Raw genomic sequence first — 72,089 nt, 5'->3', positions numbered from 1 at the left:
CACTAGAACATAAACTCTACACACAAATTACCCACTTGGGCAGTTCAGACCATAAGCACTAAAGAACTTCAGAAGAGGACAAAATCAATGTAGAGAACTCTTATTGAATGAGGAAGCCAGGGAATGAAGAACAAATACAACCTGGATGAAATAAAGTGTGAGAAGTTTAATTCTATCCCACCACCCAAGAAAAAATAAATATATGTATATATATGATGTGTGTATATAGATACACCCAGACACAATCCATATATATACTTTATAACCCAAAGGGACAAAGTGACATAGAAAATTAACTATCTAATCTTGATAACATTGTACAATGAACTTGATCATTGAGGTTCAAATTAATTTTAGAGCCACAGATAACCTAGTTGATGTGGACAAATTTGGGAATGGTTATCATTAGAAATTAATTTAACACCCATGTTTATTTGTTTCATGTGATTCTGTTCCAAAAAATTTCATTGTCTTCAGCCCTTCTCCTAGGAAGTCACCTTAAGATAGGCTGTAGTTCATTAGGCAGAATTTTTGTTAGATGACTTCCTTAACTGCCCTAACTGGTTTTCCTCCTTAAAACAATCATGCTTTAATATATATTTTTCAGTTTTTAAAAGTAAAAATTTGGAAAATATAGAAAAACATTAAAGAAAACTAAAATGTCCCCAAATTCTCATATCCAAAGATAACTATTGTGTCTAATTTGGTGTCCTTACTTTGTACAATTGTCTCTCAAGATTTCCCATGTCATTTAAAATTTAAATGAAGATTTTTAAAGTAAAATATCCTTTGGTAGTAGCCTTTGGATTTCAATTTCTTTTTTTTTATAGTAAATTTATTTATTTATTTTTGGCTGCATTCCGTCTTCGTTGGTGCGTATGGGCTTTCTGTAGTTGCGGTGAGTGGGGGCTACTCTTCGTTGTGGTGCGCGGGTGTGGTGCGTTGTGGTGCGCGGGTGTGGTGGCTTCTCTTCTTGCAGAGTACAGGCTCTAGGTGTGAGGACTTCAGTAGTTATGGCACGCAAGCTCAGTAGTTGTGGCTCACGGGCTCTAGAGCGCAAGCTCAGTAGTTGTGGCACACGAGCTTAGTTGCTCTGCGGCACGTGGGATCCCTGGACCAGGGATCGAACCCATGTCCCCCGCATTGGCAGGTGGATTCTTAACCACTGCTCCACCAGGGAAGTCCCTGTTTTTCAGTTTCTTAACCCATGATCCCTTTAATTGATATCAGTTGTCATTTGCGGTATCCATCCACCTCGCAACTGTATCCATCTTGAAAGCCAAAGAACTTCAGAAAAAAAGGACAGAACACCTTTAACAAATTAAAAGAAACACTAAAAAATACTAAAATATTTTTTTCTTTGAATGTATTTGTACCACACAAACCACAAAACTATTTGATTGTTTCAATACCTATAAAGAAACTTAGAGATTATTACAATAGTTTTAATTATATAAACCTTATCAAAAATTTTGCTCTTAGTAAATGCTACTATCCCTTCTGTCACTTAGGGTTTCATCTCCTTAATACAGCCTCTGAAGACTCTTTAGTTAATGTGTATTTGAAGTATCATTCTACTCACAATGAACTGAAAAAATACCATCAAGCCTTTAGCATTGAAAGAAATCAATCTAGTGATGGTAAATGGTCTGTGGTCTCACAGGGATAGACTCATCTGTTAAAACTTTAAAGCCATACAAATCAAATATCCTTTCCTTTTGTAGAGTGCTTTATGTGGAATTAATGTATTTTAACCCACATGACACTAGCATTTTCTATTCTTGTAAGATGTACAGAAAACTCATACCTTAAACGTGCTGTGAAATTAACCATTTCAATTCAATTCAGCTTTATTCACTGATCATGATGATCAAATGCTGAGACACTGATCAGTGACCTAACAGTGGTCTCATTTGTTGTGTTCTTATGTTACACAGCCACAATTAACTAGATGTGTGCCAATAATTTTCAAAATCCTAATAACAGACTCAATAGACTCTTTTTTTTTTTTTTTTGCGGTACGCGGGCCTCTCACTGTTGTGGCCTCTCCCGTTGCGGAGCACAGGCTCCGGACGCGCAGGCTCAGCGGCCATGGCCCACGGGGCCAGCCGCTCTGCGGCATGTGGGATCTTCCTAGAACGGGGCACGAACCCGTGTCCCCTGCATCGGCAGGCGGACTCTCAACCACAGCGCCACTAGGGAAGCCCAGACTCAATAGACTCTTAAACACAGAATTGGAAATTGCCTGAAATGATTTCAAAATAGCTCATGTCTAAACCTTCCATATGGCATCTATAATAAAACAAAAGCATACAAATGTATAAACATTATGTGTTTGAGACTGAAAGGACACAAAAGTGATTTTATTAAACTGACTTCTGTATTTCAAACTTGTGGTCACAAGAGAGCTATAACTTTCTCAGTTTGCAGCAGAGTCTAAAATCATGTAGTTTTGCCTACTACTCATTATGGATAAAAAAACATCAATTTTTCATGGAAATTTTAAAACAAATTTACTAGAGTAAATAGATTTAGAAATTTTACTAGATACTATCAGTATTTTTAGCTTTAATATGAATAAATTAAAAATTGTTACAAGAGGTTTGCATTTTCAAAGCCATATTTAATCACAAAATTTACAGTTGTATCAATAATACAAGATTAATCACTTTGAAGAACTATTCCATAAAGGCAACAGAAGCCCAGCAACAATGGGAAGCTTTCTGTGTGCCCAGAAAACAAGCAAAACCCAAAACAAGTGGTAAAAAGCTTAAATTATACTGAAAATTATCTTAGCCCAAAGAAAGAACTTTCTACCAAGCTACTAAGGGGAATTATTTTGCTAAGGAGAATTCTGTAATTTCCACTCCTAAATATAAAGGTATGTTTATTTAGCTTGTTCCATCACACACTACTTTGAACAAAATAATAAACCAGATATTTTTTGAACCTACCAATTGTTAGCATACTTTGTTTTTAAGAATTCTCTGAAAGATAAGTAAAATTGGGGTTAGCATAGTTGATAAATTTCCTGGGAAATGATATAGTACTGCAGATAGTCCTTGAGGAGAACCCCTGGAATTTGTCATCATTAATAAGCTTTTCAGCAAACCAAAGGAATTCAGTAAAACCATTATGCAAACATGAGAGTCTACACATATTTTCTCTTCCCCTTCTAAGCTAGATAAGTAGCAAGACAGTTTCCCATACAATACAGACACACACACACGCACACACACACGTTCTCTTTTTCAATGTGTTAGACATTGTTTTAGGCTTTTTTGGTTTTGTTTTGTTTTCTTCCAGATATTCTATAAGGATTTGAAAGAATGATAGTGCCTCTTTAGAAAACATTAGTAACCAAGAAAGTAGACTTTAAAAACGCCACAAAGAGCTCGAAAAAATTAACTTTGACGTAAATTTTGGATCTGTGCTCTTCTCACATTGGTTTCTTGAAAGCTAAGAATATAATTTGTAACACATCCCTAGCAGTAAAACCCTTGAATTATCACTCTTACACTTATTTTTATTTTGCCTTATTATAATTCAAGGCTGTATTCACCACTGACAGCTAATCTGACTTGATCCCTGCTAATGTTAACAGGGAAGGAGTTTACTCTGAATGAATAGGGGAGAATGGCTGAACTCCTTGAATGTCTAAGCTATGAATCTAAGAGACCCAGTCAATCAATTATGGAACACTTTGATGATCAATACTAGTTTGCTACATTGTTCTAATGTATTGTAACCACCCCTTCCAATTTTGATAATGTCTGGGGAGAGAGAGAGAGAGAGAGAGAGAGAGAGAGAGAATAGATAAATGATAGAGAAAATTGAAGTAAAATGAGAATAAATTTTCATAAACTAGTAATAAAGAAAAATATCTGCCTATCAATAATTAGGACACATGGTGGTATCTATGTGTAATAAATAACCTGTCTTATGTAAACCATAAAGTATTTCAGACTCAGGGAGTGGTTGTCCAGAACTAAAATATTATGAGGTTATAATTATTTTATATTAGATTCCTTTGCATTTTAATATAAATCAAAAGCTTTTTATTGTATAGGGCATTTTTTAAAGTTTGAGTAATAAAAGTAGTGATTCAAAACATTAAACAGCATTTCTAGCTATGCCTGTGGCTTATGCGGAACATTAAATGCCAGCATGCCAACCAATCACAACTCAAACTCTGAACAGCTCTTAAGATTGTGTATAATGAATAACAGATTTTAGCTTGTGAGTTTATGTATAATTCCTGAATCTTTTTGAAACCTTTCTTTAAAACATGTAAATTGCCTTTAGAGTCTCCCTTTTGACAGCTACAACCATTTTGACATGGCAGTACCACACCATCACATAGTATGTGGTTGACCAAACTAAGACAAGCTGCTCAACAAGATCACGTAGCAGTGACAATGGGAGAGTTTGTACCTTGTTTTCTATGCATTAATCATTAAAATATTCACATTGAAAAAGAAATACGTCTTTCTCCCAAATTAAGTTTGGGTTTTCCCAATTGTTTTTATTTTAGATTAAAGAATTTTTAATGCTCAGAAGTACAAGAAAACAATAAAGATCACAATCTCTTTGTCAGTATTATCCCTAGTGACATGAAAATAAATAAAAGAGTAAAATTTACTTTGAAATAATAAATGCTTGAATAAGAATCATATAATTAATTTGCTAATTCACTAATTTGACATCTATTGAACACCTATAATTGCCAGAAAATATTTTAGATGTTGAGAATATAGCAATAAACACATCAGACAAAGTCCTCATGGTGCTGATTTTTTAGTCCAGAAAAGCAAAATAAGCAAGTTAACACACAAAAATATTTTTGCTGTCTGAAATATGGTATAGGATATAAAGAAAAAGCAAAGTGTGTAGACAGAGAAGGATGAGGACAGAGAACTATTTTATAAAGGGTGGTAAGAAAAGTCCTCTCAGACATGCTCATATTTGAGCAGAGACATAATGAAGTGAGGATAGCAGACTGAGGAAGTCAAGGGTAGGAGAAATCAGAGGGAGAACCACAAGCACAAATTCCTTGATTCAGGAAAAACCTTGGAGAGTTATCTTTAATTTATATACTTAAATATTAACATGGGAACATTAATCTCTCTTTTTTTAACCATCTAGGCTGGAGGTTTATTAAACATGCAGCACCATTTTCACAAAATTAGCATATGGGGAGTTGTCACTCAAAAGGGAAAAAAATAGCATGAATCTGAGAGCCACTGGAATTTTAGAGGAAGTAATACAGTAAGCAAAATAGGAATGATTAATTTTATACAAAGATCAAGTGAAACAAAATATATTTTGAAGCACTGTAATATTTAGAAGTATTAATTTCCAATTAAATTATTTCCAATGTAAGTGCATAAAAGAAGAAAGCAAAAAGAAATAACTTTCATATTTATTAAGAATGTTTACTAGGATGCTTAAAAATTTCATGTGTTTGAATCCACTAATTCTCATTCTAGGATCCTAGACTAAAAGTATAATGGATAAAACAGTAAATGCTTTATGGCAGGCACTTTTTCATGGTAACAAATAATTTAATAACCTGTATGACCAATATAAGTTAAACAAGTCAGTAAATTATGGCGCAGCCATGTTTGCAATTATTCTGCAACCGTTAAGTATGGCATTTTCCAATCTTCTAATTACCCTTAATTAAAAACACATAGTCCTAGTTTTAAGTAACAAAAATGTGTTACAAATAGTCTGTAATATATATTTCTGCCTTTTCATTAAAAAGTCTGGCTAATCCAAAATGCATATAATACACAAAATATTTATAACCAAAATATGGAAAGAGCTTTTACAAACTAAAGAAAACAATCAATGTAATAAAACAAATGAACAAAGGTATAAAGAAATAATTTCAAAAAGGAACTACAAATGAAAATAACAGTAATAGTACTTTAGATGTGTAAAAATTGAACGTGTTTACAGACAATGTAACAGGCATAAAGTAAAATATTAATATTATGTGACTCCACAAAAATTTTATTCTTGCTTTAATATTTTAATTCTGAAATAAATTAACATTTTTATTATCACCATCTCCAGTGTTAGCACAGTAGTCCAAGATATCATTATCTCCTGCCTTAATTACTACACAAGTCTACTACAATTCTATTTCCACACTTGGCCATAATAGTCAATTCTCAACATGGCAGTAAAAGTGATTGTGTTTCAAAGGATAAATCAAATCATAACACTCCCTTGGTTTTTATAGTCCAACTGCGCCCCCTGCTCTTCAACATTGTACAGTAGAATCAATACAATATGGTCCTTGTTTATCTCTCTAATTTTGTTCCTATCCCTCTCTCCACCATTCACTGTGCATCAGCTACACTGGCCTTCTTTTCCATCCCTTATCTCAAAGCCTTTAAACTATTTCCCTCTGACTGCAATATTCTCCTGAATATGCATATGTTTGCCTCCTTCACAAAGGCAAGAAAATGTCTACATATCTAATGTTTCATATCACTGAATACCCAATCCCTAGAATAAAACATAATATAAAGAATACAATTTAAAACTCTTTTGATAAATAAAATAACAAATTTTGGTAACTTTATAAGTGAGAAAGAGCAATTTGTTGTTTGAATGTGTGACTTTATATTCATTAAAACATTTATTTTCATTTTATTTGGGAGGTGTTCATATTCTTTGCATATTTCCATCAGGCTTTGTCATTTTCTTATTGATTTTTATGAATTATTTAGTAGGATTTGTTATAGACTAGTGTAGAAATGTTCATTTCCTTATTAAATGTCTTTTCATGTGTGGAATATTCTTTGAAGAGGGAAAAATATATCAATATTCATTGAAAACAAAAACTTCATGAGGTTGGGGATGGGAAAATTACAGTTTCGATTTCTGAAAAGGAAGTGTTTATTTTTTGAAAATCTGAGTGTTTTACATCATTCTCAGGCAAAAATTCAGAGCTGATAGTTAAAAGAGTGATCTGTAAGCAGCTTGAAAAGAAAACAGTGATCATTACCATTGGTTGACTAAGAAAAAGGCTCATTGAACTAAATTCATTTTCTTTTTTTGATAGGCTTACTAACTGGAAAATAAGAAAAATGCAATAGACAAAAAAATTCAGGATTTTGTTAAGATCCATAAAAGTTTCTCATGACATTATTGTAAATAAAATGCAGATATATGAGTTGGCAATTACACAATTAAGTGAACTCATAACAGATTGAAAAACTATACCCAGAGGTTTCTGATTAATGGATCACACTGATCTAGAGGAATATTTTCTTACATTTCTTACATTTCTTACATCCTGGGCCTTAAGATAATACCTTATCCAGTAACTGAAATGAGAATCTTCAATTCATATTGATCAAATTTCTGAAAGACATGAAGCTGGAATAGAATCTACAAAAAAAAAGAAAGAAAGAAAAAAATCGAGTCACATAAGTGTCAAAAAGAACCCAAATGTGACCTTAAGTGTATATGAATAGAAACAATAGCTACAGTGAAAGGTGTGCTAGTTTTGATCTCTTCTGATCAGATCTCCTCAAGAACTGTGTTCAGTTCTGGGCAGTAAAATTTTAAAAATTACGAAAAACAAATAAATACAACTTATAATAACAATAACAAATTAGATAAGAAAAGAGGATCAAGTTGCTATAGGGAAATAAAAATCATATCATATAGGGGAGGCCTCTGGGCTGAAGGAGAGAAGATTCAAGAAAGACATCTCAGTTGTTTCACATGTTTGAAAGGCTTTTTAATGAAAAGAGATAAGAACCATTTCAAATTCTAAAAAAATGAAGAAGCAGAGTAAATAGGTTTAAATGAAAGAAATTCCTGTTGTATATAAAGATTGTTTTAAAGTTTGTAATTCCATACAGATGGAAAGAGTACCATTTGGGAAGTTTTCAAAGCAGAGACTATAATATCAAGATAGCAGAAATGTTATTCTGGAATCAGGCATGTTTAGTTGTTGGACTATCCACCTGTTACAAATTCACTACCAGAATGAGCTGTACAAGTCAATCAAATGGATCTTTTAAAATATACAACTATTATGTAAATTATGGATTAAAAATTGAACATTATTAAAGAACATTTTTTGCAATGAAGCTTGGGTTGTTTTCAATTGAATTTAAGAAAATGTAAATTTTTTTTTCATTGTGTATTTTGAGTTGGAATCATTGGGCCAAGCAGTCTACTGTTATGAACAAATTTACATCAAGTTTTCTGGTTTGGATAAAAAAGTAAGGAGGAGGTTCATGAAGTGAGGCCAAAAGAATGAGAAAGAGATTATAATTTGTGTCCTCCCCCAAACATCCAACTCAGCCACAGAAATTGTTTGTACTCCACTATGGAGATAGGCAGAAGTTAAAGAAAATGTTTTTATGAAAGGTATTTTTTTTAATTGAGGTAAAATTTACATACAATAAATATATGGTTCTATGAGTTTTGACAAATGTGTACAATTGAGTATCCACATCTACAATCAAGGTATAGTTCCATAACTCCAAACCACCAAAAGGTCTTTTGTGCCCCTTTGTACTCAGCCCTCTCTTTACCCTAAGCCACTGGCCAATATTGCTCTGTTCTCTGTACAAATAGTTTTGCCTTTTCTAGAATGTCATATAAATGAATCATACAGGATGTAGTCTCTTGAGTCTGGTTTTTTTATGAAGGTCACTTAAATGGCTGAAAGAAAAGTAGTGCCTGGCTTCTTGGAGTTACACTGAGATACGAAGGTCAGGACAAACACAGCAGAATGATGAATGACAAGTTGATTCAATCAGTCAACAGTGAAGGCATGGGTGGGAGAAACAATACTTTGATGTGTAAAATCAGCACTGAACAAATGTGAAACACTCCCTAAGGAGTCTCAACAATACCTAGAGAGACTTTTCAGGGGGATGAAATCCTGCAATTGTGCAGGTAGAAGATAACAGCTCAGGGAAATTTCCATGTTTATGCTAATGTGACAACATTTATATCTCTTGGTTGATGAACCTTCTGAACTTTAGGCTACAAAAGCATACCAAAATTGGTTAAAATAAATAAACACAAAACTCACAAACTAAATACTTTATCAACTGCAATGTTGAACATAATGCTGACAATCTGAGAAAGATATAAATATGCATTTGTTCCAAAACTCAAAATGAAGGAGTTCAAAGTAAGAAAGCAGGAACTATATGTGGCTATGTACCAGATAGAAATAGATTAGTGGAAGGAAGTTGTTAAGTAAATGGTTCTATTCTAAGAAGTTGCCATTCGACTTCTTTTTTTTTTTTTTTTGCGTTACGCGGGCCTCCCACTGCTGCGGCCTCTCCCGCTGCAGAGCGCAGGCTCTGGACGCGCAGGCTCAGCGGCCATGGCTCACAGGCCCAGCCGCCCCGCGGCATGTGGGATCTTCCGGGACCGGGGCACGAACCCGTGTCCCCTGCATCGGCAGGCGGACTCTCAACCACTGCGCCACCAGGGAAGCCCCCCTTTTTTTTTTAAAGGGCTTCAAATGCTTGGCTTATTTATTTATTTGTTTGTTTATTTATTTTTGGCTGTGTTGGGTCTTCATTTCTGTGTGAGGGCTTTCTCTAGTTGTGGCAAGCGGGGGCCACTCTTCATCATGGTGCGTGGGCCTCTCACTATCGCGGCCTCTCGTTGCGGAGCACAGTCTCCAGACGCGCAGGCTCAATAGCTGTGGCTCACGGGCCTAGTTGCTTCGCGGCCTGTGGGATCTTCCCAGACCAGGGCTCGGACCCGTGTCCCCTTCATTAGCAGGCAGATTCTCAACCACTGCGCCACCAGGGAAACCCCTCGACTTCTTTCTTAACCATGGTCATTGGTCAGGTTCATTCTAGTAGATTTTAAGACACTAGATAAATTCAAGGATAAGCTGAGATCATATAGTTATTCACAGTGATGTAAATAGAAGTAGTTTACTCAGAAAACAGTTTAGTCAAACTTCTAAAATGCTCAGAGCGTTTTTTTTTTTTTAAATATGCACAATAGCAACATTTCTTTTCCGTTAAAGAGACACTCTTCAGAATTGAGGGGTTTTGTTTGTTTGTTTTTGACAGTGACATGGTTGGTTATCAGCTCAGTTTCACTCAGTCATAAGTTCTTACATGTAATATATACTCAATACGTATTTGTTGGATGAATGATACAAGCAATTATTTTTAGTGTGAAAAGACACTGAATCTGTGAAATTACTAAGATTTTCCACCAAAGGTCTTGGCCTTACTCTAGAAAATAATTTCTTAGGCTAGATATTAAGATATTTTGCCCCCAAATATAGATTTAGTCAGAAGCATCCTGACATTTTTAGTGGAGCACTGTGATTCTATACATCCCTTTTGAGGGCAAGAAAGGAGTATGTAGACCCTAGAAAGGAGAAGATGGAAGTGTCTTCTGCCTTAGGCCTTTTAGGGAGTAAAATGGATCATTCTTTCAGTTAGCATATCTGTTTCCCATGTTCCTTTCTCTCAGTCTATATTATAACACATGTAGATTCACTTGCTACAGAACATGTTTAGACAGAAACTCACTCAACATTTTCTCATTGCTGCTCCAACTCTCTCCAGGGCTCTAGAATAACTTCAAAATACACTGTCTTATTGTGGCAAGGAACCTTCCTTCTGTACAAAAAGTTGTTACGAGTTCAACAGTGGGGAGGTGTTGCTCAGGGAAATTGGCTCTTACTTGCTCCTGTGTTTGGATCTGACACTCTTCTTCTGTCTTGTCACAAGGGTTGAACAGTGGTATACTGATTTCGGTGGTATACATATGCCAGGTAATTCATAGCCCTGTCTCTGCAAAGCTGTATGTTAACTGACCTAAGCTATGCTGTTGTTCAACCAAAAAGATTTTTTAACAAACTTGGGCAACCTTCAGTGGTTAGAGAAGGTTTTGTTTCCTATCCCAACAACAAAGAGGTATAGTATAATGAAAACAATTATTTGACAGGTAGGTTCTTGCTAAAGAGAAACATTACAAAAGGTGCACAAAAACAATCCCACACATTTTCTCTAGTTTTGAAAAGTTTTCCTCTCACCCTTAGGTACTATCTCAGGGAACTTAAATGATATACTACAGGCAATAACACTCCAAAGCAGACACAGTGTCTTTGTGGTCAGGAAAAGGAGAAGGGTACTACTCTTACTAGCAGAGGGACTGAGATTTCAAAAGCTGAGGTCAGAGAACTGGATTTTTATCCAAGAGCAGAGAAGACTACAATATTCTTAACCACTCAATTACCCATTTGTACTAAATGCTTAACATGATGAAGACATTAAAAACCTAAAATTAACATCATACTTAATGCGGGAAGTCAAAATGCTGTCACCCCCAAATTAGGAACAAGGCAAAATGCTGATTTTCAACACTCTTATTCAATATAATACTGAAGATGTAGCCACTGAAATAAAGTAAGAAAAAGACATACAGATTGGACAGGAAGAAATAAAACTATCTCTATAATTACAGATGACATGATTGTAGAATACCACAAGGAATCTACAAAAAGCCTCCTAGAATTAGAACTAGGAAGATCACAGGATATAAAATTAACGTGCAAAAAAATAAAAAAGAAACATTTTTATATACTAACAATGAACATGGAGAAAACAGCAATTAATAGCATAATACCATTTACAATTACTTCAACCATAATGAAAGACTTAGGTACACATTTAGCAAAATATGTACAGAATATGTATATTAAAATTATAAAATGCAGATGAAAGAAATCAAAGAAAACCTAAGTAAATGGGAAGACATAACAAGTTAATGGATTGCAAGACTGTGAAAATAATAATTTTTCCCAAGAGGATCTACAGGTTTAATTGGACCTCTACAAAAACTCCAACAAAGATTTTTGTAGACAAAAACATTTCTAAAATTTATATGGAAAGTTAGTCTCTAGAATAGCTCTAATTATATTGGAATAAGAATAAAATGGGAGGAATCACTTTACTTGTTATTTAAAACCTATTATACAGCTACAGTAATCAAGACATTGTGCTTCTGTCAGAGGAAGAAAAATATAGATTCACATAACAGAACAGAAAACTCAGAAATAGGACAACAGAAATATGTTCAACTTATTTTGTAGGAAGGTAAAAAGGCAGTTCAATAAAGGAAAGATCACCTTTTCAACAAATGGTGCTGGAGAAATGGGTATCAATAAATGAAAAAATGGACCTCGACTTAAAACTCAACAACTTAAAAAACAACTCAAAATGGATCATGAACTTAAATGTTTTAAAAAAAGAAATAATAGAAAGAAAGAAACAAAACTTTCAGAGAAAAAAAGAGAATCTTCAGGTTTTTCAGCAAAGCATTTTTAGACAACAAAAACAGCACAATCCATGAAAGAAAAAATTGACAAATTGGATCTAATCAAAATTAAAATCTTTTGCTCTGCAAAAGCTCATAAGAACATGAAAAGAAATGCTACTGATTGGAAGAAAATATTTGCATCCACATATCTGACAAAGTCTAGTATGTAGAAAATATTAAAAATGCTCAAAATTCAATGCTTAAGAAAAAGCAATAAAAAAATGGGCAAAAGACATGTGTATATATCTATATACATATTTCACCAAAGAGGATATACAGATGACAAATAAGCACATGAAAATGCGTTTAACATGATTAACTGTCAGGAAAATGCAAGTTAAAACTATTATGAGCTATCACTACATATATCAGAATGGATAAAATAAATATTGACAAGAATAAACATCATTGAGGATGCAGAGAAACAGGATAAGATAAAATTGTATAAAACTTAAATACACACACACACAAATGAGTTCAAGTAAACCTAAGGAAACATGGATAAAATGGGTAGATTGAATCAGTGTTAATATCTTAGTTTTGATACTATGCTATACTATAATTTTGAAAAATATCATTGGGGCAAAACCGAGTAGAGAGTACACAGGATCTCTTTGCTTTATTCCTTACAACTAATGTAATTTACAAATATATCAATAAAAATGCCAATTAAATAAAACTAAATTGCAAGGGAGACAATGAAACAATCCCCATGTAAAGACTCAAAGTTAGGGCTTCCCTGGTGGTGCAGTGGTTGAGAGTCCACCTGCCGATGCAGGGGACACCGGTTCGTGCTCCAGTCCGGGAGGATCCCACATGCCGCGGAGCGGCTGGGCCCGTGAGCCATGGCCGCTGAGCCTGCGTGTCCGGAGCCTGTGCTACGCAACCGGGAGAGGCCACAACAGTGAGAGGCCCACGTACTGCAAAAAAAAACAACAAAAAAAGACTCGAAGTTAGAGGGGGATTACTGCCCATTCTGTTATCTTCTATGAATCAAAACTCTGTAAGCGTATTGTGGATTTTAAAAGAACAATGTATAAAAGGTAGGAACAAAGGAGTTTTATAACTTTAACACAATGAAATATTTCCTTAATCTTTTACAAAGGAGAACTGAGATATTAGGATGTGGCACTTATAAATTCCATCTTTTCCTTTTCAATGTCTTCTCCTTTTACTGAAATGTTTTTCTTTTAAGTTTGCCAATCCAGTATCCCTACTCCCCTAAACATAGAGGAGAGTTTTTTCCACTCAACCCTCCCCCCAATCCTCAATCTATTCCATGCCTATCCCTTGCAAACTTAAGTGTCACAAACTTCACCTTCGAAGGTGGGGTATGAGGCCTTCCAAATTCTAGTACAAGAAGAGCTTTGTAAAATTTTGCTTTAATTCACCTGTAAACAAGTACATGCAAAAGTGAGGATTAACCTCTTTTAGACACAGCACTATATTTTCATAAGGAGATATGGCTTATCACCTGTAAGCATTGCTATGACCTTTTGCCCTTTCTATACAATAACCCTTAAGGATAGTTTAATCCTCTCTGAGAAACTCTCTTCTAGTTGATGGCTCTTTCTGCTTTCTACAACAAATGGTGATTAGACTAGATTAGATTAGATTAGATTAGATCCCTTGACATATAATCTTCATCCCCACAATAAATCAGCTAACCACAGAGAGAAGCAGAATCTCCACTTATCTCCTTTTTCCCCAGATTACCACATTTCCCATCATCTTCCTCTCCCTCAAACCTCATGAATCAAGTTCTCTACAAAACAGTTCTCCTATTCTCCCTGGTAATGCCACACCTCATAATTTTGCTTTCCTTCTCCTTCAGCACAATAAAGTCTTTATTCATTACAGCTGGTCTCTGCTAGATATCACTCCTTCAAATGTAAATACCTGATAAATCTAAACTTTTATCCCCCAAAGTGGGCTTATTAATGAAAAAATAGGATTCAAGGGAGAAAAGCTTGAAGGCTGGAACCTTGTACTGTTTCAGACAGGAACACTCAGCAAAGCAAAGCAAAGCAGTAGTAGAATACTTGAGGTCAGTAGTGCTTTAGAACCTATCTTGAGATTCAGTCAAACTACAGAATTTTCAGTATCAGAGAATGTATAAGTTGGCAGGTTAAAATTATTTAAACTTTAAATGATAAATGCACTAAAACTATGAATTTACTATATGGATGCAGCCATTCTTTAACTTTGTTTCCAAAATAAAGGTGTGTTATTTTTGAAACATAATTGTCATCTAGAAATATCAAATTATCACTTTAATGTTATAATAATAATATACTAATTTGATAAGGCCAAATGTCAAATATTTTTGCATGTTTCGTAAGAAGTTTTAATTTTTTGTAATCACATGGAGTATTTGAGAGCTTGAAAAAAATTTTAAATTTGATTTGCAAAACTTTTGCCTTAGGTAATTACTATATCAATTCCATTGTTACAATCTAATGAATACTGTAGTTGAATCCAACCAAGTTAAAAAAAAAAAAAGAAAATGTCTCTAGGCATTTTTTATTTCAAATCAAGTGAGATAATGAAACATACTAGGAATTATCACAACTATGCATACTGGAGGCAAACTATTTTTTCACATAAGTAATTTAAAGAGAGGTTTACTTAAGGTAAGCCTCAGTATATCGGAGAAAAAAAGAAACAACATGGAAATATTTGTAGCAAAGCATAATAAATATTTCCTGAGGCAGTTTTACTGCTAATTCTATTTTTTCAAAGAAAAAAAAGTCATTTAGAATGATTATCTTATCTAGAGTTTGTCAAGATAACTAGTTTTCAAAGCACCCCTAAGTATTATATCCTCCTAGCCATCCATTAATATTCCAGACATCAAATGGAGTAATCAAACAATTTTGTAGAATAACCAATACCTTCAATTTGGAAGAGTCACTCAATTGACATGGAAATCCTTCCATAATATCTCTATCAAGATGTCATGTAAACTGGGCTTGAATACCTTGAATAAAGAGGAATACTGTATCCCAGGACAGATTATTACATTTCAGACCAGATGTGACATTAACAATTCATATCTCACTATAACATTCAGATCTCACAATGTACTCACAGAGTGAGTAAAATCTGTGTCTCTCTTACTCATCAGATACTAGTTCTGCCTCGTGGGGTCCGCTTTTAAAAAGCATAATTTCTCTTCCACATAACACAGTGTATTTGAGAAAACCTGTTATTTCTCACCTGACTGTTCTAGTCATTAGGTTAAATATCAATTGCTCCTTAAAATGTGTGCCGTATGATATGATTCCAGTGCCTTTGACCATCGTGGAGACACTCCTCTGTGCAGATTTCATTCAGCCTCTAATCCATTTAAATTATGATATCCAAAAACGAAAGCAATATTGCAGATAGGAATACAGGGTGGCCCAGTGTTATTGCACTGGATATTTCTTAAAATGCAATCTAAGAGTGGTCATTGTTTATGTACAGATATCAGACTCAAATTTATGTCAAATCTTTTCATTATTTTTTTGACACTCCATGTCCACTTTATCAACAAATCCTATCATCTTTTCCTTCAAATAAATCCAGAATCCACAGCAATTTCCCACTATGGTTTAATGATGAGAAATTGAACCTCTCATTTTGGTTCAAGTCACCATCACCTGTCACCTAGCGGTCACCAACCTTTTTGGCACCAGGGACTGGCTTCATGGAAGACAATTTTTCCACGGATGGAGGAGGGGATGGTTCAGGTGGTAATGCGGTGGATGGGGGGATTTTTCAGGCGGTAATGCAAGCGATGGTTTGGGCGGTAATGCGAGCCATGGGGAACTGCAGAAGAAGCTTCGGTCTCTCACCCGCCGCTCACCTCCTTCTGTGCGGCCAGGTTCCTAATAGGCCCGGAGGTTGGGTACCCCTGACCTAGACCATTTGCAACAATCTCCTAATTGGTCTGTTTCAAATCTTATCCCCTATAGTCTATTCTCCATATGCTGGTATAGTGTTAAAGCAGGCCCTAGAAAAAGTCAGATCGTGTCTCTACTTTACTCAAAACTTTCCAATGGCTTCTCTTCCCACTGAGATGTGAATTTGGATTGTCCACTTCCACTAAAATAATAAGCTCCAGGAAGGTGGGGATTTTTGTCTGTTTGTTCACTGCTGTATCACCAGTCCTTTGAATAGTGGTAGGTACTTAATTCTTAAGAAAGAACAATTAATTGTGACTAAGATAATAAAATTATTTTCATAATTGCTGCTGTACCTAAGCCATATCTCTTTCAACTGCTGTATTAGATTTAATTGATGGACATTGTTGAGTTTCATCTTGCATGTAGAATTGTACCTTAAAAAGACTAACACAATCAATTTATAAAGTATTTGGACTAATTTATATAATAAGCCGATTGGATAACATTCAAAACCCAATATATTTTCATGCATTGTAATAAAACTCAATTATGAAATACAATGGAAGGATATTCTCATTCATAATAGTAGTGGAAAATATAATTAGCCTAGCAAGAAACTTTAAAAGAAATATAAAAACTTGTATCAAGAGAACTACAAAATTGTACTTATGCACGAAAATGACTTTCATAAATGGAAAAATATGACATGTTCTGTTATAAATACTGTAAAGCTGTCAGTTTCTCCAATGAATTCATAAATCAAATGAAACAAACACCAATAAGATGCTTAAGATAATGTGAAGAAATCTATTAACTTTATTTTGGGAGATTATCCTTTAGAATATTAAATTAAGGCAAGTTTTTTTTTTTTTTTTTTTTTTTTTTTTTTTTTTGCGGTATGCGTGCCTCTCACTGTTATGGCCTCTCCCGTTGCAGAGCACAGGCTCCGGATGCGCGGGCTCAGCGGCCATGGCTCACGGGCCCAGCCGCTCCGCGGCACGTGGGATCTTCCCAGACCGGGGCACGAACCCGTGTCCCCTGCATCGGCAGGCGGACTCTCAACCACTGCGCCACCAGGGAAGCCCAAGGCAAGTTTTAAAACATAGAAAATTTAATGAATTAAGCCAATTAAGAGAACTCTAGGCCTACCAGATGGCAGTGGACATTTATTGTTTAACCAGTTGAAACATAATTAAAATTTTAAATCATCGTTTTAGAGTTAACCATCTCTTTAGACTCTCATCCTCTGGTTCATAATTTTTCAACCAATAAATAAATATCCTTCCCATTTGCACATAATCAGTGTAATTCATGACCAAATGTCTCAAAGTATTTTATTTTAATACTTTAATCATCATACATACAGTGCAAGTCATTGGCAAAATGTTGATTATGACAATCTTTGATAAGGTTCTATTACCAATTTTCCTTGAAATTGGCACTTATTTAGCTTGTTTCTGAATATTTCTGAGAATAAAGTTTAAAACACGGTTTTCCCTCTAGATGTTTCTATCATATTTCCTATACTGCTGTAAAGTACTCTTCATGTAGTGAGAATAGATATGTATACAGAAATAATTTAGTTTTTGTATCATCTATTTGCTATTTCCCTATATTTCCATAAATATTTTATAAAAAGTATCTCAATCTTATGACAATGTTGAAACATTATTTCTTTACCATATTCTCAATCTGATAACACAGAAATTATATATGATATTGATGCAGTTAGTCAAAAATTGTTTATTTTTGCCTGTTCACATGGATCCTAGTTATCACTGATTCACTTTTCTTATTACACTAAAGCATCTTTTTAACAGTATCTTCTAAACTCTTCTCGTACATTGACTTCAAGCTCGCCAGTCACTTTGTTTTCTGATTATTTGATTTGATTTATTGCCTATCTTCTGGAACCTCTCTCAATTTCCATGTCTCTCTATAAAGTCTTGAGACGGCTTCACTAATCTTAATTTAAGTAGACTCACAGTGCCCTGGGCTATAATTGCAAAGTTTATTTGATTAAGCTTTGTTTTGATATTTTTCTTGGCTTTCATATTCCTTTTTCATGACTTCCTGTTATATGCTTTAGTTCAAGTTTATGTTAATGGTCATACCAACTTGACATATTTCACCAGAATTAACAACCCTTTAGAAATTTCATGTAAAATTACCTAGAGAATTTTTGTAACAATATTTCTATTTAAAGATGTCTTCAGAGGAATTAATCAGTTTACCAGAGAAGGAATTAATTGAGCATGTGGGATTCATTTATTTGATTCACCTCATCAGAGGATTTTGCCAGGCCTTTATTTTTGCCAAAGAGGACACTCTGGTGTTACCTGTGTGATGACCATGAGAATAAAGTTTAAAACTTGGTTTTAACCTTTGTATATTCCTACCACATCTCCTGTATCACATTACAATATCCTACACGTAGTGAGCTTACATACACACACCATGGCAATGGTCCATACTGCACCTTTGATTCTTCAGTAATAGTACCCAGCCCAAAATTTAATTAAGGCATTATAGGATCTAATGACAAAAGGGAGAAGTAGATCTAGAAGAAAGAGAGATTAGTAAAAGTTTAATAAACAAATGTGATATTGTACTTAAATTAGCAAAAGATTTTTGTTCTTTTCATTCTTTCTTTTCTGTTTTATTTTTAATGAGAATTTTAATGCAGTCATATGTGCCACATAATGAACATTGCTTCTGTGAGAGCTAATGTTGCATTTGTGTGTGTGTGCGTGTGTGAAAATTTAACATTATGCATAAAGGGATAAGAAAATGCTCTTTATTTAAGGATGTAATCAGAAATATATATTTATGTATAATAATGGCCATTGTTCACTTTTTTATTGAAGTATAGTTAATTTTAAAAATTATATTAGTTTCATGTATACAACATAGTGACTCAACATTTTTATAGATTATACTCCATATAATAGTTTAAATAGTTATGACAAAATAATGATGGCGATATTTCCCTGAGCTGTACAATATATACCTGTTGCTTATTTATTTTTTAAGTAGTAGTTTGCATCTCTAATCCCCTACCCCTACCTTGCCCTTTCCCTCTTCCCTCTGCCCACTGGTAACCATTATTTTGTTCTCTATATCTGTGAGACTGATTCTGCTTTGTTATATTCATTCATTTGTTTTATTTTTTAGATTCCACATAGAGAGTATTTGTCTTTGTCTGACTTATTTCACTAAGCTTAATACCCTTTAGGTCCATCTAGATTGTTGAAAATAGGAGATTTCATTCTTTTTATGGCTGAATAATATTCCATTGTATACATTGTATACCACTTCTTCTTTAAACCTTCATCTGTTGCTGAACACAGGTTGTTTCCATGTCTCAGCTATTGTAAATAATGCTGCTATGAACATTGGGGTGCATGTATCTTTTCAAACTGTGCTTTTTTTTTCTTTGGATATATACCTAGGAGTGGAATTGCTGGATCATGGGAGTCTATTTTTAGTTTTTTTGAGGAACCTCCATACTCTTTTCCATAAATTGGCTGGACCAATTTACATTCCAAACAACAGTGTACTGGAGTTCCCTTTTCTCCATATCCTTCACCATTTGTTATTTGTAGACTTTTTAATGATAGCATTTCTGACAGGTGTGAGGTAATATCTCATTATGGTTTTGATTTGCATTTTATATGATAAATAGCAATGGTGAGCATCTTTTTATGTGCCTGTTGGCCATCTGTATGTCTTCTTTGGAAAAATGTCTATTTAGGTCTTCTGCCCATTTCTTAGTCTGGTTTTATGGTTTTTTGATATTGAGTTGTATGAGCTGTTTATATATTTTTGTTATTAACCTCTTATTGGTTATATCACTTGCAAATATTTTCTCTCATCAGTAGACTGTCTTTTCATTTTGTCAATGGTTTCTTTTGCTATGCAAAAGCTTTTAAGTTTAATTAGCTCTCATTTGTTTATTTTTGCTTTTATTTATTTTTCCTTAGGAGGCAGATCTAAAAAAATATTGCTGTGATTTATGTAAAAGAGTGTTCTGCCCATGTTCTCTTACAGGAGTTTTATGGGTTTGTGTCTTATATTTAGGTCTTTAATCCATTTTGCATTTATTTTTGTATATGGTATGAGAAAATGTCCTAATTTCATTCCTTTTCAGGTAGCTGTCAGTTTTCCCAGAACCACTTATTGAAGATACTGTCTTGTCCCCATTGTATATTCTTGCCTCCATTTTCATAGATTAATTGACCATAAAAGTACATGAGTTTATTTCTGGGATCTCTATTCCGTACCATTAATCTGTGTCTGTTTTTGTGCCAATACCATGTTGTTTTGAATACTGTACTTTGTAGTATATTCTGAAGTCAGGAAGTGTGATACCTCCAGCTTTGTTCTTTCTTTCTCAAGATTGATTTAGCAATTAGGGGTCTTTTGTGGTTCCATATAAACTTTAGGATTATTTACTCTAGTTCTGTGAAAAATGTCATATGTATTTTGATAGGGAGTACATTGAATATGTAGATTGCTTTGTGTAGTATGGATATTTTAACAATATTAGTCTTCCAATCCATGAACATGCACTATTTTTCTATTTATTTATGTCATCACAATTTCCTTACCAATTTTTATAGTTTTCAAAGTATAGATCTTTCACCACCTTAGTTAAGTTTATTCCTAGGTATTTTATTATTTTTTTTCAGGCAATTCTAAACAGGGTTGTTTACTTGCTTTCTCTTTCTGGTAGTTCAATTTAGTGTATGGACAAGAAATAGATTTCTATAAATCTTATATCCTGCAGCTTTATTGAATTAATTTGTTATAATAGTTTTTTGTTGGAAACTTTAAGTTTTCTTATATATAGCATCATGTCATCTGCAAATAGTGACAGTTTTACTTCTTCCCTTCCAATCTGAATGTGTTTTATTTCTTTTTCTTGTTCAATTGCTGTGGCTAAGATTTCCAGTACAATGGTAAATAGAAATGGCAGGCGTGGGCATACTTGCCTTATTCCTGATTTTACAGGAAAAGCTTTCAGCTTTTCACCATTTAGAATGTTAGCTCTGGGTTTGTAATAAATAACCTTATTGTGTTGAGATATTTTCCCTCTATGCCCACTTTGATGAGAGTTTTTAGCATGAATGAATGTTGAATTTTGTCAAATGCCTTTTCTGTGTCTATCAGGATGATTGTGTGGTTTTTATCCTCCACTATGTTAATGTGGTATATCACATTAATTGATTTGAGAATATTGAACCATCCTTGCATCCCCGAAACGAATCCCAGTTGATCATGGTGTTTGATCCTTTTTATATATTGTTAAATTTGCTTTACTAATATCTTGTTGTGCATTTTTGCATCTGTATTCATCAGAGGTATTGACATGTAATTTTCTTTTTTTTAGTAGTATCTTTGTCTGGTTTCATGTTGGGGTAATTGTGGCCTTATAGAATGAATTTGGGAGTGTTTCCTCCTCTTGAATTTTTTGAAATATTTTGAGGATAGGTATTAACTCTTCATTATGTGTTTAGTAGAATTCCCCTGTGAAGCTCTCTGGTCCTGATTTATTTTTTTTTATTTTTTTCTTTTTTTTTTTTGCGGTATGCGGGCCTCCCGCTGTGGAGCACAGGCTCTGGACGCGCAGACTCAGTGGCCATGGCTCATGGGCCCAGCCGCTCTGTGGCATGTGGGATCTTCCCGGACCAGGGCACAAACCTGTGTCCCTGGCATCGACAAGCAGACTCTCAACCACTGCGCCACCAGGGAAGCCCCTGGTCCTGATATTTTAAATTACAAATTCAATTTCACTACTAGTAGTCAATCTGTTCAGATTGTCTATTTCTTCCTGATTCAGTTTTGTCAGGTTGTATGTTTCCAGAAATTTGTCCATTTCTTCTAGGTTATCCAGTTGTTCACATATAACTAATCATAGTAATCTCTTAAGATTATGTTTATCTCTATGATATCAGTTGTTATTTCTCCTGTTTTGTTTCTTTTGTTGCTGTTTGGGGGGTGTCCTCTCTCTTTTTATTGGTGAGCCTGGCTAAAGGTTTATCAATTTTGATTATCTTTTCAAAAAATAAGCTATTGTTTTCATTGATCTTTTCTACTGTTTTTGTTGTGGTTGTTCTCTATTTTATTTATTTTCTCTCTGATCTTTATAATTTTCCTCCTTATACTGACCTTATGCTTTGCTCTTTTTTTAATTGCTTTACATGATGGTATAGGTTGTTTGAGATTTTTCTTATTTCTTGAAGTATGTGATCTATCCTGGAGAAAGTTCCATGTGCACTTGAAAAGAATGTGTATTCTGTTTTTTTTGATGGAATGTCCTGTAGATATATATATACTAAGTCCAACTGGTCTGATGTGTCATTTAAGACCATTGTTTCCATATTGATTTTCTGTGGGGTGATCTGTCCGTTGATGTTAGTGGAGTGGTAAAGTCTTACTATATTCTGTTATTCTCAATTTCTCCTTTATGTGTGTTAATATTTACTTTATATATTTAGGTGCTCCTGTATTTGGTGCATATATGTTAACAAGTGTGATGTACTCTTTTTGTACTGATCACTTTATCATTATATAATGCCTCTCTTTGTTCTTTGTTTTAAACTTTGTTTTAAAGTCTATTTTGTCTGATATGACTATTGCTACCCCCACTTTCTTCTCATTTCCATTTGAATGAAATATCTTTTTTCATACCCTAACTTTCAGTCTGTGTGTGGCTTTTGCTCTGAAGTGAGTCTCTTGTAAGTAGCATATACATGAAACTTGGTTTTTATCCAATCAGCTACCCTACATCTTCTGATTACTGCATTTAGTCAACTGACATTTAAAATTATTATTTTTTTTTAACATCTTTATTGGAGTATAATTGCTTTACAATGGTGTGTTAGTTTCTGCTTTATAACAAAGTGAATCAGTTATAAATATACATATGTTCCCATATCTCTTCCCTCTTGCATCTCCCTCCCTCCCACCCTTCCTATCCCACCACTCTAGGTGGTCACAAAGCACCGAGCTGATCTCCCTGTGCTATGCAGCTGCTTCCCACTAGCCATCTATTTTATGTTTGGTAGCGTATATATGTCCATGCCACTCTCTCACTTTGTCACAGCTTAGAGCTTACCCTTCCCCCTCCCCATATCCTCAAGTCCATTCTCTATAGGTCTGTGTCTTTATTCCTGTCTTACCCCTAGGTTCTTCATGACATATTTTTTCCTTAAATTCCATATATATGTGTTAGCATCTGGTATCTGTCTTTCTCTTTCTGACTTACTTCACTCTGTATGACAGACTCTAGGTCCATCCACCTCATTACAAATAGCTCAATTTCGTTTCTTTTTATGGCTGAGTAATATTCCATTGTATATATGTGCCACATCTTCCTTATCCATTCATCCGATGATGGACACTTAGGTTGCTTCCATCTCCTGGATATTATAAATAGAGCTGCAATGAACATTTTGGTACATGACTCTTTTTGAATTATGGTTTTCTCAGGGTATATGCCCAGTAGTAGGATTGCTGGGTCATATGGTAGTTCTATCTGTAGTTTTTTAAGGAACCACCATACCGTTCTCCATAGTGGCTGTACGAATTCACATTCCCACCAGCAGTGCAAGAGGGTTCCCTTTTCTCCACACCCTCTCCAGGGTCTATTGTTTCTAGTTTTTTTTATGATGACCATTCTTACTTGTGTGAGATGATATTTCATTGTAGTTTTGATTTGCATTTCTCTAATGATTAATGATGCTGAGCATTCTTTCATGTGTTTGTTGGCAGTCTGTATATCTTCTTTGGAGAAATGTCTATTTAAGTCTTCTGCCCATTTTTGGATTGGGTTATTTTTTTTTTGTTATTGAGCTGCATGAGCTGCTTGTAAATTTTGGAGATTAATCCTTTGTCAGTTGCTTCATTTACAAATATTTTCTCCCATTCTGAGGGTTGTCTTTTGGTCTTGTTTATGGTTTCCTTTGCTGTGCAAAAGCTTTGAAGTTTCATTAGGTCCCATTTGTTTATATTTCTTTTTATTTCCATTTCTCTAGGAGGTGGGTCAAAAAGGATCATGCTGTGATTCATGTCATAGAGTGTTCTGCCTATGTTTTCCTCTAAGAGTTTGATAGTTTCTGGCCTTACATTTAGGTCTTTAATCCATTTTGAGCTTATTTTTGTGTATGGTGTTAGGGAGTGATCTAATCTCATACTTTTACACATACCTGTCCTGTTTTCCTGTCCTGTTTTCCAGCACCACTTGTTGAAGAGGCTGTCCTTTCCCCACTGTACATTTCTGCCTCCTTTATCAAAGATAAGGTGACCATTTGTGTGTGGGTTTATCTCTAGGCTTTCTATCCTGTTCCATTGATCTATCTTTCTGTTTTTGTGCCAGTACCATACTATCTTGATGACTGTAGCTTTGTAGTATAGTCTGAAGTCAGGGAACCTGATTTCTCCAGCTCCGTTTTTCGTTCTCAAGATTGTTTGGCTATTCGGGGTCTTTAGTGTTTCCATACAACTTGTAAAATTTTTTATTCTAGCTCTGTGATAAATGCCAGTGGTAGTTTGATAGGGATTGCATTGAATCTGTAGATTGCTCTCGGTAGTAGTCATTTTCACAATGTTGATTCTTACTATACAAGAACATGGAATATCTCTCTATCTATTTGTATCATCTTTAATATATTTCATCAGTGTCTTACAATTTTCTGCATACAGGTCTTTTGTCTCCTTAGGTAGGTTTATTCCTAGATATTTATCCTTTTTGTTGTAATGGTGAATGGGAGTGTTTTCTGCATTTCACTTTCAGATGTTTCATCATTAGTGTATAGGAATGCCCGAGATTTCTGTGCATTAATTTTGTATCCTGCTACTTTACCAAATTCATTGATTAGCTCTAGTAGTTTTCTGGTAGCATCTTTAGTATTCTCTCTGTATAGTATCATGTCATCTGCAAACAGTGACAGCTTTCCTTCTTCTTTTCCAATTTGGATTCCTTTTATTTCCTTTTCTTCTCTGATTGCTGTGGCTAAACCTTCCAAAACTATGTTGAATAAGAGTGGTGAGAGTGGGCAACTTTGTTTTGCTCCTGATTTTAGTGGAAATGCTTTCAGCTTTTCACCATTGAGGATGATGTTGGCTGTGGGTTTGTCATATATGGCCTTTATTATGTAGAGGCAAGTTCCCTCTATGCCTGCTTTCTCCAAGGTTTTTATCATAAATGGGTGTTGAATTTTGTTGGAAGCTTTCTCTGCATCTATTGAGATGATCATATGTTTTTTCTCCTTCAGTTTGTTAATATGGTGTATCACGTTGATTGATTTGCATATATTGAAGAAACCTTGCATTCCTGGAATAAACCCCACTCGATCATGGTGTGTGATTCTTTTACTGTGCTGTTGGATTCTTTTTGCTAGCATTTTGTTGAGGATTTTTGCATCTATGTGCATCAGTGATATTGGCCTGTAGTTTTTTTCTCTGTGACATCCTTGTCTGTTTTTGGTATCAGGGTGATGGTGGCCTCCTAGAATGAGTTTGGGAGTGTTCCTCCCTCTGCTATATTTTGGAAGAGTTTGAGAAGGTTAGGTGTTAGCTCTTCTCTAAATGTTTGATAGAATTCGCCTGTGAAGCCATCTGGTCCTGGGCTTTTGTTTGTTGGAAGATTTTTAATCACAGCTTCAATTTCAGTGCTTGTGATTGGACTGTTCATATTTTCTATTTCTTCCTGATTCAGTCTTGGCAGGTTGTGCATTTCTAAGAATTTGTCCATTTCTTCCAGATTGTCCATTTTATTGGCATAGAGTTTCTTGTAGTAATCTCTCATGATCTTTTGTATTTCTGCAATGTCAGTTGTTACTTCTCCTTTTTCATTTCTAATTCTATTGATTTGAGTCTTCTCCCTTTTTTCCTTGATGAGTCCGGCTAATGGTTTATCCATTTTGTTTAATTTCTCAAAGACCCAGCTTTTAGTTTTATTGATCTTTGCTATTGTTTCCTTCATTTCTTTTTCATTTATTTTTGATCTGATTTTTATGATTTCTTTCCTTCTGCTAGCTTTGGGGTTTTTTTGGTCTTGCTTCTCTAATTGCTTGAGGTGCAAGGTTAGGTTGTTTATTCGAGATGTTTTCTGCTTCTTAAGGTGGGCTTGTATTGCTATAAACTTCCCTCTTAGAACTGCTTTTGCTGCATCCCACAGGTTTTGGGTCGTCGTGTCTCCATTGTCATTTGTTTCTAGGTATTTTTTGATTTCCTTTTTGGTTTCTTCAGTGATCACTTGGTTATTAAGTAGTGTATTGTTTAGCTTCCAAGTATTTGTATTTTTTACAGATCTTTTCCTGTAATTGATATCTAGTCTCTTAGTGTTGTGGTCAGAAAAGATACTTGATACAATTTCAATTTTCTTAAATTTACCAAGGCTTGATTTGTGACCCAGGATATGATCTATCCTGGAGAATGTTCCATGAGCACTTGAGAAAAATGTGTATTCTGTTGTTTTTGGATGGAATGTCCTATAAATATCAATGAAGTCCATCTTGTTTAATGTGTCGTTTAAAGCTTGTGTTTCCTTATTTATTTTCATTTTGGATGATCTGTCCATTGGTGAAAGTGGGGTGTTAAAGTCCCCTACCATGATTGTGTTACTGTCGATTTCCCATTTTATGGCTGTTAGTATTTGCTTTATGTATTGAGGTGCTCCTATGTTGGGTGCATAAATAGTTACAATTGTTATATCTTCTTCTTGGATCGATCCCTTGATCATTATGTAGTGTCCTTCTTTGTCTCTTTTAATAGTCCTTACTTTAAAGTCTATTTTGTCTGATATGAGAATTGCTACTCCAGCTTTCTTTTGGTTTCCATTTGCATGGAATATCTTTTTCCATCTCCTTACTTTCAGTCTGTATGTGTCTCTAGGTCTGAAGTGGGTCTCTTGTAGACAGCATATATATGTGTCTTGTTTTTGTATCCATTCAGCCAGTCTGTAGTTAATCAAGTCCAGGAAGCACAGAGAGTCCCATACAGGATAAATCCAAGGAGAAACACGCCAAGACACATATTAATCAAACTGTCAAAAATTAAATACAAAGAAAACATAATAAAACCAGCAAGGGAAAAACAACAAATAACACACAAGGGAATCCCCATAAGGTTAACAGCTGAACTTTCAGCAGAAACTCGGCAAGCCAGAAGGGACTGGCAGGACATATTTAAAGTGATGAAGGAGAAAAACCTACAACCAAGATTAATCTACCCAGCAAGCATCTCATTCAGATTTGATGGAGAAATTAAAATCTTTACAGACAAGCAAAAGCTGAGAGAGTTCAGCACCACCAAACCAGCTTCACAACAAATGCTAAAGGAACTTCTCTAGGCAATAAACACAAGAGAAGGAAAAGACCTACAATAACAAACCCAAAACAATTAAGAAAATGGGAATAGGAACATACATATCGATAATTACCTTAAATGTAAATGGATTAAATGATCTAACTTTTGCCATTTAAATTATGATATGTCTTGGTGTGTGGTTTCGGATTCATCTTGTTTAGGACCTTTGGTGTCTCCCATACCTAGATATCTGTTTCCTTCTTCAGGATGATATTTCAGGATGTTTTCAGCCATAATTTCATGAAATACTTTTTCAACCCCTTTCTTTCCCTTGTCCCTCTGGGACCCCTTATATTGCAGATGTTGGTTCTCTTGATATTGTCCTACCAGTCCCTTAAACTGTTCTCATTTTTCTGTTTTCCTGTGTGCTGTTCTGCTTGAGTGATTTCCATTATTCTGTCTTACAGATCACTTATGCATTCTTCTTTATCACCTAGTTTGCTATTCATTCCTTCTTGTATATTTTTATTTCAGTTATTGTATTTTTGGTTGTGATTCTTTTTTATATTTTCTAGTTCTTTGTTAAAATTCTCATTAGTTTATCTCTTCCCATATTCAGCTAACATTCTTATTACTAATGCCTTGAACTCTTTACCTGGAAAATTATTTATTTCTGTTTTATTAGTTTTTTCAGGGGTTTTCTCTTGTTCTTTCCATTGAAAAAAATTCCTCTGTCTTTTTACTTTGTTTAAATTTCTTTGCCTCCATGAAATTAGGTAAAACAGTTACCTATTCTGGTCTTAAGAGGTGTCCTTGTGTGGAATCATCCCTATAGAGTCTGTGTGTTTCACACAGACTGGTGGGAGAATTGGATCTGATGTGAACACAAGTCATATCTTTCCCCAGAATGTCCTGGCAGCTATCACCTTGTTAGAAGGTGGGGCTGGAGATGGAGGGGATAGAGCCAGAGCCAGTTTAAGCCAGGACTTCTTTACTGAGTGGACAACTATTGGGGGTGCAGTTTCAATGTTTTCCCTGACTTGTTTTGCAAGTAAACAAGTGTTGTGTGTCCTCTTCATGAATAGAGTCTAGGTTTCTTAGCCCTCCTGTTAGTCCCACTAGTTTTCTAACCTACTAAAGGGGACTCATCTTCCTGGTGTCAGACCCCAGAGCTGGGTGCCAAATATGTGGCTCTAACCTCTCACTCCCTAGGGAGGATCTTTGCCCTTATAATCTCCCCTCTTATTTGTCCTCACCCAGGGGCACAGGTCCAACCTGACTGCTTCTCTTCCCTTCCTACCTGATTCCATGTGGATCTTTCATACAGCCTTGGTTGTGCAAAACTCTTTCTGCCAGGCTTCAGGTAATTTTCAGTAAGAATTGCTCCACATATAGATATATTTTTGATGTGTTCATGCTGGAAGGTGAGTTCCATGTCCTCCTACTCTGCCATCTTGATCTCTTCTCTCATCATTCTTTTTATAACTAAGATTGATATTAACTGAATGAGTAAAAATATAGAATAAAGTAAGCTATTTGCAGATAATTCTGAAATATTATGCAATATAAATTGAGTTTTTTGAGATTTTAATATCAGTAAAAATATGTTATGACCTCAAATGAAAACATGCTAAATTATATATGCAGTATGACATCTATCACAAAAAGGAAGATACTGAAGAGAGTATGCAAAATTATAACAATGGTAATCTCTAAACTAAAAATGATGTGTGATTTTTATTCTCTTCAGTCTTTTTGCATTTTTCTGAATTCCTAGCTTATTCTTTTTCAATAGATATATATGCATCTTATTATTTGAAAAACATTATGAAAACAACACAACTTTGAAAAGAAAAAGAAGAATGGCAATAAGGACAATTTGATGTCCAGAGTTGTTGTAATTAATAAAATGTTCTTTTATACCATATTTAGATGCATAAATACTTTTATTTTCAACTAAGATCTCTGGCTCTAAATATCTCTTTGTTTATTCTCCAAAAGTAATTGCAGTAATAAAATGTCATTCACCCAAATTTTAGATCTAATTTGAGTTCTAACCGCACAAAGAACCCATCACTCCAATAATAAACTGAGAACATGAAAATACAAGATTGATGTATTTGTTTAAAAAGGGCTAATATGTCATGCTTGGCTAATGCTGCTCAACTTCATCAATGATAAAGAGAAGAGAATGCTAGTAATGAAGCATCTACTGCCATACTTCAGTGATAGAAAGTGATGTGAAGAGCACAGCATTTGCTATTCTCTTCAGATTCAATCTTCTGAACCATTTTTCTCTGGACAAGTCATCTTCTAATCATTTAGAGAGCAACCAAGAAACTTGATGCTTCAGTAGTAGGTCCCAGCTCAAAATTTAATTAAGGCATTCCAGGTTCAAATAACTCAGTGGAGATGTAGACCAAATTAAAAAGAAGAAAGGGAGGAATGGAGAGACCAAGGGACAGAGAGACAGAGGAAAGTAATGAGCTTAAGAAAACTTTACAGAGTAATAAGTGACAAAACTAAAATAGTCAGGCAATAATATTTATTTTCAGACCCTATTCTTTCCACCTGTATCATCCATCATTTCTAAATTCCTTAAATAATAGCCACAGTAAGAAAAGTTATACTTTAATCATATGTTTGTGCTTTACTGTAGACAAACCTTATGTTTGGTACCAACATAAATTTTGTAGGAATCCACTCTTTTGCTCTATGATGCTTGAACTATCAAGCACCTATCTTCAAAGCATTTCAAGTTCCCCACAAAAACCTATAAAAATTGACTTTTCTCAATTGCATTAAATGTGAAATCCTCACCCATAAACTATAAATTAGAGGATATTATTTACTCTTATTTTTGTCTTAATGTTACAGCATCTTTCCTCCTTACAGAGCTGACTGTACAGGTTAAAGATTAAAGGACAGTACCGAGCCATTAGTTCACATGTGCTAGTTTTTAGCCTTTTAATGAGAGGTCAGTTGCATATCTAATATATGTAATGTATAAGTGCTGGAGTGAGCCTGTTTTCCTGAGTTGTCCTTGCTTGCCTCAGTATTTTTCTTAGCTCTTTCTACCTTGGCAAGTTTGAATGAACAGTTCAGAAATGCATCCAAACCATCTCGAATATTTGGTGATCCAAAAGGACTTTGGTGGGTTTGGGGAACTTCCAGAAGTACTTGTTTAGCGTTCATGTATTAAATATCCATTAAATGAACAGCAAGGTAGTCTTTCCAATTTCCTTTACCGAGGTCACAATTTAGGCACAGATGTGCATTTAGCACCAGTGTTCATATAACGTCCCTCTATTTGGAGGAGGGTGGCTCTCTATTAGCTCCATTAGCTGATTTCCTACCATGGCCAGTTTATTTTTTATTACTTCCAGGCTAGCTGCTCAGCCATGCCACTGGTTTGCTATTTAGTTATATTTTCGTAGTGCTATGACTGTACCCTGCTCACCAATCCAAATGATTTATTTTTCATTTTTACTTATACCTGCTGGTAAATATTTATAGAAATGCTCAAATGATTTATATAAGGTAAAGCACATCAGAGTTCTGTCTCCCTAACTGCAAGAATGCATATTACTAAAATCTAAATTGTAGACTGATAGTTTTCAAGCAAGTCATTTTTATGGGCTTTGTTAATTTTTTTTTTAAGCAGAGAAGGAAAGAAAGCCTTACCTCAACTTTCCAAGTCATGAATCTGTATTTTCTTTCCTTAATCGCACCACACAGTGGAATTAGTGTATATCTGAAAGGACTATGAGCAGAGCTGTTATCTCAGCACATTTCCACTGGCACCTCCTGGCAAGTATCCAATGCTTGTTGCAAACTAAGGAAGACTTAAGATTAGCCACTGGCAATTCATTATTAACAGTTGTATATTCTCCTATTGCAGCCATGGAGAGCAAAGGCAATATATTTAGTGTGAGAAAACTATAAATGTTCTAAAAGAATAAAATTAGAGGATACAGTAAAAACATAATGAAAAGAAAACAAGCATAGCTATAAGGCTTAAGACTTGATACTAAGAATACTTTTGAAGAAGATTCTTCATACAAGTAAAACAAGTTGACATGTGGCATACTTTCCATTGTTAACCTCCATAATGGAAAATATACAATAATTCTTCTATTCAGGCCTCTTTCATTTGGAATTCAAGATAGTTCCAAGACAGTGGTTCAATGTTGAAAAAAGGCTTAAAGTCCTAAATTAATTGCTTAGAGAAAAATAAAAGAGGAATCTGAAATGCTTACTTATGAATAGAAAAATTGAAGAACTTAGAAAAACATACATATAGCCACACAATCTTATATTTTACCCTACATTTGTGAGATTTATATCCTTTTATTTCATCTCAAATAATTTACTCAGAAATACATGTTTGTATGACCATAAGATTGGTTTATTGAACACTTACTAGGTGACAGACATTATGCTCAGTTCCTGATATTCATTATCTCGTGTAATCTTCACTGCAATCCTATGTAATAAATGTCCTCTTCCTGTACATAACTGACAGGGTTTAAATTAACTAATTTTTCCATGGTCACACTGTTGGTCTAACTGGAATTTGAGCTCATCAGTCTGTCTCCAGACCACACCATTTTATATGACTTCCCCATCATCTTATAACCATATAATCAACTACATATTTCACTATTTTATGTAAAAGCAGGAAAAAATCTGTTAAAACTTTGTCTGTTTTGGTAATCACAGGTATAATGATCTGGTTCCACAGGGCTCTTGTAATAAGTGACCTAAATAAACTTTTTGCCTCTTTAGTTTGTGAGAATATCACTGGCATCCAATTGCAGTAGGGGTAAATATGATAAAAAGGCAATATAGAGGCCTGCTTTATGTATACTTTAAGCATTCCAAGATATGAGACTATATTCCTGAGAGAAATGATAAAAGGATTGTAGTATTAACAAGTAAACTGCCAGGATACCCTTCAACACAAAACAAAGACAAAAGCTGTACCAAGCTCTGGAAGAGATGAGGGGGCAGTTCAAAATGAGGAAATTGTAATGGTGCACACCCACTGGAAGGTGAGGTGGATGTAGTTATTGCCAGGATATAATTGGGGTGGCCAGGTGATCAGTGTTATTGCCACTTTTTCTCCCAAGCGTAAATAGCACAAATATTGGTGGTGCCTAAGGAAAGAAAAGCCACCTATATGTAATTTGCTTCCTTTTCTTTTCACTTTTCAGACACTCTTAAATATGATAGAAATTATATCACATTTGTAACATGCACTTGGAACATAGAAACATATATATATATATATGCATAGGTAGATGATAGAGGAAGAGAGAGGCAGGTACTTAGGAAATAGGAATTATGGGATTGTATATACACATTAATATATACATGTATATTGATATTATACACACACACTTGTGAATTAGATACGCAACTATCACTGTGATGATAAGTAAATCAAAATGACCCTACTCCTACATTACCTAGGAAGTAACCCTAACTCTTAGAAGTTACTGTATTTGGATCTGAATTAAGAAAAGAGTGAGCAAATTTGGATACAGCGGAAATAGTTTGATTATAGCCATTCTCATTAGTAATGCCAAAGCCAAATATGCTTATGTTATGTCATGTTTGCTTCTCTTTCTTGTCACATTCAAGAAGAGAATATTTAATTGTTGTTAAATAAGATCACTTTAAAATCATACAGTACTTTCAGGAACATGAAATATATGGTTCTACAATGATTGGGTTAGTAAAACCAGGAGGTTCTGTTTGAGCTAATAATTCATTAGCTTTGAAATGAAGCATCAGCATTCTAATGGTGGCATTTAATAACCCTTGTCAATTTTATTTGAAAAGGAAAGAGTTGATAAAGTAGTTTGCAGGGAAACACTAAATGATTGTACGAGTTTTCTAGGGCTGCCATAACAAAGCACCACAAACTGAGTAGCTTAAAACAAGAGAAATTTATTCTTTTACGTTTATGGAGGCCACAGTCTGAAATCTAGAGGTAGGGAAGAATTCCCTGTCCACCTCTTCCAGCTCTTAGTAACTGTCAGCAGTCCTCAGCTTCCTTAGCTTATGGCCACATCAGTCTATTCTCATCTCTGTCTCCACATAAACTTCTCTTCTTATTTCTGGAAAATCTTCCTTGTGTCTCTCACAAACACACATGTCATTGGATGTAGGGCTTTCCCAGGATGATCTCTTCACCTCAAGAGCCTTAATTTAATTACATCTGTGAAGACCCTTTTTCCAAATAGGGCAAAATTCACAGGTTCCAGGGATTTGATATGGGCATATCTTTTAGGGGGACCACTATTCAACTCACTATACAGATTTAGAATGTATAAGGAAAAGGCAGTGAGAATATATGACAAGTGATCAGGTAGGTACTGAGTAAGAAGATTTGACATGCTCTATTGCAGTCATTTTGAAAGGTTATTTTTTGTCTACATTGGATCTTCATTGCCGTGCATGGGCTTTCTTTAGTTGCAGCAAGCGGGGGCTACTTTTCGTTGTGGTGCACAGGCTTCTCATTGTGGTGGCTTCTCCTGTTGTGGAGCCGGGCTCTAGAGCACAGGTGGTTGTGGTACGCATGCTCAGTAGTTGTGGCTCGTGGGCTCTAGAGCACAGGCTCAGTAGTTGTGGTGCATGGGCTTAGCTGCTCCACAACATGTGGGATCTTCCTGGACCAGGACTCGAACCCGTGTCCCCTGCATTGGCAGGCAGATTCTTAACCACTGTGCCACCAGAGAAGCCCTTGAAAGGTTTAAAGGTGTGCTTCCTCCCTGATTATTTGGAGTACTCTGTCCATGACATAATATATGGGTGAGAGCAATGCCATTTATCTCGGAAGCAGGTTCAAAGCCCTACAAAGAACTGTTCTCCTCCCTTTAAAATCAAAACTGTCAGATAAACAAAGCTTAGAGGAAACAAGAAAAGGAATGCTTTACCTCCTCTTTTTCCTTCTCACCTCAAACTCTGCTTACCCTTGTTCTGATTAAACTTAGTTCTCTCGTAACACTCTCCTCAGTTCATGAAGGTTCTTGAATTAGTCTATCTTTGTTAGGAGTGACCACTTCAGTTGCCAATATTTTTAAATATGATGAAGATGCTTAATAAACATAGAAATGTATTTGGTTGCAGAAGATTTTGACAATGAGGTTTATTCCATATTCTGATGGATTTGTCACATTATCCCGGGACCTCAAGATGGTGTTAAAATGTCTTGTAATTTAACATATGCAGTTAAACTATTAAAAATATCCTATTCTTGGGAATTCCCTGGTGATCCAGTGGTTAGGAGTCTGAGCTTTCGCTGCCGAGGGAGCTGGTTCAATCCGGTGGGGGAACTAAGATCCCGCAAGCTGTGTGGCCAAAAAAAAAAAAAAAAAAAAAATTCTATTCTTAGAGTCAAAGCTTGAGGAGTTTTTCTGCAGTCATCTATAGTTCTAAGAACAAATGCCTACAAGATGTCACAGAGTTTAATCTGTGTCTGAGTCTTACTAAGAAAGAAATGTGTATAAAATCTTTTCAGGGCTTCCCTGGTGGCGCAGTGGTTGAGAGTCCGCCTGCCGATGCAGGGGACACGGGTTCGTGCCCCGGTCTGGGAAGATCCCACGTGCCGCGGAGCGGCTGGGCCCATGAGCTGCGGCCGCTGAGCCTGCGCATCCGGAGCCTGTGCTCCGCAACGGGAGAGGCCACAACAGTGAGAGGCCCGCATACCGCAAAAAAAAAAAAAAAAAAAAAAAATCTTTTCAACAAGTTAATGAATCTATATATTTAAAGGAGTTAGGAACAGATACATTTATTATTATATAAACCAAACTCTCAGCATCATACTAATGGGATTAATTAGTGTGATTAAATTAAGGAGCATAAGAAATTGCTAGTTATCATATTGTCCCAATAGAGAAAGCTCTATCATTTGGATTTAAAATTTTAAACAACAAAATGTGAATCAGGAGTTATACAAACATCAATGTATCTTTTCCAATTTTAGATTCCGAGGACACACATATACTCTGAAAACTACAATGTTCACCATTTTCTGTTCAATTTTCTTTCAACCTCCTACATTTCCTGAGAATGTGAAGAACAGAACTCTGTCTTGGCATAGTTTTATCATTTCTGAGATCTTTCAAATGTAAAAGAAAAACAAAAGATGTTACACTGGTGTTATGTATTCATTCCTGTTAAGTCAGGATAATTGCAATTTAGTATTTTTTTAAATGGATTCTTCATTAAATAAAATAACCAGATACTTTCAAAAGCAATGAACTTACTGATATTAAAAAATTTGAAAATGCAGTTCAATTTTCAGTTGGAACAAGATTTCACTTTCTCATTTACTATTTGCAAAAATGAATCTCTCAATACTAAAATCATCTTTGACGATGTCTGAAATGTCGAATTAAGAACTCTAGTATGATATCAAATGCATATATCAAACTACCATCCCAAAGTCAACAGATGTCATTTTTCATATATATAGGAAATTTTGATTTTCGATAAATACCTATAGAGGGGTACATTAAATAATGAGCAGGATGCTTACTTGTTAGGCATTAGGACAAATTCCTAGCACAACAACAACTGAAAGGTGTATCATAAGAGACTGAAGCCAATGAATATATCCTAAACTGTCTCCCTAAAATTCGAGTCAATGGGGTCTGCACAAAATGGCAAGGTTTTAAATAGTACACAAAAAAGCCTTCATATAATGGACTGTTTTGTAGGTCTCCACTCAATTAAAAGTAGATACTGACAAGAATATTTCATCTGAAAATAATTTAAATGACCATTACATGTTTATGAGATTTGATCCCTATTTTGTAGAAGACATTGGTGGTGGTATCTTAGAATTTTGCATGCTCTCTCTCTCTCTCTCATTCCTCAGTACCATCATCCCTTGGTATCTGAGGGGCATTGGTTCCAGGACCCCCTACAGATACCAAAATGTGAAGATGCTCAAATCCTCTAGTCAGCCCTCTGTATCTGCAAGTTCTGCATCTAGGGATTCAACCGAGTATGAATCACAAACTTCATACATGATCCACGGTAGGTTGAATGTACAGATGTGGAACCAGGGGATACAGAGGGCCAACAATGGGACTTCAGTATCTTCTTAAGATTTTGGTATCCACGGCGGGTATCAAGGGGCCACTGCATAGATAGATAGATAGATAGATAGATAGATAGATAGATAGATAGATAGATGATAGATAGATAGCTATAGCTATAAATACAGTCTCTAACTTATGATGTTTCAACTTACGATTTTTCGACTTACAGTGTTACAAAAGTGATACAAATTCAGTAGAAACCATACTACAAATTTTGAATTTTGACTTTTTTCCTGGGCTAGCTATATGTGGTATATACTCTCTCATGATACTGGGTGGAAACAGCAGTGAGCTGCAGCTCCCAGTCAGCTACTGGATCATGAGGGTAAACAACTGATAATCTATTACCATTCTATTTTTCACTTTCAGTGCAGTATTCAATAAACTACATGAGCTATTCTACACAATATAAAATACGCTTTGTGCAGATGACTTTGCCCAACTTCAGGCTAATGTAAGTGTTCTGAGCACATTTAAAGTGGGCTAGGCTAAGCTATCATGTTTGGTAGATTAAGCGTATTAAGTGCATTTTTGACTTAATATTTTCAACTTAAAATAGGTTTGTTGGGTTATAACTCCATCATATAGAGGAAGGTCTATATATAAAATATTTATTAAATAGTACCCATTAACAATTTTACCCATTTCAAATCCTGACAGTGCTGTTTCCCTGTAGAAATTGAACAATTCTGAGTATATCTAGATATGTTTCATCATATACAAAATTTGATCAAAAATCAATTAATTTATTTAAAACTGATAAATGAAAAAAATAGGCTAATGTGAAAGTTCAAATAATCACAGAAATTAAGATTCCATTGTTATATTTGGAATAGAATATAAATCATAGGATATTTTTATTTTGCTGGCAAATATGTTGAAATGTTAATTTCCTGTACACAGAGTCTCTCTCTCCATAAAAAGAACTTTAGGAATTACCTAGCTAGATATCTTTCTATGTGTTTTTGGAGTCATTTTTTTTAACTGTGTGGGAATTTAAATTTTAGATTCCTCTCTAGCATATAAAGAATAGTCATCAACACTCATCACTCATTAATGAATTTCTGAAGGTGTCAAGTCACATGAAAGCTATGGATAATCAGTATAGTTATATTCCAAGCTGATGTATTTTCTGAACATTACATTGTAAACATTTTTACTTCATACATCAGCAGTTTCAAATAGCAAAGCAGCTGAGTTGTGAGGGGAAAATGTGGCCTAAATCATTAGCATTTTCATTTTAGCCAGGACTAAACTGAGAGTAGCGGAGTCTCATTTCTCTGATGCTTGATCTCACACCCATTGTGTACACTTTCTCCAGTAATGTCCCCCAGATTAGAGAGGTTAGTGAATAAAATATATCTGATAGTTTCAATGGTATCTGGTATCTACAAGTAATTTACAGATGTAATTCTTTTATTGATTTAAAAATGTAATATTGTTAAAATGCCCATACTAACTAAATCCATGTGTAGATTGAATGCAATTCCTATCAAAATTCCAATGATATTTTTCAAAGAAATAGAAAAACAATACTAAACTTTGTGTGGAACCACAAAAGACCCCAGATAGCCAAAGCAGTCCTGAGAAAGAATAAAGCCAGAGACATCACACTTCCTGATTTCAACCTATACTACAAAACTATAGTGATTATAATAGTATGGTACTGGCATTAAAATAAACACATAGGCCAATGGAACAGAAGAGAGCAAAGAAATAAACCCCTGCATATACAGTCAACTAGTATTTGACAAGGGAGCAAAGAGTAATTTCAATAAATGGTGTGGGGAAAAATGAATAATCACATGCAGAAAAATTAAATTGGACCAGTTTCTTTGTTTTTTTTTTTTTTTAACATCTTTATTGGGGTATAATTGCTTTACAATGGTGTGTTAGTTTCTGCTTTATAACAAAGTGAATCAGTCATACATAAACATATGTTCCCATATGTCTTCCCTGTTGCATCTCCCTCCCTCCCACCCTCCCTATCCCACCCCTCCAGGCTGTCACAAAGCACCGAGTCAATATCCCTGTGCCATGCGGCTGCTTCCCACTAGCTATCTACCTTACTACGTTTGTTAGTGTGTATATGCCCATGACTCTCTCTCGCCCTGTCACAGCTCACCCTTCCCCCTCCCCAGAACCTCAAGTCCGTTCTCTAGGAGGTCTGCGTCTTTATTCCTGCTTTACCCCTAGGTTCTTCATGACATTTTTTTTCTTAAATTCCATATATATGTGTTAGCATATGGTATTTGTCTTTTTCTTTCTGACTTACTTCACTCTGTATGACAGACTCTAGGTCTATCCACCTCATTACAAATAGCTCAATTTCATTTCTTTTTATGGCTGAGTAATATTCCATTGTATATATGTGCCACATCTTCTTTATCCATTCATCCGATGACGGGCACTTAGGTTGTTTCCATCTCCGGGCTATTGTAAATAGAGCTGCAATGAACATTTTGGTACATGACTCTTTTTGAATTTTGGTTTTCTCAGGGTATATGCCCAGTAGTGGGATTGCTGGGTCATATGGTAGTTCTATTTGTAGTTTTTTAAGGAACCTCCATACTGTTCTCCATAGTGGCTGAACCAATTCACATTCCCACCAGCAGTGCAAGAGTGTTCCCTTTTCTCCACACCCTCTCCAGCATTTATTGTTTCTAGATTTTTTGATGATGGCCATTCTGACTGGTGTGAGATGATATCTCATTGTAGTTTTGATTTGCATTTCTCTAATGATTAATGATGTTGAGCATTCTTTCATGTGTTTGTTGGCAGTCTGTATATCTTCTTTGGAGAAATGTCTATTTAGGTCTTCTGCCCATTTTTGGATTGGGTTGTTTGTTTTCTTGTTATTGAGCTGCATGAGCTGCTTGTAAATTTTGGAGATTAATCCTTTGTCAGTTGCTTCATTTGCAAATATTTTCTCCCATTCTGAGGGTTGTCTTTTGGTCCTGTTTATGGTTTCCTTTGCTGTGCAAAAGCTTTGAAGTTTCATTAGGTCCCATTTGTTTATTTTTGTTTTTATTTCCATTACTCTAGGAGGTGGGTCAGAAAGGATCTTGCTGTGATTTATGTCATAGAGTGTTCTGCCTATGTTTTCCTCTAAGAGTTTGATAGTTTCTGGCCTTACATTTAGGTCTTTAATCCATTTTGAGCTTATTTTTGTGTATGGTGTTAGGGAGTGATCTAAGCTCATACTTTTACATGTACCTGTCCAGTTTTCCCAGCACCACTTATTGAAGAGGCTGTCCTTTCTCCATTGTACATTACTGCCACCTTTATCAAAGATAAGGTGTCCATATGTGCATGGGTTTATCTCTGGGCTTTCTATCCTGTTCCATTGATCTATCTTTCTGTTTTTGTGCCAGTACCATACCGTCTTGATAACTGTAGCTTTGTAGTATAGTCTGATCAGGGAGCCTGATTCCTCCAGTTCCTTCTTTCGTTCTCAAGATCGCTTTGGCTATTCGGGGTCTTTTGTGTTTCCATACAAATTGTGAAATTTTTTGTTCTAGTTCTGTGAAAAACGCCAGTGGTAGTTTGATAGGGATTGCATTGAATCTATAGATTGCTTTGGGTAGTAGAGTCATTTTCACAATGTTGATTCTTCCAATCCAAGAACATGGTATATCTCTCCATCTATTTGTATCATCTTTAATTTCTTTCATCAGTGTCTTATAATTTTCTGCATACAGGTCTTTTGTCTCCTTAGGTAGGTTTATTCCTAGATATTTTATTCTTTTTGTTGCAATGGTAAATGGGAGTGTTTTCTTGATTTCACTTTCAGACTTTTCATCATTAGTATATAGGAATGCCAGAGATTTCTGTGCATTAATTTTGTATCCTGCCACTTTACCAAATTCATTGATTAGCTCTAGTAGTTTTCTGGTAGCATCTTTAGGGTTCTCTATGTATAGGATCATGTCATCTGCAAACAGTGACAGCTTTACTTCTTCTTTTCCGATTTGGATTCCTTTTATTTCCTTTTCTTCTCTGATTGCTGTGGCTAAAACTTCCAAAACAATGTTGAATAATAGTGGTGAGAGTGGGCAACCTTGTCTTGTTCCTGATCTTAGTGGAAATGCTTTCAGTTTTTCACCATTGAGGATGATGTTTGCTGTGGGCTTGTCATATATGGCCTTTATTATGTTGAGGAAAGTTCCCTCTATGCCTACTTTCTGCAAGGTTTTTATCATAAATGGGTGTTGAATTTTGTCAAAAGCTTTCTCTGCATCTATTGAGATGATCATATGGTTTTTCTCCTTCAATTTGTTAATATGGTTTATCACATTGATAGATTTGCGTATATTGAAGAATCCTTGCATTCCTGGAATAAACCCCACTTGATCATGGTGTATGATCCTTTTAATGTGCTGTTGGATTCTGTTTGCTAGTATTTTGTTGAGGATTTTTGCATCTATGTTCATCAGTGATATTGGCCTGTAGTTTTCTTTCTTTGTGACATCCTTGTCTGGTTTTGGTATCAAGGTGATGGTGGCCTCGTAGAAGGAGTTTGGGAGTGGTCCTCCCTCTGCTATATTTTGGAAGAGTTTGAGAAGGATAGGTGTTAGCTCTTCTCTAAATGTTTGATAGAATTCGCCTGTGAAGCCATCTGGTCCTGGGCTTTTCTTTGTTGGAAGGTTTTTAATCACAGTTTCAATTTCAGTGCTTGTGATTGGTCTGTTCATATTTTCTATTTCTTCCTGATTCAGTCTTGGCAGGTTGTGCATTTCTAAGAATTTGTCCATTTCTTCCAGATTGTCCATTTTATTGGCATAGAGTTGCTTGTAGTAATCTCTCATGATCTCTTTTATCTCTGCAGTGTCAGTTGTTACCTCTCCTTTTTCATTTCTAATTCTATTGATTTGAGTCTTCTCCCTTTTTTTCTTGATGAGTCTGGCTAGTGGCTTATCTATTTTGTTTATCTTCTCAAAGAACCAGCTTTTAGTTTTATTGATCTTTGCTATTGTTTCCTTCATTTCTTTTTCATTTATTTCTGATCTGATTTTTATGATTTCTTTCCTTCTGCTAGCTTTGGGGTTTTTTTGTTCTTCTTTCTCTAATTGCTTGAGGTGCAAGGTTAGGTTGTTTATTCGAGATGTTTCCTGCTTCTTAAGGTGGGCTTGTATTGCTATAAACTTCCCCCTTAGAACTGCTTTTGCTGCATCCCACAGGTTTTGGGTCGTTGTGTCTCCATTGTCATTTGTTTCTAGGTATTTTTTGATTTCCTCTTTGATTTCTTCAGTGATATCTTCATTATTAAGTAGTGTATTGTTTAGCCTCCATGTGTTTGTATTTTTTACAGATCTTTTCCTGTAATTGATATCTAGTCTCATGGCGTTGTGGTCAGAAAAGATACTTGATACAATTTCAATTTTCTTAAATTTACCAAGGCTTGATTTGTGACCTAAGATATGATCTATCCTGGAGAATGTTCCATGAGCACTTGAGAAAAATGTGTATTCTGTTGTTTTTGGATGGAGTGTCCTATAAATATCAATGAAGTCCATCTTGTTTAATGTATCATTTAAAGCTTGTGTTTCCTTATTTATTTTCATTTTGGATGATCTGTCCATGGGTGAAAGTGGGGTGTTTAAGTCCCCTACCATGAATGTGTTACTGTCGATTTCCCCTTTTATGGCTGTTAGTATTTGCCTTATGTATTGAGGTGCTCCTATGTTGGGTGCATAAATATTTACAATTGTTATATCTTCTTCTTGGATCGATCCCTTGATCATTATGTAGTGTCCTTCTTTGTCTCTTTTAATAGTCCTTATTTTAAAGTCTATTTTGTCTGATATGAGAATTGCTACTCCAGCTTTCTTTTGGCTTCCATTTGCATGGAATATCTTTTTCCATCCCCTTACCTTCAGTCTGTATGTGTCTCTAGGTCTGAAGTGGGTCTCTTGTAGACAGCATATATAAGGGTCTTGTTTTTGGATCCATTCAGCTAATCTGTGTCTTTTGGTGGGAGCATTTAGTCCATTTACATTTAAGGTAATTATCGATATGTATGTTCCTATTCCCATTTTCTAAATTGTTTTGGGTTCGTTATTATAGGTCTTTTCCTTCTCTTGTATTTCTTGCCTAGAAAAGATCCTTTAGCATTTGTTGTAAAGCTGGTTTGGTGGTGCTGAACTCTCTCAGCTTTTGCTTGTCTGTAAAGGTTTTAATTTCTCCATCAAATCTGAATGAGATCCTTGCTGGGTAGAGTAGTCTTGGCTGCATGTTTTTCTCCTTCATCACTTTCAGTATGTCCTGCCACTCCCTTCTGGCTTGTAGGGTTTCTGCTGAGAGATCAGCTGTTAACCTTATGGGGATTCCCTTATGTGTTATTTGTTGTTTTTCCCTTGCTGCTTTTAATATGCTTTCTTTGTATTTAATTTTTGACAGTTTGATTAATATGTGTCTTGGCGTATTTCTCCTTGTATTTATCTTGTATGGGACTCTCTGTGCTTCCTGGACTTGATTAACTATTTCCTTTCCCATGTTAGGGAAGTTTTCAACTATAATCTCTTCAAATATTTTCTCAGTCCCTTTCTTTTTCTCTTCTTCTGGAACCCCTATAATTCGAATGTTGGTGCGTTTAATGTTGTCCCAGAGGTCTCTGAGACTGTCCTCAGTTCTTTTCATTCTTTTTTCTTTATTCTGCTCTGCAGTAGTTATTTCCACTATTTTATCTTCCAGGTCACTTATCCGTTCTTCTGCCTCAGTTATTCTGCTATTGATCCCATCTAGAGTACTTTTAATTTCATTTATTGTGTTGTTCATCGTTGCTTGTTTCATCTTTAGTTCTTCTAGGTCCTTGTTAACTGATTCTTGCATTTTGTCCAATCTATTGTCCATTCTATCTCCAAGATTTCGGATCAACCTTACTATCATTATTCTGAATTCTCTTTCAGGTAGACTGCCTATTTCCTCTTCATTTGTTAGGTCTGGTGCATTTTTATCTTGCTCCTTTATCTGCTGTGTGTTTTTCTGTCTTCTCATTTTGCTTATCTTACTGTGTTTGGGGTCTCCTTTTTGCAGGCTGCAGGTTCGTAGTTCCTCCTGTTTTTGATGTCTGTCTCCAGTGGCTAAGGTTGGTTCAGTGGGTTGTGTAGGCTTCCTGGTGGAGGGGACTAGTGCCTGTGTTGTGGTGGATGAGGCTGGTTCTTGTCTCTCTAGTGGGCAGGTTCACGTCTGGTGGTGTGTTTTGGGGTGTCTGTGGCCTTATTATGATTTTAGGCAGCCTCTCTGCTAATGGGTGGGGTTGTGTTCCTGTTTTGCTAGTTGTTTGGCATAGGTTTTCCAGCACTGTGGCTTGCTGGTCGTTGAGTGAAGCTGGGTGCTGATGTTAAGATGGAGGTCTCTTGGAGATTTTCGCCGTTTGATATTATGTGGAGCTGGGAGGTCTCTTGTTGATCAGTGTCCTGAAGTTGGCTCTCCTACCTCAGAGGCAGAGCCCTGCCTCCTGGCTGGAGCACCAAAAGCTTTTCATCCACACGGCTCAGGATAAAAGGGAGAAAAAGTAGAGGGAATTAGTAGAAGTATGAGGAAAGAAAGAAGGAAAGGAGGGTAGGAAGGAAGGAAGAAAGAAAGAAAGAAGGAAAGAAGGAAAGAAGGCAAGAAGGAAAGAAAGGAGGGAGGGAGGGAGAGAGGAAGGAAGGAAGGAGGGAAAGAAGGAAAAAAGACAGACAGAAAGAAGATACAGTAAAAATAAAATAAAGTATAATAAAGTTATTGAATTAAAAAATTCTTATTTAGAAAAAAAAAAAAAGGGACGGAAAGAACCTTAGGGCAAATGTTGGAAGCAAAGCTATACAGACAAAATCTTACACAGAAGCATACACATACACCCTCACTAAAAGAGGTAAATGGGGAAAAATCCTAAATCTTGCTGTCAGAGACCACCTCCTCAATTTGGGATGATTCGTTGTCTAAAGGAGGGAAGGAAGGACGGAAAGAAAGAAAGAAACAATGAAGGTAAAGTATAATATTGTTATTAAAATTAATAAGAAAAAAAAATTTAAAAAAAACATGGACGGATAGAACCCTAGGACAAATGGTGGAAGCAAGACTATACAGACAAGATCTCACACAGAAGCATACACATACACATTCACAAAAAGAGGAAAGGGGAAAAAATCATAGATCTTGCTCCTAAAGTCCACTTCCTTAATTTGGGATGATTCGTTGTCTATTCAGGTATTCCATAGATGCAGGGTATATCAAGTTGATTGTGGAGCTTTAATCCGTTGCTTCTGAGGCTGCTGGGAGAGATTTCCCTTTCTCTTCTTTGTTCTCACAGCTCTCAGGGCTCAGCTTTGGATTTGGCCCTGCCACTGCGTGTAGATCGCTGGAGGGCGTCTGTTTTTTGCTCAGACAGGATGGGGTTAAAAGAGCCGCTGATTGGGGGCTCTGGCGCACTCAGGCCGGCGGGGACGGAGGGGCACAGAGTGCGGGGCGGGCCTGCGGTGGCAAAGGCCGGCGTGACTTTGCACCAGCCTGAGGCGCGCTGTGCGCTGTCCCGGGGAAGTTGTCCCTGGATCCCGGGAACCTGGCAGTGGCGGGCTGCACAGGCTCCGCGGAAGAGGGGTGTAGAGAGTGACCTGTGCTCGCACACAGGCCCCTCGGTGGCGGCAGCAGCAGCCTTAACGTCTCCCGCCCGCCTCTGGGGTCCGCGCTTTTAGCCGCGGCTTGCGCCCGTCTCTGGATTCCGCGCTTTCGGCCGCGGCTCGCGCCCGTCTCTGGATTCCGCGCTTTCGGCCGCGGCTCGCGCCCGTCTCTGGATTCCGCGCTTTCGGCCGCGGCTCGCGCCCGTCTCTGGATTCCGCGCTTTCGGCCGCGGCTCGCGCCCGTCTCTGGATTCCGCGCTTTCGGCCGCGGCTCGCGCCCGTCTCTGGGGTCCGCGCTTTCGGCCGCGGCTCGCGCCCGTCTCTGGGGTTCGCGCTTTTAGCCGCGGCTCGCGCCCGTCTCTGGAGTTCCTTTAAGCAGCGTTCTTAAACCCCTCTCCTCACGCCCCAGGAAACAAAGAGGGAAGGAAAAGTCTCCTGCCTCTTCGGCAGGTGCAGACTTTTCCCCGGACTCCCTCCCGGCTAGCTGTGGTGCACTAACCCCTTCAGGCTATGTTCAAGCCGCCAACCCCAGTCCTCTCCCTGCGCTCCGGCCTCAGCTCGCAGCCCCGCCCGCCCCGGCGGGTGAGCAGACAAGCCTCTCGGGCTGGTGAGTGCCGGTCGGCACCGATCCTCTGTGCGGGAATCTCCCCGCTTTGCCCTCCGCACCCGTTGCTGTGCAGTCCTCCGCAGCTTCGAAGCTCCCCCCTCCGCCTCCCGCAGTCTCCACCCGCGAAGGGGCTTCCTAGTGTGTGGAAACTTTTCCTCCTTCACAGCTCCCTCCCACTGGTGCAGGTCCCGTCCCTATTCTTTTGTCTCTGTTTTTTCTTTTTTTCTTTTGCCCTACCCAGGTACGTGGGGGAGTTTCTTCCCTTTTGGGAGGTCTGAGGTCTTCTGCCAGCCTTCAGTAGGTGTTCTGTAGGAGTTGTTCCACGTGTAGATGTATTTCTGGTGTATCTGTGGGGAGGAAGGTGATCTCCGCGTCTTACTCTTCCGCCATCTTCCGCCTTCTCTCGGCAGGAAGATTCTTAACCACTGCACCACCAGGGAAGTCCTAAAGACTTATTTTAAACATAAGATCTGAAACTGTATGATCCCTGGAAGGAAACAGGGAAAATCCTCCTTGACATTGGTCTTGGCAACAATCTTTTGGATATGACACAAAAATCAGAAGTAAGAAAAGCAAAAATAAGCAAGCAGGACTACATCAAACTAAAAAGCTCTGCACAGCAAAAGAAACAATCCAAGAATAATGAAAAAGTAAACTACGGAATGGGAGAAAATATTTGCCAACCATATATCCAATAGGTTAATATTCGAAATATGTAAAGAATTCACTCAACTCAATAACAAACAAAAACCAAACAATCCAATTTTAAAAATGGACAGAAGACCTGAGTAGACATTTTTCCAAAGAAGACAAACAAATGGCCAACAGGTACATAAAAAGGTGCTCAACAGCACTAATCATCAGGGAAATGCAAATCAAAACCACAATGAAGTATTACGTCACACCCATTGGAATGGCTATCAACAAGAAGACAAGACATAACAAGTATTGGTGAGGGTGTGGAGAAAGGGAACCCTTATGCCCTGTTAATAGGAATGTAAATTGGTTCATCTACTATGAAAAACAGTATGAAGGTTGCTCAAAAAGTTAAAAATAGAACTACCATATTATCCAGCATTCCCACATCTGGATAGATATCCAGAGGAAATGAAAACAGGATATCAAAAAGAAGACTTCACCCCTGTGTTTATTTCAGCATAAGTGACAATAGCCAAGAAATAGAAACAACCTAAGTGTCCAACAATGGATACATGGATAAAGAGGATGTTGTATGTATAATATATAAAATGGATTATTACTCAGCCTTGAGAAAAAAGGAAATCCTGTGTTTTGTGACAACAGGGATTGACGTTGAGGGTGTTATTGTAAGTTAGATAAGTCAGACAGAGAAAGACAAATACTGTATGACATCACTTATATGTGGAATCTTAAAAAGCCAAACTGGTAGAAACAGAGTAGAATGGTGTTTACCAGGGCCCAAGGGGTGGGAATTCGGGAGATGTTGGTCAAAGGGTACAACCTTGTAAGTAGAAGATATATAAGTTAATGGAGCTCTAATGTACAGCATTGTGATTATAGTCAACAATACTGTATTATATACCAAGAAAAATAAAAGAAGAAGGAAAGGAAGGAAGGAAAGAATAAAGGAAGGAAGGAAGGAAGGAATGAAGGAAGGAGGAAGGAAGGAAGGAAGGGAAGGAGGAAGGAAGGAAAAATTTTCAAGAATTTGAAATAACCCTTCAAATATCATAAAATGGGCACTGAAGAGAGAAGTGTTTTCTCTATCTTGATTTTTATACTCAGAGATATTCTTCACCCAGTTTTACACCTAACTTCAAGGCTTTAAAATTAGTCATAGACAGTATTTCTGTAAATAGATTGTGTGTTTAACTGGGAGTATTGTACCTTTTAACACCATGGAGTTGCTCTTTTCTTCCTTGAACGAAGAGAATAGATCAAATATGGCTGAAGGGCCTGTATAAAACAAAGAAAGAATTTCTTGTTTGCCCCAGCTGTCATTATATAGTGGACATGCAAGTGCACTACCAGGAGCCTGCATTTTAAGTCTAATTTCCCTTCAAAATGAAAAATGAGAATTTTGTCTCTATTCTATGAACATAGTTTCAGAAAATTTAGAGCAAGAAAGTGATTTCACTAGGATTCAGACTTATAAGTTGAGGTTAGTAGTGGAATCTTTGATAGATTTTCATGTCTTGAATTCTACATACAGCTCTCATAGAGATCAAAAAATCTCATCCACTTAAGAGGAGATATACCCTCTAATAAATGAGTCAGTTGTTTCAGGTCAGAATTAATTTCTGGTCTTTGTAAATTTCCTAGGAATTCCTCAGATATAAACTGTGTGTTGAATACAAATTCTTTCATTCATTTTTTTTCTCCCTTCCAAATTGAGATTATGCTATTATTAAAATGCACATGAATAAATAAAGACTGCCCCCAATACTGCCCATTTTCAAGGGGGATTCCCTCTTATAGAACTAGAACTCAATTTATAAGTTAATAAATATTTTTGAGGGTTTACTATATACCTGTACTGTCCAACACACTATATGCATAGCTTTGTCAGATTTAACATTAAAAAATAAAACCAAGGAGGTAGGGTCTATGCTCATTTCCATTTTGCAGCATTTTTCAGTTGAGAAAACAGGCATAGAGAGTCTAGTTAATTGTCTCAAAGTCTCTCAGATTGTAAGTGGTGAGGAAAGAATGAGTACTCCAGCATTCTGGCATCAGGGCCTAGAATATTAATCTCTATGCTGTTTCTTGATAAAAATAATAGTTTTACATCAGTCTTTCAATATAACTAAAGATGATTTCATAAATAACTTCATAGATTGTTATTTTTTTATTTTGTCCTCAGTAAACATGTAAATACAAAGAATCTGAGACTTTTTAGATAAACCTGTTAGAGAGACTAGGTAGTATAAGGGCAGGGAATGAGGAAAGAAATCAAATAATATTTTGTAGCTCTTTTTATTTTATTTCTTGGAGAAAAGGACAGTAGGTGCTTTCACATATGCCTCAATAATATTATACACTATTGTAAATCTCAATATATAAAAAATGAATTATTTGTGCCAGCTGAAAAAAAATAATGTCATGGGGCTTTCTCTTGATCCTATAAACATTTTGCAGTTTTCACATTGCAATCAATAAACATTTAAAATTATATAACTAGTTTGTATTCAAACAACATAGAGCAGAAATATGAAGTTGCACATTAGAAGTTAATACAGAAATTGAAAATAAGATTTTTGCTAATGCTGGATTTTTTAAACTTAATTTTACTACTTATTTTAATTAATTTCACTTATTTTTTTTACTTTGGTTTTCTAGCCTACCACCAAGTACTTCAGGTTTTAATATGTCAGTTATGAGCTAAATTAGATTAATCATTATATTTTTCTAAATAGAAATCCACCTTAATTGCTGTTTTGTTTTTCCTGTTTTCTTTTTTCTTTCTTCAGTTGTAGCATCACCTCTTTGCAAAATCTGAACTTATCCCAATGGACAAGTCCTTTGATAAATGACTTTTATAGTAAAAATGTTTCTAATTTTTAATATAAACAATATAGTCATTTCAATTTTAAAGAAATGTCAGACTATTAAATGAAAGTAAATCAGTGTGTTGAGTAACTTTTAATCACTTCATAGTCCTGTCCAGACTTACTAACTTCTTTCTGTAAAGGTCACTGGCTAGGAGAAGCAAATTACTTTAACAGCTATCTCAGGAACATAAGGATATATTTATTTGAACAAGGGTATATTTAAGACTTTAAGTGTTAAATAGCAAATAATTCTATAACAATTCCAGAAATAGTCTTATGTAGGTAAATATTGAAGAATATTTTATATATATATATATATATATATATATATATATATATGCATGCAAGAGTCCAGTGAGATATTTGATGTTTGATTACAGAAGTGAAAGGAGAAACATGACCACCTGGAAAAGCTCTGTTAACAGTCTCTGTAGAGTCACATCACAAAACCTCAGTAAAGTATGTATCATAGAGAGAGCACATTGGATAATCTAAAGCGGCAGGTATAAAACTTGATACCTGCAGAGACAGACTTCCTGAGCTGACCCAATAGATGACATTTACCAATTGAAGTGAACACTTAGGGGAAAAAAGACAAATTGAAATGTTTAATATGCTTATTTAATAAGGACCTAGAAAAAGTTTGTATCCATCTTCCATGTGGATACTCTACTTGCAATGGGCCTTGAGTTAATATAGATTATCACAAGCACAGTGTCTACTAATTAAAAAGCTCCAAAATATAAAGGAGGCAAAGATTTCTTACTGCACTAAAGATGATATCCCTTCTCTTCTTGAAAGATGAAAACAGAAGTGTTGGCCTCTATAATAGGAAAGGGACTGAACCATGAACCAGCAGGTGAGTTTGAGCCCTTGTAACCACCAGCCTTATAATGCTGGGCAAGTCTTTTAGTTTCCCTTGATATCATCTATAAAAAGTAGAGGTTGGGGACTTCATATTTCTTATAGTTTCTTTTGGCTCTAAAAGCCGATGATTCAATATGTTGATTAATATTTTTCTTTCAATAAAGCACTTGTTACAGAAATTGACTCTAATTTTTAAATATAAACACATGCAGGGTTTTTATATATGCATATATATAATACAGATAATATGTACACATAAATGTATAATCCACTGCATTTTCTTTTTTATTTAATTTTTCAAGGTTGATTAATGCCTCCAATGAATATACAAATTAACAAAATTAAGTCAAAATTGCCAATTTTCCCATCAGTTAACAAATTCTAGATAATGCTAAAAAACTTGCCAAGTATTAATGCTACATATTCCAAAATCCACATTAATGATACAACACCTCACTAAATCTTAAATGAAGACAAAATAACATCATAAATAATTATCTTTATCCGTCTCAAGGAGCTGTAAAGTAATGAATTGCATGTGTGAATTCAATCTATTTGACTCAAAGGTGAATCAAAATGAAGATGAAGAATTACACAAATATCTGTCAAGTGCCCACCCCACTGTGTTTATGAACATACTGTGATTTTGTTTTTTTTTTCTCTGTGTCATTTACCAATTCTAAAACCAGAAAAAGGGAGAAAATAATATTTAAGGGCTAGTTTCCCATCGTATTCTAATCGCTAACAAAAAAGACTAGTTCATCAGTCCTATGTAATGAGTTTGGAAGATAACTATCTCATAAAAGCTTATGAATTTATCCTGAGCTGTAGTTTAATAGGTCAGCTTGTCTCTTTCAACTTATAATGAGATTGGCAACTAAACTATCTAAATTGATGGTATCTTATCCTATTGTAAATGACCTTGAGACAAGATTATTCCGTTTCTTTTCTTGGTAATCCAATAAAAAAAAAAAAATCTAGCCGTGGCTGGAGCAATGCAAATTTACCCTCCTTCAATAATGAAAGAGGTTACTGCTGCATGAAAAACAAGATGAGCAAATTTTCCATAGCCCTTAATTTTCTATTAGGAAATAACTTTGAAACTCTTTAAAGGCTGAAGAGAGACCATTTTTATTAAAAATGAAAGCTGAATATAACTAGGACTATCAGTGATGAAGCCTTCAGCTTTTTCCATATGCTTTCCTTTATTCTCTTCTCTCTGAGAGGCTGTAGACCAGGGCTCTGATGCTCATTGTTGCCACTTTACTCCAAAGTCTTCTCTACCCAGCGTTTCCAAAAATTAGAATGCCATGCCCCCAAACTGTGCATCTTCCCAATTTGCAACACACTGATATTAAAGACATGACAAATTATTCAACACTATCATATTAGTCACTAGCAAATTGATCTATTATTGCCATCAAGAAGGTTAGCCATTTTAAAATACACAGGTTTTAGATATCAATTTAAAAGGAAGTATCAATAATATTTTAAGCCAAATATATTTTCCACACCCTAAAACCCTTCATCACTTTCTTGCTTACTCTCATCACCCAGATTTGAAATACTGGAGGAAATATTTGAAATCAGACTTTTCCAGTTCTCTCACTTTCCACATATAATTATTTGACAAATTCAAATTCTTCTGATCCAGGGCTTATTTACCTCAAATGATTTGCATAATTTTGTAACTATATACATTCCCTGGGGTCAGGGTCCAAGCATTCAACAAATTCTCAGAAGTGTTCTTAACTAACTAAATAAATAAACATATAACGTATTGCATCCATTCTTACTAGTAGTTGCCTAATTCTGTTTTTCCCAGCCATCCATCCTTCATTCCTCCAATTTATAATATACCCCACTGACAAAGTAGATCTTTAGACTGTCTCATCACTTGCCCATTAAAACAGAACAAGAATGAAACCACATCACCAATAGCATTATTTTTTTTAAGTCTAGATTAGCAACAAAAAGGAGACCAAGTGTGTACAATATATTTCATGGTTAAAATAAATGCAAGTATTATTTACTTAGCTGATGGTGTGTGTGTGTATATATGTGTGTGTGTATATATATTGAATATATATATATATATATATATATATAAAGTTATATAAGATATTTGTGGATCTGTGTTCTTGAGTGGGCAGGAAATGAACTGCTTTCCACATAGAAAATCCAAGAGAGTCATTGTTGCAGCCTTCTTTACATCCTAGGACAAAGTATAAGTCATAGCCTCCACCAATGCTCTAGGAATTTGTATAAAAACTAATGGTTAAAGATTTGAACAGAATTAATTCTGGCAAGAATCACAGAAGTGGCAGTAACTATAGTATAACTAATTTCTAGAGCCATCAATGACTGCTATTCAAGAAGAAGCACTATGTGTCCAAAGTTGGTAGTATTGGGGATGCAAACGAGAGTGTCCATGACCAGAGACAGTTGCCATGGTGTTTTCACAGGACCAAATCAACAATGCGGTCTGAAGCACTGCTTCTGGCTATGTAGCTTCCATGTCCAGTTTTCCAGAACTCTCAGAAATTCTGTGACATAATATCCTTTTAAGAAATTAATTTTCTACTAACACTAGCCAGAGCTGCTTTCTGTTGCTTGCAGTCAGTACCCTGAATAATGTAGTTACTGCTTAATACTATGCACAAGTAGAGAAAGTTTACCTTACTTCATTTTTAAAGCAAGGAAAGAATTAAAAAATGCCTTGACATAACATTTTATGAGAACAAATAGTGAATACTTGCCCACGTTCACTGTCTTGTCCAATTGGAATTGAAGATTTAACTACCAGGAAAAATAAAAATGGGTGAGAAACTTGAAGTATTAATTTTTCTGACTTGAATCATTTTCATAGTTATTTTTCCCACTTGAAAAATTCAACTTAGTTTTTTTTTTTTTAATTAATTAACCTTTTTTTTTAGAGCAGTTTTTGGTTCACAAGCAAAACTGAGAAGAACGTAGAGGTCTCCCATATATTCTCTGAAACCACACATGCATAGTGTCCCCTCATTAATATCCCCCACCAGAGTTTATATTGACAAATCATCACCCAAAGTCCATAGTTTACATTAGAGTTCACTCTTGGTGTAATAATTCTATGGGTTTAGACAAATGTATAATGACACGTATCAATCATTGTAGTACCATACAGAGTATTTTCACTGCCCGAAAAATCCTCTGTGCTGTATCTACTCATCCTTGTCTTCTCCATAATCGCTGGTAAACACTGCTCTTTTTATTGTCTCTATGGTTTTACCTTTTCCAGAATGCCATGTAGGTGGGATCATACAATATATTACCTTTTCATAGTGGCTTCTTTCACTTAGTAATATGCATTTAAGGTTTGCATTCTGTGCATTTAAGGAATGCATAATGTGCATTTAAGGAATGCATAAAATGCATTCTGTGCATTTTATGTCTTTTCATGGCTTGATAGCACATTTCTTTTTTGTACTGAATAATATTATATTGTTTGATGTACCACAGTTTGTTTATGCATTCACTTCCTAAAGGAGATCTTAGTTGCTTCCGAGTTTTGGCAATTTTGAATAAAGGTGCTATAATGTCTATGTACAGGTTTCTGTATGCACATAAATTTTCAACTCCTTTAGGTAAATACCAAGGAGTGTGATTGCTGGATCACATGGTAGGAGTATATTTACGCTGTTGATACTATGTATAAAATAGATAACTAATGAGAACATACTGTATAACACAGGGAACTCTACTTAATGCTCTGGTGACCTAAATGGGAAGGAAATCCAAAAAAGAGGAGGTATATGTATAGCTGATTTATTTTGTTGTACAGTAGAAAGTAACACAACATTATAAAGCAACTATACTCCAATAAAACTTAATTTAAAAAAGGGTATATTTGTTTTTTTGTTGTTTCTTTAAGTGTCAAAATGCTTTTGTAGCAAAGGCAAATAAAGTTATTACAAACCACAAATTGTTTTACTTAAAATCTTTATGGGAATAATATGTATTGCAGCACAATAAAATCAGTACTTTTTATAAATTTGAATGGTAAATGTTTTGAGGGTATTTTAAAATTAATTTTTTATTGGAATATAGTTGAGTTACAGTGTTGTGTTAGTTTCTGCTCTACAGCAAAGTGAGTCGGGTATACATACACATATATCCACTCCTTTTAAAATTCTGTTCCCATATAGGTTATTACAGAGTATTGAATAGGGTTCCCTGTGCTATTCAGTAGGTCCTTATTAGTTACCTATTTTATATATAGTAGTGTGTGTATGTCAATCCCAAACTCCCAATTTATCTCTCCCCCCCTTTACTCCCTGATAACCACAAGTTTGTTTTCTGCATCTGTGACTCAACTTCTGTTTTGTAAATAGGTTCATTTGTACCATTTTTTTAGAACCCACATCTAAGCAGTATCATATAATATTTGTCTTTCTCTGTCTGACTTACTTCACTCAGTGTGACAATCTCTAGGTCCATCCATGTCTCTGCAGAGTATATTTAGTTTTATTAGAAACTGGCAAACTGTCTTCCAAAGTGACTGTACTATTTTGCATGCCCACCAGTAATGAATAAAAGTTCTTGTTGCTCCATATCTTCGCTAGCTTTAGTTGGTGTTGTAATTGTTCTGATTTTTCACTATTCTAATGGATGTATAGTGGTATCTCATTGTTTTAATTTGCAATTTGCTAATGACATATGATATGGAAAATTTTTTCTTATGTATATTTGCCATCTGTATATTTGTTGAAGTATCTGTTCAGAACTTTTGACCATTTCTTCATTGGGTTGTTTACTTTCTTATTTTTGAGTTTTAAAAGTTCTTTGTATATTTTGAATAGCAATCTTTTATCAGATGTATCTTTTTCAAATATTTTCTTCCCATCTATGGCTTATCTTCTCTTAACGTTGTCTTTCATAGAGCAGAAGTTTTTAATTTTAATTTAAAAATCTTTCATGGAAATAATTTGATGTTGAATTTAAGTAGTCATTACCATATGCAAGGTTACCTAGGTTTTCTTCTATGTTATCATCTAGGAGTTTTGCAGTTTTATGTTTTACGTTTAGCCTTGTGATCCATTTTGAGTTAATTTCTGTGAGGAGTGTAAGGTCTGTGTCTAGATTCTTTGTTTTGCATGTGGATATTCAATTGTTCAAGCGCAATGTGTTGAAAAGACTGTTTTTGCTCCATTGTATGACTTTGCTCCTTTGTCAAAGATCAGTTGGCTGTATTTACGTGGGTCTGTTTCTGTGCTCCGTATCCTGTTCCATTGATCTATTTGTCTCTTTTTTCCTGAATATCACACTATCTTGATTACTGTAGCTTTATATGAGTCTTGAAGTTGGGTAGTGTCAGTCTTCTGACTTTGATCTTCTCGTTAAATATTTTGTTGTTTACCTTCTCCATATAAACTTTAGAATCAGTTTGTCAATATCCACAAAATAATATGCTGAGATTTTGATAAGGACTGTGTTGAGTCTATGGATCAAATTGGGAAAAACAGATCTCTTGATAATATTGAGTTTTCTTATCCATGAACATGGGATATATCTCCATTTATTTAGTTCTTCTTTGATATCTTTCATCAGGGTTTGTAATTTTTCTCATATAGATCTTATACATATCTTTTTAGATTTACAATTAAGTTTTTTTTAGGGGGTGCTAATGTAGATGGTAATGTGCCTTTAATTTCAATTTTCATTTGCCCATTGCTGATATTTTGGACATTTTAGTTTTTTAGAATAGCTAAAATATTCTGTGTTCACATGATATAATATTTTTGAATCATAACTTTTGTAATGGACTTTGTATCCTGATCTTAATTTTTTTCTTCTTGCCAATACAAAGACATAATTTAGTATAACCACAAGAAAAGAATGTAGAGTTTTCATTTACTTCTTCAACAAAAATACATAGCATACCTGCTCTGTGTCCATCACTATGAATTCAAATTAAATAATAAATAAGGTATTGTTTCTGTCCTCAAGAAAGTTTTCTGCCTAATTGAGAAGACAGAAATAAAAAGAGTTAACATGGAACAGCAAGTTGGCAAAATTTTCTAAAGAAAGATAGTGGAAGATACTTGTATCAGTTGCAAATCTTCTCATTTTATTTTTGGAAGTTTTAGTCAAGTCGAAACCAAAACATTTGAGAAATTCACAAAGCATTTCTTTGTAAACAGGAAAAGGAACTTGAGAATTCATAATCAAATTTCTGTGATGATATTTTCTTGAATGTAGCAAAGGATATATGGCTTTTTTTTTTTTTTTTTCGCGGCTTTATGGGATCTTCCCGGACCGGGGCATGAACCCACGTCGCCTGCATCGGCAGGCGGACTCTCAACCACTGCGCCACCAGGGAAGCCCTAGCTGGATTTCTTTTATGGTCATGATCTCAAGTCCATGCTTGGAAGTGTTGTGATTTATGGATCTTTATGTTTAAAAGTTAGCATTCTTCTTTATGATTTTGTTTTACAAATGGCTTTAAAAGAAATCCATCTTCACTTGTCAATTGAGAAAAGGAATTTTTTTTTTATAAATGTTAGTAGCACAAATAATTAGTGAAGACATCTTTTATGTGAATGTAAATGCTGATCACAACCCCATTGAAAATAAAAAGCAATAGGACACAGAGGCAAAATCTCTAACAGCAGGCTTTTTTCCCCAGAAAAGAATGTCATACTCTGCCGGTTTCATTCATTTAGCAGTTTTCACCTTCTCCGATTGATTGCCAGATGCCTATGACAATATTTCTGTTTGTACACATTAAGCAATTAATTCTTGTCATTATGCTTTATTTTTTTTTTATGTTAATGAGGCAGAATCTATACAGTGGAGAGCAGGAAATTTTCAATTCTGATGGATAAATAACATTTGTGAAAATTTTAAACATTCAAAATGTGTCTGTCTTGAGCAGCATGAGCCACCAAATTTTAATGACAGACATACAAACACATTCATCTAGAACTCCCTGATTGGATTAAAAATTTGTATCCTATTAAAACAATATGCAATGCTCTCTGTGCAGTCGTAATTGGTATTGATGTGGGAGATGAAGTATCAGTGTAATATTCCATGATTAGTTGTGCAGATCTGTTCAGTCCCCCTTACAAGCTCAGTGCTATGAATAGATTTAGTGAGTTAAATCTCAAAAGCCATTCAGATGGGATTCAAGCATTATTCTTTAATCATTATTAAAACTAAAGTCTATAGTGGGAGGGGGAAGTAGAGAATGAAAGCAACGCTGAGCTAATCATACTCTTATTGAAGTCTCTCAGGGAGTCTTAATTTAAGAGTTTTTCTCTCCTGATGTGGCCCTGACCCTCTGCTCCACTTACCCACCTGCCACACAGATAGAGCTGTCTGGGGACTATGGTCCTCACAATGCATTTATTTTCTCTTTGCTTATTTATTATCAATTTAAACCATTATTGATATGTTAGATCTTCATTTCAGTCCAGTACTATGGTACAACTTGCAACCATTTTATTTTCATTTCAGAAACCCTCTACTATTATTTCTGATTATTAATAAGGTATGATAAGGGGAGAAGACAAGGAGGAGAATTGTTAGCTTTTCAGTGAAGTTATTGCTTGAATTAAAATACCCAATAAGGCTGTCTGCTCCAATCTAGGGTAATAACACTGGATTTTACATTTTAAAAATATATTTAGTTATATATAAAACTAATATATATTTAAATATATTAATATATTTAATTTAATTTTCAAATAACATTTTTAAAAATAGGAAGGTATATTAGGCTTCAATAAAATTAATTTTTTCTTAAATCAGAATTGCCTAGTTAGAAATAATTCCACGTATCTCATAGAATATTATTATAAAAACTTGGATTAATAAAATAAAATTTCCATTGTATAGAACATAAGAATGGCATCTAAGTTGTCCCTATGCACCTGTCTAGGTGAGAACATGCTTTTTCACCAGTAATAGTGAAGACTCCTCTTATAAAATCAAAAGATTTAATCACTTTCAACTGCTGATGTGAATAATTCCAGCCAAAAGGTAGACCTGTGAATTCAGTTGTCATTTTGGCTTCTACAACTGAGCCAATTTGCCAAATAATAATGATTTGCATCTGCATTTTGCTTTACTAATATTATCTCATTCCTCAGGTCGCAACTAAATGGCACCTCCTCTGTGCTGGTCTACCTTTCGCTTGGTTTATGTTTAGCACTATAGCTATGTATGCCCAAAGCAACATTTAATTCTCCTGTGGTTTTATTATAATTACAGCTAGAGTCTATTGAATTGTCTCACTTACTCATGAGGCTGTATGCTCTATAAAGGCCCCACTATGTCTATCTTATTCAAAGTTTTTTGGAAGCATCAAGTAGAGTGCCTGGCACGTGGTAACTCCATAATAAATATTTTTGTTATTATTGTTGACAGATACAGAAAAAGACTCACAGAGAGTGTATGTGAATAACAGGATCAGCCTCAGCATCTGAAAGCTCCCCTAAGTCAGAGCCAGAACCAGAACCCACACTAGAACAGACTTGCTGGAACTAGAACTTGTCACTCGCAGCAGATTGCTGTACCCACGATGTGGCCTAACTCTCTCCACTGTGGACAAAGACTGCATTTTGCAGTCAGCTACAATGCACCACACAATGGAGTGTTCTCCTTATTTTAGATGCATTTCATTCTCAGAAAGGATTGTAAAAAATACTTTAAAAAATGACAAATCTAAGCTAGTTTGAGGAACAATATCAATGAAAAATAATGTTGCAAATGTGACAATTTATATCACCTCATTATTTTTTTGTTTTAAACAGACTCTCAAGGTGCTTACAAGAATGCTTTGAATTTAATTTCCACATAAAGTAAGCTCTTCCAGGAGATGAATATTCATCAACAATTAGTATTTCTAAGGATGCATAGCTTGCTATGTATCTCTTTGTAGTGCACTTTATTAGGAAAAACAAGAGCATTTTCACACACTTTATTAGGAAAAAAAAAAGCATTTTCAATTATCACTATTGATTTTGCCCAAAATATGAATTTTGATGTATTTAAAAGGGCTTTTGCTTGCATACTGGAAACATAGCCTTTATTTCCCATAACAATCCAAAGAGCCCCAGAATAGGGCAGATTGCCCTTTATTACTTAAGGGTTTGTAAACAAACTCCCACAGGTATGGCTGATTTTCTTTCAATCTCTGAGACTACTGGAATTAGTCCAAATTCTGAAAGTGTACATCCAGGCCATTTGCTGAAACAATGCTATGTACATTTTTTAAATGCTTCATTGATTGAAGAGTATACCATTAAACTGTTTTTCACCTATTCTGCAGCTGTGCATTCATGATATTTTGTTTAAGGAAAAAAAGTCTTCTGAGAAATTCATTGATACAAGCCAGAATTTCTTGGCCATTTTAAGCACTTGTCTATAAGTTCCACTTACTGAATAAGTAGTTCTATTAGCCTCAAACCCTAGCAATTTCAGCATATAAATACCCCAAGAAATGTGGCATTTTCTTATTCTCCAATACCTACTTGAAAATGAATTAGTGCTAAATTTTGTTTTGCCTAGGAATTAAATGATAATTGGCTGCAGATTCCATCAAAATTCTAATATGAATAATCCAAGAGAGTTAACCCATCCTGTTGATATTTACATTTCTGAAACTCAACTAGAATGTTGATTTTGTTTTCTAACTTGCATTGAGTCCCTAGAAGATATATGAATTGAATAAGATTATTTTATATGTATGTTTTGTAATATTTATAATTCTGTTCAGGAAAGTCTAACATTATCTTGTATATGAGAAAATAGACCTGGGAATTTTTTGTTTTAATTTAAAAACAGAGAAAAAGGAAAAGAAAAACAAACCCAAAACTGTCTAATTACCATCTGGTTAATCCAAGTGAGATTATGTTCTTCTGATTCCAAAGTTGAGTTTCTCCTCTACATTATATTAAATGTGAAGAAATACAATGATATTACTACAATTTTACCATAGGTAACGCCATAATTTTTTTTATGTCCCGAGATTAGTTTAATTCAATTCAATCCTACAAGTGCTGAGGCATAAGAGAACAAACAATTCTTTCATAGATGCTTCTCTCAAAGAGCTTAAAATCTAATTTAGAGAACCTGTATCCAATTATGATAAAACAGGCCAACAATGAAAAGTGAAGAGGAAATGTGCAGCTTTCTTTGATAGCACAAATGAGAAAAATATTACTTCAGTTGGAGAAAATTATAAAATGAATCATTGATTGACAGATGAGTGCATCTCTGAGTAGAAAGTAGAAGGAAGGCTAAAGAATAAAGAGACATGAATGTAGAAGAGTGAAACCCAGAGGAAAAGCATAGTAAGAGCAACAACATGTCAAGTATACTTGGGGAAAAATTATCTCATTAGCCTAAACATAAAGTAAATCAAAAGAATTAGGAGGTACACGTCGAAATGCTATCCCTGGCTGGAAAGCCTCTCTTTCTCTTCCTTCTTTATCTGGCAAAACTCTGCTCTTCAGTGGTCTAATATCTCCGGTGCAGAATCCTTTTCTAGACTCCACATTCATGTAGCAGAAGCATTAAGAGCAAGTGTACTAGTTATCTATAGATGTATAACAAATTCCCTCCAAATTTGGCAACTTGAAACAATAACTTTTTATCTTATTTCACATTTTCTGTGGGTCAGGAATCTTGGAGCAGCATTGCTGGGTGGTTCTGATTCAGGCTGTCTCACAAGATTGCAGTTAACTGTTTGCCAGAGTTGTAAGCATCTCCAAGGCTTGATTGGGGCGGAGAATCCACTTCCAAACTTACTTCTGTGGTTGTTGGCAGGCCTCAGTTCCTCTCTAGCCCTTGGCCAGGGACCACAATTCTCTACCATGTGGGCTCTCCATATTCTGCCTATGTGCCCTCATGAAATAAGAGCTGACTTTCCTCAAAGTGAGTGATCCAAGGGTGAGCAGAAGTGAACAAGAGAGCACCCAAGATAGAAGCCTAGTCTTTTATAATATGAACTTAGAAGTTACATCCCATCACTTCTGCTGTATGCTATTGGTCACTCAGACCAACTGTGGTTCAAAGTAGGAGGTGAGTACACAAGGGTGTGAATACTAGGAGAGAAGATCATTGAAGGCTATCATGGAGGCTGGCTACCACAGCCAATTAAGCTGTGTGCCCATGTCAAGTGTCCAGAGTCTAGCTGGGCAGGAAGCAGTTGTGTTCTCACAGAATCAGTTCAATGCTGAGAAGCTCCAAGCCTGTTGATTCTGTTGTCTGCTATTCAGAATGCTAATGGTCACTTTAAGTCTTTGAACTCCTTAAGAAAAAAGGCATATCATAATGCTGCCCACAGGCTTCTGGGGTTCCAAGACAATTTTATTCTCTCTCAAGGATTTACATTAAATTATATTTATTAGAACATTTTTCTCCTACCTAGTTTCAGCATGGCTTAACGATGGCTAACCATCATTGATGAGGAATCTTCCTCTAACGCTCTTATTCAAAAAATTTCAACATCACCAAGAGTATAATTCATTAAGCAAGATACTTTAAAATAACTGCATCTAACTCCTGTATACAGTATCTTATTCTTCATGTATCATCCATTGACAGGTTTTTATACCTGTTAACACAGTATCTCTTTATATCATACTTTAGTCACATAATGGTTTAGCCAAAATTTCTGTAAACACTTTCTAGGAAGCCACCGTCTTATAGGCACCTTACACTTGAGATTTCTGCCACCTCACTTTACATCTTAATTTGTTCATTGCTTTCTCCATAGACTTGAAACCTTAAGGTGCTTTCCAAGTGTGCTAGGGATCAGATATAAAATTTTCTCCTCTTCAAAGCTCTTTTGGTTGACTTTACATCTTCTTTGGTTATTCTACTACTACCTCCAAACATTTGCATACATGTCTATAAGCATTCTTCTCCTAGGGTTCCCTTCCCTCTTCACTTGTGCGTTCATGGCACCAGATTGCTCCTTTTATATTTACTGAAATCTTTTATTTTCCATAACATCTTCCTAGACTAATTGGAAGTTAGGTAAAAGCTTTCCAGAATCTATTTACAACCTAAAAGTGCATCTGATTTTTATGAGTAAGTAATACATAAAGTTAGTCATCATTTTCTAAGTTTATTAAATCAGTCAATAATATTAAATGTTAAAAATGATACAAAATAACATATACTATGATTACAAGAATATAGAAATATTATAATTAATATAATACATTACACTGATTTTTTAAACTTGAAGGAAGTACATATATATTCTAAAACTATTGTATTAGTAGATCAGAAAATTTTTGACTTTTTTCTATTTTCCAAATTATTGATGATATTAGGTTAATTTTATGATTGAAAATAATAGAATATGAAATAGAATTTAAGCAATATAAATTATATGTTTCTAACCAGTAATTAGATAATGAAATAAATATATTAGAATATAAGTAACTCAGTTTAAACACTTAGATCAGAACCAGTATAGATTATATGAATTAGAAGATGTACATTGAGGCTTTGCTACTGGGTTAGCATTGCCTGGCCTCTTATTTTGAGAAATTATTTTTTTAAAAAACTAATATATGTGGAAAACTGCATTAGTTTCCTATTTCTTCTGTAACAAATTTCCAGAAACTTAATGTCTCAAAATAACACAAATTTATTTTCTTACAGTTCTGGAGGTTAGAAATCTGAAATGAATATTATGAAGCCAAAATCAAAGTATGAGCAGTGCCACATTCCTTCTGTTGGCTCCAGAGAAAAATACTTTTCCTTTTCCTTTACAGCTTCTAAAGGCCACCTGCATTCCTTGGCTTGTGGTCCCTTCCTCTATGTGTAAAGTACAACACTCCAACCTCTGTCTCCATCATCCCATCTCCTTCTGACTTTGACCTTCTTGCTTCCCTCTCAAAAAGACCCCTGTGGTTCCACTATGCTCATCTGGAAATTCCATGATAATCTTTCCTTCTCAATTTAATCACATCAGCAAAGTTCCTTTTGATGTGTAAGTAAGATAACTTATTTCGCAGATTCTGGAGATTAGGATGTTGATATCTTCAGAGAGCTATTATTTTGTCTATCACAAAACCCTTATTGAGTTTTATATAGAATAAAAAACTACATAAGTAGCATTTTTCCAAGTTTGTTCTGTTAAATATAAGATCATACCCATGAAAACAGAGTGATCTGATCATGAGAATAACAGAGATTTTAAAAGACATTGCCAGTGGAAACTCAAACTGTTTCTATGTAGGATATATTTGAGCATATGTATTTCTATATGGGATATATATAAGCATAGGTAATTATTTGAGCATCATAGAACAGCATAGAATCTCTCTCTGAAAATCAAGTGTTTTTGTAATCTTATCTCTACTGCTGCCACCCCTTAAAAACAATGGAAACTTTTTACTGTTAAGTATTATTTTAGTAGTTATAGCTAAATTTATGTTTTAATCAGGAATGGTTATGGGATTAGCCACTTTGTGATTATAGTATATTGTGATACTTAAGGCATTAAAACATTCCAACTTAATATTTCCACTATAGTTATTTTAAGTATTACCTTAAAGTCCATCTGCTGTAATACATACATCTGCTGTAATACCTCATAGTCAAGGGTGGGATGGAGGGAGACACAAGACGGAAGAGATATGGGAATATATGTATATGTATAACTGATTCACTTTGTTATAAACTGATTCACTTTGTTATAAAGAAACTAACACACCATTGTAAAGCAATTGTACTCCAATAAAGATGTTTTAAAAAAAAGCAAGGTAAACAAATCATTTTTATGTATGTCTCTTTGTATAATTTATAGTACTAAAAATTATTATGTAATGTCTAATAATCAATTGGTTAAGTAAATTATAGGGTAACCATATTACATAGCCAAAAATCATGTTTTAGAAGAATACTGAATGTTATAGGGAAAGGTGTTTTTGTTTTTGTTTTTTTAATTGGGGTATGGTTGTTTTACAATGTTGTGTTTGGGGAGAGGTTTGTGATGGATTGTAAGCAAATCCAGACACAAACCAGTATATAAAATATGAAAATATATATTCCTGGCCAAAGAGAGTGGGAAGATATGTACCAAACTATACTTAGAGGTTGGATTTTTATTTTGTTTTTTCTGCCTCTCCTACATTGAGAGTTACTACTTTTATAACCAGGGAGAAAAAAAGGTTGCTTTTACTGGAATTATGATCTGCTAAATTCTTAATGTATTTCAATGAAACCAAATTTAAACTAAATGAAAATAACCTTACAAAATAAATGCCAAGCAAGGGGTAATGAAAAAAAAAAAACCTCATAGTCATTTGTGCAAATGCATTTCATTGATTCAATTAAAATAATTATAAGTCAACTGATAAAATATGTTTGTACTTAAAGATGGAAATTTCAATTTGTGATTCTGAAATAGTGATATATGTATGCTAGAAGATAGAAAAAATTTTACATCAAATTTAGTGATATGCATGAATTATATTTATTCTGGGAAATCAGACAGCTTTCAAAGCTTATCTGATTTTTAACTTTCCAATTAAAGTACTCTAAATTGTAAATTCAAATTCCTTTGGAAACTGAATGACATTATTATCAGTGGTAACTCAAAGATCATCAACTGAAAACAAATAGAGGCTTTCTTTATCCACACAAATAATTAAAGAACTCTGATTAAGGAAAGATTTTACAATAGATTAACAAGTATATATTCTGTTTAAAATCCTGCACAGATATCCCACAAAGCCATGATTCTCTACACTGGCTGCTTAATAAAATCTGGGATCACTTACAGCTACCATTTCCTGGGCACCAATAAGATTATCAGAAGTGGAGGGGTGCTTGGCATCAGTGTTTTTTAAAAAGTCATTGAATAGTTCTATGTGCTATTTAGGCTGAGAACCTGCACTAAGCAAATGATGATGGATGAGAACCTGAAACTGTGTTCCTTTGTCTTCTGTAATTATCAACACTTATGAATATATATATATATATATATATAAAATTGGCCAAGAGAAAGATGATAGTTTTCAGTATTGGTTATAATTTTACAGCTCATATATATGTATATATGTATGTACACACACACACTCAGTGCATATATATGTATATTATATATATTATACAACATATATTATATGTACACACTGAAAACTACGGTCTTTCTCTCAATTATTTTTAATTACCACAGTTCTTCAAATTATATTAGATTTTTAGACCTAGGGATATAGAGTCAAATCCAAATCAATGGCAGACACAGGAATTATAATTCCTAAATCCGGACTATTAGAGTAACTACTGTCATAATTTCTGTTAAATGATAAATGTATGAAAGAAATAGATATTTAAAGGACTTTTACCTATTTGTTTGTATATGGGTGAAAGGAGTTGACATTAATTGAATAACCACTATTATGTATGTACCCATGACTATAAGTACTGAGACTAATTTAATCTTTAAAACTCTCCTTTGAAGCAGAATTTTATGTTTTGTGTTCCTTTTAATAATAAATTTAACTTGACATAATTAATGCATGATTATTATTATTGAAATAATACAAATCATTTCAGAGAGTTCTAAGTTTCCTTCAGACCACAAACACACACATACTTTCACAGAAAATATATAATATTTTGTATATTTTGTTTGTTTTGTTTTATGTAAAAGTTGTCATCCTATATATATTCATCTTTCACTTTTTAAAAATTGCACTTTGGATAGTCATCTGTGTTGGCATATAAGGATCTTCATCATTTTTCTTAATTAGTGCATAGTAATCCACAGATGAACCAAAATTTAACTATTTCTATATCAACATCTTTTACCTTGTTCCCATTTTTACTATGAATCTCCTACTTGTAGAGATAACACTGAAATGAACATTCTTCTTATGGAAATTGGTGGATATTTCTAAAAGGTTGAGACAGAGAAATGGAATTTCTCCATCACAGAATGTGCTTACTTTAGTGCTAAGAAATAATGGTGGATTGTCTTATATAAGACTGTATCATTTGTACACGCCAACCATTAATGTCTCAGAATATCCATTTTACCATTTCTTTGCCAAATCTTGATATCATCCAACTTTGATTTTTGGTTCTCTGTTGTATGAAAAAACTTGTCATAATTTGTATCCCCTTGCTTATTAGTGAGATCCCCTTTTATATGTTCATTGGCCATTTTTATTTCCCTTTCTGTGAGTTACCCAGTCATATCATCTACCCCTTTTCTATCAGAGTACTAATTTTTTCTTTATTAATGTTAAAAATTTATAAATTATTTTGTACTTTTTCCTTTTAGTCAGTGACCTGTTTTTTAAGTTCATTTAGGGTGTTTTATCTGGTAAAGAAGTTTTTGATTTTGATATGACCCCAATTATCATTAGTTTCTTTTAAGCCCTTTGTTTTCATGTTTTGTTTAAAGGTCTTTATACTCAGTCATAAATATATATATATTACTGTCTTCTCTAGTATTTTATATATTGCCTTCTTTATATTTAGGTTTATAATACATTTGAAAATATTTTATGAGTGGTATGAAATATGGGATTGCATTCTTTTGCTAATGTCATCATTATGCAAATGGCATCTATTGAATAGTCCATTTTTTCTCCATTGAAATGAAATACTACATTTATCATACATCCTTATGCATGGTTCTGTATGTGAACCCTCTGTTCTTTTCTAGTCATATAGTTATCTATTCTTGTGCCAATACAGTTTTTAAAAGGGTATCTTTGGAACATCTTGACATATGGTAGGATAATTCCCATTACCTGGTTCTTCTTTTGTAGAATATTAGCTGTTGATTCTTTTCTCTTCCATATGAACTTAAGACCAGTTTGTCATGTTTCAACAAAAACCTGTTAAAATTTTGTTTGGAACTTAATTTGACTTTTATATTAATTGTCTTCTTGATGATATTGTATTTTCTCTTCTATGAACATAGTATATCTCTCTGTTTATGCAGGTCTTCTTTATTTTGCCCTTAAACAAATTTGTATCATTAAAAAAAAAATAGGTCTTGCATCCTTTTTAAAGGATCATTCCTAGGCAGTCTATAGTTTTTGTTGTTGTGATGAAGCAATATTTTTTTCATTTTATAATGATTATTTCTGGAATATATTTCTTCACTGAGAAACTAAATAGCTTTACCTACTCATTCATTTATATCAAGGAGAACTGATTGTGGACAAAGATGTCATTGTTGCCAATCTTAAAATCCAAACAAGTTTTGTGAGGATTGGTAGAACTCAAGTTTTTGTACTTGCCAGTTAATTCTCTTGGACTCATAGATAAATGTTCAGAAATACTATTATCCACAAATATTAGTAGTTTTATCTCTTCATCCTTTTTCATCTTTCTTTCTCATTTATTTTTGTTGATTTGATTCTTTGGCTAGAAGTCTCAGAAAAATGTTAAAACTAAATGTTTTAGTGGGACTTATGCCTTTCCCCAAATATGAATGGGAATACTTTTATTATATCACTATTAGATATAGTGATTACTGTAAATTCCTTTCTCAGGCTAAGCAAATTCTCCTCCTTCAAATAATTTTAAAACTTATAGTTTTGTAATAATAAAATTTGTCTCATCTATTTTAAAACAGGACAAACTAACACCAGGTTTAGGTATTAATAAAATACGAGTAGGCTATTTAGGAATCAACAATAGCACTGATAGTCATAGAAGTTACAAATTATTGTGTACCTAATATACATATGGTACCATGAATGTTTGTATACGTCTATACCTGTAGACAATTTAACAATATTTTAATAGTCATTCTTATGGATTAGAGAGGTTAAATATTATGCCCAAATTCACTCAGCTAAATAATGGTGGAGTTAGGATTTAAACTCAAGTCTCAGTGATTCCATCTACTACCACATCTACTGCCACCACACTAGACACTATAATTAAAATAGAATCTGTTTTTACAAGGATCACCAGAGTCTATAGAATTATGATATGGATGGAAATATTTTAGTTAATATTTAAATTTCAGTACAAGTGTTTGGAAAATGCTTCTAACAACACCCATATGATTTAGGACACTTCTGTTATCCCCTGAATCTGGCCTTTGATTTGCTTGTTCCTGTACCGTACATTTCAAAGAGGCATTAAAAGAAAATGTGAAAATATTAAAGGGAGTCAGAGACAGGAACCATGTTGCAGACTCTTCCCTATTGGTATTCAGCATACATTAATAAGTAGATAATTAAACTAAATTTGGTTTGTATGATCTAGGTCAGCCCATCACTACCACCAGGAAAATAAAGTGGAAAACCTCATATTCATACAACAGTGATCCAATACATAAAGAATGCCACTCCTTGGTATTTTAGGCATAGGATACATTTATGAGCCACAGTATCTTGTTCATTATTCTGAAGCACAGCTCTTGTTTCATTTTGTTACATCTCCTAAAATTTCCAGAACTCTCCTGTAATACTTTGCCCTTGAAGCTGTCAGAAGAATTGAGAATTGAAAATATTTTCTTCCCTAGATTGGTACTTCCTTGCAGGTAAAATGTGTTGAGTGTGTTTTTAAAATGCTACTTGAGAGCTGGAAGTGGAAAATAGTGTAAATTCTGACCTTGAAATTTTTCTATACACTTTCTTGCCACTGAATAAAGTACTTAGTTTATTCCATATGGAGTATACTATCTTGTGTAGGATGGTATAATATACACTCAGTCAAAATAGTCTCCACATTAGTAATATTATATTACAGTATTAACCTGAAATTTAGTATTATAAAAAAGAATACATTGAAAGTTCTTAAAAGCCCATATCAGAGTTTTATTAAATTTAAAATGCTTTGTGTAATACTTCTAAAATTAAAATGATTTATTTCATTTAAATGTACAAATTATATCTGTACTTAATTTGTACACATTAACTACTTTAGGCATTTTTCTAAGAAAATTAGAAAAGAAGCCTCAGATTTACATATAAGAAATATGGTAGGGATATGTGTGTGGGCAATTTTTAACCCTAACTCCTATGAGCCTACTTTCTAAATATTAACTATTGTATTTATAATATCAGATTTATTAAAGAAGACATATAAAGGCCAAATGACAGTGTAACATATAAAATGAATTAACTAGAGATCTGGTTTATAGATTATAAGACCAGATATATTGTGATTTTAGTTATAAAAATAATTTTGAGACCATGTTATATACTAGTACAAGTTAACTAGCAAATAACAATAATAATAAAAGCAACAAGAATAGTATTAATGATAAAGGGGAAGAAGAACTCTCCTTCTATGATACTATGAGGTAGGCTTCATTCTAAGCTCTTCACATATAATAACTCATTTAAGCTTTTCAACAACCATATATAGAACTTACAGTTATAATTCTTTTTTTATCAGTAAGCAGAGGCTCAGTGAAATAAATAAAGTAGTAAATGATGGACCCAGATTTTAAATCCAGACAATCTAGCCCAAGAATGTATGACTGTATATGCCATTGATTCAAAGTATAGTGACACTAAAATCAAATGATCATTAGTTTAAAAAAAATTGACCTCAAGCATACCTTCTACTAGCTTTTTGATAATGATCCAAGAAAAGCTGCATTTAATGCACACATTTTCTTGTCCATTGGCAACTATGAAGGGGAGAATTGAGTAGTTTTTAAAATTTAGTTAATTTAGAAATTCTTAGACCCATGTACAACAATGTATATATACATGTCTCTGACAAATTGTTTTCACTAAATAGCTTCTATGCATTTCCTCTCATATTTTTTTCCCTCTCCATATACTTTTCCAAGACAAGGCTTGTGGACCACATAGGTTCCTGGTTGCAACAGTAGTCAAGGCCAGCTAACTAGAACATTAAAGGACTTTATTTTCAGAATCTCGGGCAAATCACAAAAGCAACTGGGATGACTAGAGAACCAGGCTCAGAAAATGAGCAGAAATCAAGGGAAACTAGATGCCAAAAACATAGCCAAGGCATTCTCAAGTAATAGTCCATTTCAAATACTATTACTGGTACACCCCTACCCTTCACACTGCCACTGCCTCTATGAATGTTCTCACCTGCTGCAGGAGCTTTAATCTCTCCATCCTGAGTCAAAGTCCAGGAAAGTATCTGATTTGTGAGCCTGGCTAATACATTTACACCTGAGCCAACAGAGAGAGAGGAAAAAGGAGGCAGTGTTCTTCTTCCCTTCAAGACGCACACCATGGGAACCCTTGCCTCCAACAAGAAGAACAAAGTTTATGCCAGGTAGCCAAAAATACTGTATTTTTATATGCTCAAAATCATTAGCGCCCAGCATTCAAATGCACCTGCCTTGAATCTATGTCATTTGTAATATTCTATACCAAAGAAATGGTTAGGAAGTTGCAGATGATAATTTAATTAGATATTTCACAACTGCATTTATTTATTAAGCACCATTTACTACTTATCATGAGCCAGATGCTGTCCTGAGTTTTACAGGAATACTAACTGAGTCAATAGTCACACAGACTCTTTGATGTAGATATTATGATTAGCCATGATTTTACTCATGCAAGAACTGAGACATGACACTGTGTAACTTACCAAAGGCCACTCTTTAGAAAGCGGCAGAGCTAAAATTTGTCCAAGAGAGTTGGATTTCAAAGTCCATGCTCTTAACCATTATTCCATGCTGTCTCTCACTGCAAGTCATGGTCTGCTAGATAAGAATGCCTGAATACTAACAGTAATTCCACTGCTTGCACCCCAATAGGTCAGATAACCAACTGAAGATTTCATTTAGTTTTCCATGAAACTACATTATCTGAAACCCAGTATTTTTTTAACCCATTGTAGTCTATAGCAAGCACTGTCAGCGCCTCATCTAAAAACCTTCTGTCTCTTGTCATTTCTGTGGGTTAGTTTTCTGCTCCCCTGGAATCTCTGTGTTTTTGCTTATAGCCTGCACCTACAACTCTCCTTGGAGGACTGCCATACAACTACTGGAGCTGTTTTGCCTAAATAAGTAGACAGCTAGAAGTCCCCCTGAAGTGGGACTTCTCCAATAACTGAGCTGTATATATAAGTATAAAGTCCAGTATCATTGCCTTGAAGAAGACAGTCTTTATTGGTGTAAATAAAGAACTTACTCTCTTACAATAGAGAGTTCCCCTTGGGGAGGAGGCTAAATTCCCTCCATAGGACTTTTCCTGAAATCATGTCCATGCTTACTCTCTCCTTTCGCTATCCTGCCTGACCCATTCATTAACCTTGAATGCTATTCCTTAAATGAATCTCTAGCACAGAAATCCTCACTTTGGAGTCTGCTTCTAGAAAATCTGACCAACAGCAGGGCCCTGTTGAAAGCTAATAACACTGTTTCTGATTAACTTAAGCAGAAAAATGATACATTGGAGGCATGTTGATCAGCTCAAGAGATGGACATTACTAGGAAGTTTAAAAACTGGAATAGAAAATTAGTAAGAAACAAATTAACTGGAAAGCTAACAACACAAACAATATCACACCATAATATATGTGTTGGTATAGTTCACACACACTTGTGTCACCACTGCTAAAATCTCCTCATCAGTAACGCTTCCACCACCAGGCATTGTCTCTGCCAGTAGACTCTCAACTCTGCGCTTCCAGTGTAAATTGTGTCTACCCCTTCAAATATAAAGAACAGAAAATGTCTGCCTGATTGACTTTAATAATTGGACCCATACGATCGGAGGAAGGCCAAATATTGGTTATATCCCAGACTTCCTGGGATTTAATCTTAAATACTCCAATTTTCTTTTGTAATTATACTCAGTAATTTTATTTATCTTGAATGCTCTTCTTCCTTGCCA

The sequence above is a fragment of the Leucopleurus acutus genome (assembly GCF_964270905.1).
Source record: "Leucopleurus acutus genome assembly, chromosome: 3".
Classification (NCBI taxonomy): domain Eukaryota; kingdom Metazoa; phylum Chordata; class Mammalia; order Artiodactyla; family Delphinidae; genus Leucopleurus; species Leucopleurus acutus.
The sequence above is the reverse complement of the archived record's forward strand: the minus strand, read 5'-3'. Positions refer to the sequence as shown.